The 55,000-nt window shown below is 38.6% G+C and overlaps 2 protein-coding genes across 2 annotated transcripts in view; both read right to left on the reverse strand.

Annotated features, from left to right (window-relative positions):
* LOC140923742 (uncharacterized) overlaps positions 1–811 on the reverse strand; it is a 3,235-nt gene extending 2,424 nt beyond the window's left edge. Inside the window, exon 1 of the mRNA XM_073373813.1 lies at positions 1–811. This exon is cut by the window's left edge and continues 2,424 nt beyond it. Within this exon, the coding sequence (XP_073229914.1) occupies positions 1–660 (660 nt within the window). The 5' untranslated portion in view covers positions 661–811.
* Positions 812–3,447: 2,636 nt separating this feature from the next.
* Positions 3,448–42,725, reverse strand: LOC140923743 (coadhesin-like). Its single transcript, XM_073373814.1, has 7 exons — positions 42,319–42,725; positions 40,777–41,316; positions 39,797–40,330; positions 24,423–24,593; positions 9,285–9,448; positions 7,609–7,900; positions 3,448–3,797 (listed from the first exon to the last, which is right to left on the reverse strand). Exons 1-7 carry the CDS (start codon positions 42,341–42,343, stop codon positions 3,487–3,489), a joined length of 2,037 nt encoding a protein of 678 aa, XP_073229915.1. The 5' UTR covers positions 42,344–42,725; the 3' UTR covers positions 3,448–3,486.
* Positions 42,726–55,000: the final 12,275 nt, after the last annotated feature.

A 55,000-nucleotide genomic window follows, 5' to 3' on the forward strand; every position in this document is an offset into this window, starting at 1 on the left:
GCCTCCTGCTCCTTTTGTTCTCAAGGCAGCTTGCCTGACCATCTCTCCGTTAATCTCTGTATACACGGATTCCGGATACTGATCATCAATTGGCCCGAAAAGTAGTGAACCTAATTTGGCTGATTGTGGATTGGGATGTTTCTGTTTTAACTGCGACATGACCTCATCTGTTAAAGATAGCACACCACCACTAGTTGTTTCACTCAGGAAACGCAGCGCTGAGTTGATTTGACCTTCCAGTACAAGCTTAGCAAAAACCTTAGATTTATCGGGCGGTTCCGACGCCTTGAGTTTTCCGATACGACCTTGAATAATTCTACCTTCGCGTAATAACTTATTAATTTCACCTTGCCTCCAAAGTATTAGGCGCTTAGACAAGACATCTTGATGATCTTTTGCCTTAGACTTCGGGCTTGGCTTTTGGAGCCCTACAGCGAGGAGCACAAAAGCTGCTTTCAGGGATATGTGCTGATTGTCGGAACCACTATTCCAGTCATTAATATGCAAAGTCACTTGATCAATAAAATCTCTTCCTATTTTCCCATACGGTACAAGAAAAACGTTTTTTCTCCAGGTTGCGATCTCGTTGTAAGCATCTGTTATGACTGACGTCGATATAACAATTGCATTACCATCGCTTCGTTTCCCCCAGTTGATCATAGATGGCTTGTAAATGGTATTATACTCTGGAAGGCATCCCGGGCTGTTTAAATGGTTTTCACTTTGCTCTTTCTGCTCTACGTCTCCTGGGATTTGAGGAGTACTAGCTATATGTAAATCTTGGTTTGATGAGGCTAACAGATTAGCATATTGTGATTCACTCCCTGTTTCTTCAAGAACAGAGAAATCTGTATTTATGGGAAAAGAAGAAAAGGTCGAAAAGCCTCTCGAGTTTGCTTCGATTTGAGCATCCGTAGACACGATTCTTTGAGCGAGAACTCTTGGATTTGCGTCCGTCTGTGTCTCCCACGATAGGTTTTCTGAGCTCTCTTCTAGCGTTTTCTCAAGTCTAGCTGCTTGATCTCGTAAGTTCTGGTTTGAGAGTCCGAGATCTCCATATCCTTTCGCATCCCAGAGCTCACTCATAATTCTGATATAGCCTTTTTTTCTCCCATTACCATCCAGCGGTGGTTGTTCCAATAGTGTCATAGCCACGGCCTCGCGTTTGCAGCTTAGAAGATCGGCGTTCATTTGTTCCGTCCATTTGCGTCTAGGTTTTAATTTTCTTCGGTCAGTCATTCTTATAAATAATAATGCTGGCGATAATCGGAAACTTTTGGCTATAAACAATTCCAAAAAAAAGCTGGTTTAAACATTTTAAGAAATTATCCTTGCCTCCGAGAAAACGTGACCGTACCGTACCGTGACTCAACAAATGTATAAAAATAATAGTATAATAATAGTATAATAATAATAATAATAATAATAATAATAACAATAATAATAAGTCCGCTAATTTTAGAAAGTCGATAATTGGGTGAGCTTGTAAATTAGTGTTTTATGATCTTAGTTTTAATATTTTCATTTCATCAAAATTTTAGTCTGTGATACTGGAATGTTAATTGGTCATATGTTAATAAAGATTTTTGCTATTTTAAAAAGTAATAATAATAATAATAATAATAATAATAATAATGATGATGACAATAATAATAATCACAGTAAAAACAGGAAAAACAATTTTTATACCAACAGAGGAAGTGCACACGCTACAGAAAGTAAAAGAAAATAAAGACTAAACATTGTTAAACAATGTTCCTCACTTACTCTCGAACGCTGAATTGTCAGTGAGAAACCAACGCTACAGACACTTACGTCTTCGCTTCTTTCGCTCCCGGTTTATGGCTGATTTAATAGAGACCTTAAGATACCCCGATATCGGTGTACGGGTACGGGTAGTGTACCCGTACACGTAAAATGTTCATGTGCGTGACTATTTCGATTAAGATACCCGAAGAATTAAAAGAACAAGCACGCAAAATTAACTTTGTACATGCATGTCGCTTAATGCTTACAAAATCTCCCTCAAATTCTACACTTCATATCTTAACAACAAGCTGCAACAAATAATTCATTCATACATAAGCTTATTGAAATATCATAGAAAGATTTTAAGAAACTTGGCGGGAAATCCCTCGACCGAAAGCTTGTTACCGCAAACCCCGCCATTTGATCGAGGCACATCACCAAACAATTCCTTGATTGTCAACTTCAACAGTGACTCCCATGCTAAATTTTTCAATGCTATTTCTTTTGCGAAACTCAAACGTTCGAGCAATTCTCAGAAATCCCCCCAAATACCGCCACAAATTGATATCGTTTCAGAGTTCAACCTGCGCATTTGAGGTCCAAAATCAATACATTTTGAAGCGCTTTCTTTACAGCTAAAATTCAAATTTGGCAAAAATATTTGAACAGACCGTGCAATAACATTGCCAAGGAATCATACAATTTACATTTGTACTTAAAAAGTCTTAAAAACTTACTCGTTTCTCCATCATGTAGGACTTGCAGCTACTCGTAAATCTTCTACGGGTAAACTGGTGTCTACCCCGGAAAAACGGCTGGTTCTACCGGGTAAGGTCGATGACATCACCACAAAATGAAAAAAACATGGCGCTACCCGTTACCCGTACACCGATTTCGGGGTATCTTAAGGTCTCTAATGCACAGCTGTTGCGCACGCTTCTGAGTTCCCGTAACCTTATCCTCCTACATGTTGCTTTTTCTAATCATTTGCGCGAGCTTTTGGCTACTTAGGTCTCCTCTCTCTGAGTTACTTTACGTTTTACCACTTATTACTCATAATAAACTCTTACAATGCGAATACTCAAAGCTGGGCTTTTGGAAACAGATTATCCAAACACAAGTCATACTAATCATGGCGGTTTTTGAAAACAAAAGATTCTCATTAAATTTAAGCGCTAATTCCTGAAAGGTCAGGTAAGTTCAAACGGTTTTTAAGTTATCAACGGTTTCATAGTTGCACATTGAATTTTTTTGGTCCGTTTACATTAACAGAGAATCTCTTGTTTTCAAAAAAAAAGACGGTAAGTTCAAACGATTTGATTGGATAATAATCTTTCAAGCGCCCCGGTTCAACTAGTCATACTCTGTTAAACGCGAAAAACAAATAAATAGGCGCAGATTTAGAGTCGAATGATCGATTTAAATCAGGACAAAACTCCTTGAAGCCAAACGGAGAAAATAATCAAGTGCTGGAGAATAGACCCTTTTAGCTTGTATGTTTTGTCTTCCCTTTTCAGACAACTTGATGGTACCCCAGCTAACCGTTCCTTTCAAAAGTTGTCCTTTGCTCGTGCATCCATGAGCATATGTATGTATCGCCTTGAGAACATCACGTGATGTGAAATGGGAAAATAAAACATAAGCCGAAAAGGTATATTACAACCAAGAGCCACTACAGCTCTTGCTAGAACTGAATTTTCTTCAGAAATGTGGGAATCCTTAAACGGGACAACATTACTACATTACCTTTTTAGACGCCAGGTGTTCCATTCCACGGGATATTTGGTAAGAGAAGCTTACAAGATTTGATATATTCAATCCTATCTCTGGTTCACTCGCAGTCGTAGTCCTGGTTGCTTCATAAACATCTCGCTTGCCTCGTAAGAACTTTTGTAAACTCCCATGTGGTGCATATTCCAGAATGATAAGGATACGATCTCGCTTGATACAAGCACCAAGGAGGTTTACAATGTTTTTGTGTTCTCCAACGTAAATTAGAATTTTCAGCTCTGATGCTAGGTCTCTTTCTTCCTCTTTAGTAGCTTCCCCTGAAGTCCCAAAATATCGTACTCGGTCAGTTAAAAAAAAATGCAGTTTCCACCGGGTCTAGTGGAGTCCATGTGACAATGTTACAAGCGACGTTCAGTTTAACTGGGCAGAAACCTCAGCAATAGGAATAACCACGAACGGTATTCATGCATGAGAGGCCCTACGCGAATTGCCCACCTCACCCATGCTGAATCCAGGGGCATATATGGCTGGAGTTTTTTCCACTGGTAGGCACAGATTCCCAAATCAACCCTACCCTGTCTCCCAAATCATTACCGCGCAGGTAACCTGGTAACTCGTCCCCTCCCCTGCATATTATCAGCTGCTACAGTAACTAATATATAGATTTAGCCACAGCTAAAAGCGAAGCTCCCGTTAATAAATTCATAATTTAAATCAAACAATAAACTTGTAATCCACAGATCAGGGCACATTCATTTGACTTTTGAGGCAAAGGCTGAGTGATTTTACAGAAAAATCAGAATTTGACCGACTAAGAGTAAAACAAATTTTACGTCGAGTTAGTAAATAGTCTTATTTGTACACCGAAAAATAGCAATCATGTTCGATCACAGTAGATTAGGCCTAGAAAACAAATAGACCTATTTGTGTATTGTATTTGCATTAGCTGTTGCATCATAATGTGGCATTCACCAGTCTCTCCAACATTGCTCCGTTAGAGAGACTATGGATAACTGGACAACCCCGAAATAAAGTTTTAAGAAACACATGCGCCACGATAGTCCTTAGTGGCAGCCAATTTACACTTTGCATTCCTCTGTCTAAAAGAGAGGCCAAAATAAAAAATCAGATCGGATTTTTTGTGTTCGACAAGTTTAGTTTACTAGTACATCTTGGCGAAGAATCTGGTGGCGTGTAAACCAGCCTTTTAAACATACTTTTTCTCATCACGTCTCAGGTAAACAGTACTATAAGGCCCTTTTTTTATCATACAGACCTCGGACAGAATTTGTTCTTTTTTGCCCTGTTTAAACCTATAATTCTTCAGTTTTTTCACAATTTTGCAAGAGAATTTGCACTCATTCAATATCCACGACGATCAAAGCACGCGCTTCCTTTGCACAACAAATTATAGCATTGAATTATAAAGCGTTTTCATGAAGAGAATTCTATAATGCCGGGACTTTTCTGTTAGAAAAATCTGGTCCTATGTGATTTGCAGGGTAATAATTTTGGGCTTTTAATGAAAACGATAAAAAAAATTTCCCAAAATAACTTTTCGGCCAGCCGGACGCGCGGGTTCTCACTTTTGACAGGCACCAAATTAGCAGTACGATCAATAGAGTTACCATTTACGCTTCAACATGATAGAGAAATCGCCGAGCAAATCGACGCACGCAGTGTCTCGTTGAAGCAACGAAGCGTGGTTTCACGCTAAACATCGATCCAAGCGGGGAAAGAAATGCTTTAAATTCTGGTGTTAAAACCTTAACTGTCTTTTCTTGAAGTTTTTTAAAAGTGGCATACCACGTAATCAAGAGAAAGGATTTAGAAACGTGTTAGAAACGCTTTGCGCGTTTTGAAAACGATACGGTTTCATCGTTCGTGTAGATAGGTTTTCAGATGGCTCGCATGGCTCGCATGGCTCGCTGGCTCGCACTCTATCCAAACTCTTTTGAGTATTCCTGCATGCGATGTTTATGTTCGACTGGAAACAACCGGTGCAGCGATGAAAATTGCGAGAGGGACTACTAACAATCAATAAAATAAATTTAATTCGGTGAAACATGTACAGAGACAATAATTTTCATTCACGAAGAGAAGTATTGAGAGTAAAGTGTCTCAGAAAATCATGAGTCAGGTAAGCATAAGCTTATTTATGTTTTAAGCCGGCTTCCCGGTGTTCGCTCTTTTTCAAGATGAACTCGAGGCAAGAAAATCGCTCAGAGCTTTCTGTTTACAGCCAAAATCATAACTAAATAATCTTCGGAACCTTTTCTTTGAATTTGCGGGTCAAAAAATGTCTAAAGGCTTTTTAAACCTGATACTATTGTAGATCATTGCTCGTGTATAAACTTAAGCCGCATAAACCATACACTCGACTTCAGGAAACCGAAAAAAAAAACACATCAAAGACAATAATTGCTCAGGCTTACCAGTCGAGATGCTGATTCTGAAGGTCATCAAGTGTTCCAGAATCGCTTGAGACTTTTCAACCATCTTACGCCTCAAGCAAGGGCAAGTGAGTAAGCTCATCAGTTTTGAAAACGATGCCATCCGAAATCGGATTTCCAATGACTTTGACAAGCGGTGCATTTGTCAACAAAAAGCGCAATAAACAAACCAGCCACGAATTACAGAACAATCTTGATAGCAGCTGTATTTCATTTTGTACACTGCACCAAGTAGAAAAAGACAGTTTAAAACATCACAAGATGACACAAAACTCTGTCAGCTCCAGCTATCAGTAAGCAAGTTTCCAGACGCTGCATAAATTTTCCTCATAAACTCACCTGTCAAATTTTGACCAATCAGAACATAAAAATTGGATGTAGAGCGTGATCAACGCGTGACAGTGAGAAAAGTCAAAAGCGATTGCTTTTCCTGCATGGAAATGTAAAAGCCGGTTGAATTTTCTTGTCCGAGGTCAGTTCGAAATCAACATTTTAAAAGCGCAGCTCATGAAACACGACTTATTTCATATGCATTTTAAAAAAATTGAACTTGGGCCTGCGATCATTTGAAAAGTAGCAACTTGTCAGCGGATACCTTCAAAGAATAGGATCGATACCTCAGCCCGCGATACGGTCAGGCGATACTGGTCAGCAGAAACACTATTTTGACAGCTGTCAATTAATCAAAACATGGATGTACAATATCAGGTTGCAGGCTCCCAAACTAGCTAGTAAAAGTGTGATTAAACATTGGTATGCCTGTGGTGCGGACGGACGGAAGGTCGGGTGGTCGGTGTACGGTCACGTGATTGCCGAATTTTCTACGATGGATAGATTTTCTGTAAAGCTATGGGGCTTCGAACTGAGCCCGTGATCAAATAAAATATCAGCGCAAAACTTTAAACACTACGTGACCTCAATGGATAGAAAAATGAGCCCGCGATCCACTCAGGTGATGATGGTCAGCGTATACTCTAGTTTGACAGCTGTCAATTAACCTTCATTAGAATGGCGAATATTCGAATTAACAGACATGTAGTGGAAAATGCCAGATCGTGTACCTGAGCGAACCTGAGCCCACGTTATTAGTTTTCTGATAGTGGTCTGCACATATCCCATTTTGACAGCTGTCAATTGACCTTAATTTGGCTTGCTAATGTAACTTTAAATGACTGTCAGCCAACTGACAGCCTTGCCCGGCGTAGTTTCGTTTTTATGTTGAATTGGTAGGTGTGACATATTATATTAGCTTATATATAGGGGCAAAACGACTGGTCTTTTATCTGAGCCCGCGAGAAGGTCATGTGATAATTGTCAGCGGATGTCTGATTTTGACAGCTGTCAATCTAATCGTACTCATACGGATGGCTTACATAACTAAGAGGCTAGTCAAGTTGTGCAAGATCTATTGTGACATTTGACATCGGCTTACATGAAGTGTGTGTACGGGTGAGCGTACGCTACGTCATAACCAAATTTTCTCGGATGCATAGTTTACCAAATTTTCTTACCCATGGTGCTCCGCTGCGCGCGCGCTTCGCGCGCGCGGGAGCTCCGCTGTCAACCAAATTCCTTTTTGTCCCCCTCCACCAACCCCCGACAAGTACCATCCATCCTTGCTCCATGGTGAATGTTACACAAGTTGAAATAGAGATCTCTTGACTTGAAACATTACCTTTAACAGTCTTTACAGCTACGATGGTCTTCGTGAACGCACTGCCTCTGGGATCGTGGTACGCATGGCCGGCCCTGTATTGACGAAATATTTTAGGTCGCCGCTGACTTTTCTTTTGACTTTTGTCTCTGGGACTAAAGTTGTTTATTCCTATAGCCTCTGCTTTAATGACTTTTCCGAAGGCCCCTGATCCTAACAACTCCCCAAGAATGAGCTTTTCCTCAGGAAACTCGAAATCAGGGTCATAAGGCAGATCATTACATTGTTCAAGCAGTGTACGATTAGGGTCAATCTAAAACAATCAAGAAATATTTTATTACTTAACGTATACAATACTACGGGGACCTATTTAGTCTAAGCAATGGTAAGTTCATTCCCTCCAACTGGAAACTGTTTGGTTCATGAGTATTACCTGAATTTAGAAGGCCATTTCAGGGCAATGGATCACTTTTTGAATCGAGTTAAAGAATAAACAAAAGCCAGTTTAGGTTTGAAAAGTAGACTTAAATTTATGGCCACTCCGCAAACAAACTCGGCACCTCGTTCACGGTAGGTGAACGAAAAACGTCGTGATTATTTTGGGGGAACAGACTGGTTCGTAGCCTAGTTTCATAGGGTTTATACTTTTCTCTTTTTTCTCTTTTAACCTAAATAAAACTGCAATTTAATCAAAGGGCAAGTAATTAGTTGAACTATATCCTGCCCTCTCCATTTATTCATGTAACATGATATTTATTCCGCAAATAGCATCTTCATCTTCAAATCTTGTAATACAATATAAATGGCTTGTACAATAAATAAATGGAGGAAAAAATAAACAAATAAACAAATAAACACATGAAATGAAGAAAATGTCAGCTATCTTTACTATCCGTGAGTATAAATCTATTTTAAAACGAGGAGCAATCTATGGTTGCAATTTTGCAAATTATGTCTGTCGACTGGCCTCGAACAAGCAACTCAGATGCTGATAAATGTATAATCATTCTCAAAAGTGTCCAACACCATGAGAGTTTACACGAATGTAAAGTGGCCATAAGTAAAGCAACCCTGCCTTTCGAAAGGTTACTAAAGATTTTTAGCAAAAGAGAGTCGACGACGGTAACGAGAAGGTAAAACAGTAGCGGGTCGGATTAACAACCAAAAACGACAACTTTGCACGGGCCACCAAACTTAATTGCATGACTACTACGTGAAAAATTAGTCCTAATGCGCGTTTTGCGACGGACGTTAACCGGCTCTGACGATAAATTTTTTATTCCCTTTTTTAACTTGGCTGTCCATAGAAATTCAACTACTCCACGTAAAGTCACCTACGTTTCACATATCAAAGGAGATGACGTTAATCAAGATGAAGATTGAAAGATCGCAATTCATTTTATGTTCGCTGTCATGTTTGAACAAAGGTTGACAGACGTTTGCTTATAAAACCCCTTTTCTAATTTGATTGCTCCTCTGAGACAAAATTTTCAGAAGTAAAAGAAATCCCCCTCCTCCGTTTTTCCGCGTTTAAAGTTGTCATTGTAGGTGTTGAGTATGACCTTGGAATGGGAGGGGTGTGAAATTTACGTAGTCCAACAAACATCATTTTCAGCCAAAATAAGTTGCAGAATCTAAGCAGGCACTGGCTGTTGTGTAGTGGTTTCATTTTAAGCTCGTTTTACATGGTATTTTACCTGGTGTTTTCCAGTGTATACTGGAAAAAACTGACTACGATGCTCCACAATTTTCCTCCGCTGATGGCGTCTAAAGCAAAAGAAGGCGAACCCAAGGACGATACAGAGGAACAGGATTGCTCCAACAACAGAAAGGGCAACAGTGGCTTCCTTACTAAGAACTTCTGTTGGAGATAGATTTGGGTTAGAGCTGGTTGGCACTAGAAAATATTCAAAGACAATATCGCTTATTGCTTCAGTTAAATTACATTATTGTTCGTTCAAAATATTTCCCCAATTCTGATTGGCTAAAAGCACACGCACAAATCACCATAACCAGTTACTGATGACCTAATTTGGAAGAATTTTATGTTTAACGAGGAAACGACGTCAAAAATGCAGCCCGCTACAGGTTAAGGCACTGTTACCGTGAAGACCTGGAGACGAGGTTAAGTTGTTTTTGGCTGTAAAAAAAAAATTGCGAACATTTCACTCGTTTCAAGAGCAAAAACTGCAGCTGGAACTAGGCGAAATGATAGCAAAAAAAAAAAACGGCAAAAACAGCAAGAAGACAACTCGGAGGGCGACATCTGCTATTTGCAGAATATTTGCGGAGCTGGACAAACCTAAACGTACACTATCGAAGATGAACTTAACATCGATGCAGGTAAGCATGTTTTAGCTATGTTTTTAAACTAGGAATAACTTTGAATGAATAATAAAGCAATTAATGATTTCGGCTTTCCAAGGATATGAAGAATTAAGCAGATCGAGGAGGGTGTTATCCACCGAGGCCGAAGGCCGGAGACCATTATCACCGTTACGCTTGCTCGCGTATCCTGATCTTGATCGTAGCAATGTCTGGTTTCGATGTAAGACTTATGAATGTTTAGTTTCTTTTAAGTCCCTTAGTATGTCTTGTATGAGTAGTTTTCAGTGACCATTTCATTACAAAAAGCTGTTGTTATCAAACAAAAATATTTGCTGGGCTACTTATTTGTGTTCTTGCAACCTCTTCTTAGTTTTTCAAGGGCAGTGAATTATATTTTTTTCACACACTTATTCTTCATTGCAAAGTAGTATTAGTGTACAAGATAAAAACAATGATGATTTTCTTATGTTTTAAATTTACCCGGACTTATAAGTTTTCACAATCTGTCCAACTGTAACGCTCAATATTGGAGAGAGCTCAATTAGGTGTTTAGAGAAGAATACTGATGTACACCAATAAATCCAAACTTTAATAGTGAAAACAGATCATCTAGCCTTGAAACCGGGCAGCAAAAAAAAAAAAATGCCACAGCAGATGATGAATTACACAACTTGATATTAAACTGAAGTAGAGAACCGATAATATTGGTCTAGAAATGATGTCAGTGCTATCATCTGACTTGTGATGCCATTTTCTTACCAAGTCACAAAATTTCAATACAGGTCACGGAGGTGGAACTATATTCAGTACAGATATTTGTTCGCGGGGTAAAAATTGAACAAAACAGAAAACGAGCGTAAGAAAAAAATAATTTGCTCCTTCGCTATTGCTTGCAGTAAATGAATACCACGGGATAATGGCTTACGTTCGCTAGACAATCTCTCTGACGGTCCAGTATAATGGCCCCCATCTTGTTTTGTCTCTTTGGTAGTACCCAGACCCTTGTATAACAGCTATATCCCTTGACCCCGCTTGTTTCAACGCCTTAGCTTCTTACGCCCTGATTTGCACGTACATCAACACGTGTTTATCACATCATTGAAAGCAAGTAAGTGTTTTAATGAAAGAAACTGACCTGATTACACCGGAAGGCCACTGTATAGGAATATTCAACTTCCTGCTTAAATCGAAGCGAAGCACACTCTTCGTAACTTGACAGATCTTCAAAGGCATAGCAACCATTTTTAAACTAAACTTTTAAAAAACACAAGGAGATTTGCGATACCTTCGTCCAAGTCAGCAACCAGGGCCACTTTGCGCTTGACCGATTCCCAATACAGAACCGAAATGAACAGAACCCAAGTGCATCCATAACCCCATGGTTGCACAGCTGCAACGTTTACCATTTCTTTTATAACATGATCAAAAGAGAACAAAATTATTTTCCATTTGCCTTCGGTTGAGTCATCGGTCCGAGTTCATGTATGCTGCCATCTACCCACCCCTTTGAGTCTTCTTCTGCTAAATCAACCGTTCTCCGTCTTCAGGTAAATTGCAAAACGTTTTTCGTTGTTATTCTGAATGGCATTTGTCTACTTGTTCTTAATATTAGGGTAAAAACTTTAAGGGAAAACTATAGCTACAACTGTAAACACCAACTAAAAAGACTCTAAAAAATAAGCTAAAACTAAAGTAAATGAAATAATTGTCAAGCTTATTTATGTGCCATTTTTTGAAATAAACGTAAAGTAGAAATGAGAAAATTTGACTGTAATTCCTTTAGAATAATAGGTAACACTAATTTTAAGAAGAAATTAACTAGTTTTGTATCGAAATCTGACTGGGGAAATCCAGCTATGAAAGTCAAAGTTGCCACTGAAATTCGCCGACACACAGCCGGCGCTGAAGCTGTTGTTTTTCGACCGTTCTCTAAACGACAGTTATGAATGAACACTGAGGCACAAAATAATACACACAGAAGTCATTTTTGAAAAAGCTATTTGAAAACCCAAATGTTTCTGTACTCAAATGAAATTCGCTTATTCCAGCGTAATGTGCCCGTTTAAGCTCAATTAACATTTTTAATCGATGCAAACGTGATTCCTAAAATATTTGCTTGAATTTAGCATCAGCTTGACCAAAAAGTCAATAACACAATGCTAATTGATAAATTACATTTCCAACAAAATTTCTCATCTATAAAAAACACACAAAATGTACCTTAAATCTTCTCTCGCTCGATTTTCCTTCAGCCGATTCTAGCCGCGAGGAAAACAGTGATTAATTCATCCAGAGCAAATTTGTCGCTTGATCTTTTGTCTTTTTTCCTTCAAAACGGCAGCTTAGTATTTTCTTCAACTTCCACTTTTCATCTGTGCATTTCATCGGTGTATTTTACCGTCCGGAGAGGAGATTTGTTGAATTGGCCTAAATTTTACCGCGCTAGCTCAGTTTCTTGGCGTGCACCCACGGGCAAATGGTAGTGGCTAACTGACCAATCAGAGCGCGCGATTTACTTTTGTTATGTTATAGCGGAGCTCCACCCGCGCGCGAAGTGCGCGCGTGGACGGAGCTCCATAGCTAAGGAAATGTGGTAATCTACCCATCCGAGAAAATTTGGTAATCACGTGACCGTACGCCCGACCGTCCGTCCGCACCACAGGGAAACCAATGTTTTCTCTCACAATTTCTAGCTAGTTTGGGAGCCCAATAGAAAACTAATTGTACATCAATGTTGTGATCAATTGACAGCTGTCAAAACAGGATATCCGCTGACCAGTGTCACCTGACCGTACCGCGGGCTCAAGTGTCGACCCATCGAGGTCGAGTACTTTTTTGAAGTTATCCGCTGACAAATTACCAGTTTCGAATGATCGCAGGCTCAAGTCTATTTTCTCCAATGATTCATATGAAATATGTTGTGTTTATGTCACTATGGCCCCGCACTGTCAAGATTTTGATTTCAAACTGACCTCGGACGCGAAAATTCAGCCACTTTTTTAAAAATAAAGGCGGGGAAGACCTTTTCTTACCATGGTCACACGTTGGTCACGCTCTACGTCCAATTTTTGTACTCTGATTGGTCAAAATTTGACAGGTGAGTTCATGCGGAAAATTTATGCAGCATCTTGAAAGTTGTTTACTTTGACAGCTAAAGCTGACAGAGTTTTGTGTCAACTTGTGATGTTTTTAACTATCTTTTTCCACTGGATGTACAAAATGAAATACAGCTGCTATCAAGAGTCTTCTGTTATCCATGGCTGGTTTGTTTATTGGGTTTTTGGTTGAGAAATGCGTCGCCTGTCAAAATTGGGTAATCCGATTTCGGATGGCATCGTTTTCGTCTTTCACCTCGCTCAATGCGTAAGAGGGTTCAAAAGTCTCAAGCAACTATGGCCTTCCTTGATATCTTTCAGGAACTGAATCTCGAATGGTAAGCCTGAGTAATTATTGTATTTGATGTTTGTTTTTGTTATATCTAATTTCATGAAGTCGAGCACAATTTATGCGGCAAGTTTTTGCACGTTTGTTAAGATTTGAGTCAATGATCTGATCTAGTATCAGGTTTGATATAAGCTTACAGAACTTTAAAAGGCCTTCAGATTTTTTTTTTCACGGCAAATAGAAAAAAAACGTTCCGAAGAATATATAGTTATAAATTTGGCTGTAGAAAGAAAACTTTGAGTGATTTTCTTGCTTCGAGGAGTTCATCTTTGAAAAAAAAAAACAAACACCGGGAGGCCGGCTGAAAGTAAAACAAAATAAACTTAAGCTTAAGCTTTAAGCTTAAAGACTCAGGATTTTTAGAGACACTTTAATACTTGTCTTCGTGAATGAAAATTGTTGTCTCTGTAAATGTTTTATCGAATTATATTTCTTTTATTGATTGTTAGTAGTCTCTCTTGCAATTTTAATCGCTTGTCCGTGGTGTTTGTTGTCATCGTTCATGAACATCGCTTGCAGGAGTACTTAATGTCGCGCGTATCAAACGCTTTATAAGATTACACATCGTTATAACTGGAACGATTAAATAACAAAAAGTAATGATAATAAATTCGTTATTATGTTGAAGCGTATCTCCATTTAATAAATCATTCAAACACTCGACCACACTGACAGCTCGCACTAAAAATGAGAACCGGCTGGCTGTATGGGTGATTTTGGAAATTTTTTGAACGGTTTCGCTAAAAGCCCACGATTGATCGTCCTGGACATTGAAAAATTGTGAAATGCCGTATTCTTTCCAAGGTCTGTATGATGAAAAGTACTGTTTCACCTCAGATGTGATGTTTAAAAAGTATAAAAGGTTGGTTTACACACCCTCAGATTTGTTGGCAAGGATTTGTAAAGTAAACCTGTCGAACGCAAAAAAATGCGGCCTGATTTGTTTTCCAAGAATTTGTTTTCGAGGCCTAATCTACTGTGATCAAGAGCCATTATGGCTCTTGAATGTGATAGAAGATGTTTGCTATTTTTTGGGTGTACATATATTTAGGCTATCAACTCGATGTAAGATGTTTCACTCTAAAATAACTTATCCTTTCCCTCAAAAGTCACATGAATGTGCCCTTAAGTTAACTGATTTGTGGATTACAAGTTTATTGTTTGATTTAAAATATAAATTTATTAATGGGAGCTCCGCTTTTAGCCCTGGCTAAATCTATATATTAAACATCGTTGGTACACAAGTGTTTCGCTGCCGATTTCATGACCTTTTTAAGAGATCTTATAACACCCCAATGTTTTATGCAAGATTAAAGATTGAAGAATTTTCAGTGAAGTCTGTAATGTGCAGTTTCAAAAAAATATTCATACCCACCCCCCTCCCACACACGGAAGGCACTTTTGTTTTAGAGCCATCCTCTGGCATTTCTGTAATTTTCCAACTTATCTGGCTACCCCCTGCATGGAAAGAACATTTCCGTAAAAAATGCCGTTACACTATACTTTTGTGCGAAAGATAATTTTTTTCTAAGATAAAGAGAGGTAAATTCTCTAACAATACCATCCTGTCTTACAAGGTTAATAATCGTCACAATACTTGCCACATCTAAATACTTTGTTATTCCTAACCTGTAAACATGTTGGTATTGATATAAATAGAGACTGGCGAGAACGGTTATTAAACGAACTTGGCAATTCTCAATACTTTCTTTTCCCTAGCATGCATGACGTGTTGGAACAGGATGAAATGGGCAGGAACGATTATTAATCGTACTTTGCACATACTCTATTTCCTTAGCCTGCAGACACGTAGAAATGGTAGAGATTGTCAAAAACTATTATTAATCGTACTTGGCACATCTCAAGACGGCCTCAGTATCCGTATCCTGGAATCATGTTTAAATTGAAAGGCATGGTCGAAAACTATTATTAACCGTATTCGGCACATCTCAATACTTTCTTATCCCTAGTCTGCAAACATAATTGATTTTGGAGAAATTGTCGAGAGCTATTGTTAATCGCATGAGACACATCTCAATATTCTCCTATCCTTAGCCTGCAGACATGTTGGAACAGGTGGATATGGGCAGAGACGATTATTAATCGTACTTGGCACATCTAAATACTTTTTTTCCTTAGCCTACAGACATGTAGGACCTAGCAGAGCTTACCAAAAACGATTATTAATCGTACTTGGCACATCTTTATTATCTATAGCCCGCAAAAAGGTTGAAACAAGTAAATGTGGCCAGGAACGCCTATTAATCGTACTTGGCACATCTCAATACTTTCATATCCTTAACCTGTAGACATGTTAAGATTGGTAGGAATGGCCAGGAACGCTTATTAACGGTACTTAGCACATCTCAATGTACTTTCTAGACGACGTTCCTTCTCGATTAGCTTAGTTTTTATTAGACTATTCTGGAATATGTTCGACATAAAGAAATTTAATATCATTAATCGATGCGCGAATATTTATTCCCGGAGAACCGTACACAGGATGACCCCAGGCGGTTGAGAATTGCGATCGATTTGCCCGAATTCCGTCGAATTCCCAAAGCAGGTCACATTACTGATTACAGCAAAGCAGAAAGTACAGGTGTACGGTACGAAGTGCAACGTTGCGTTACTCCACAACTCAATTTGTTATTGTTTCGCTTTGTTGCATTTCATCACGACATGAAATTAATTTATTGCGGCGTTCTTTTTCTTAGAAGGTTTTAGTGCAAAGCAGCGAAAAACGCCAAAGAAAAATAAATCATTACAGCGTTATAGAGCATTAAGCGACAACTATATGGAAAATAAAATGTTCGTATCCAAAAATGACCGATCAAAATGACCGGCAAGATGAGAGTTTGACTGGTCAAGTCCGCGATCAGGCCGAACATTGTCTGTTGACCGCCCATTATTTTCAGCCCTATCATAGTCGATTGAATGTTCATCGCCATGATTGAGAACCTAACAAAGAGTATGTCACACATGGCTTGCTTCTTATTTGAAAGTTCTCAATGGGTGGTTGAAAAACAGCATTTTTACCAGGCAACACAAAATGGCACATGAACTGCATTTGCCTTTGCTCATTCAAAAATGCACATTTTAAAAAGTTCTGGATTCTGATTTCACAATATAATAACGTACTCAGTGCACCCTGGAAAAGGTTACATGTATGCAACCCTCTAAGTTAAAGCTTTTGCTTTGTCACCATTTGGCAACCAACTCTTTTGGTTTAGGGAGACTTTTTTACAAATCAAGTCGCCAGCTGCAAAATTTTAGGCGCCATGGCGACCAAAATGGTCCCAACTTGGAGGGTTGGTATGCAAAAATCGAACCAAAATCGAAACGAAAAGCAAAGAATCGTAAATCGAACTAAATGGTCATACGCGCGACTACAGTTATCGAGAATTTAATCAATTATTACACCTCTACTAAAATGTTCACTGTACAGAAAAAAACTGGTTTTTGCCCTTACTTCTGGCTATTTGCTTCGAGCTCCCGATAACTCGACCTACTAATAACTCAAACTTTTTTCGATATCTTAGAAGGTTCGAGTTATTAGGATTCAACTGTACTAAATCCTGGTACACAGCTGGGGCCCCAGAACAAGGACTTTAGCACTGTTTCACAGACAGACTTAACCAGAGTTTAGTTTCATTGTGATGCAGGCTACACTCTAGGTGTGTAACTGGTATCAGTTAGCCTTTTGGCGAGATCAATGGCACAAATTTACATACTCTCTATCTCACAATTCCAAGGGATGAGCTTACATCTCCTAATAACAGGTGAATTTTACTGCTAATCTGCAGTTCTCATTCTGCATTTTGCACCAAGGCTCTATTTCCTTTCATTCAGCAGTTTTCACTTTACCCTAATTCTGCACGATACCCCTGGTCCGCAGTCAATCCTTCCCTTGCATTGACCAGTTTTTGAATGCCATTTGTTGCCTGTAATTCCTGAAGAGCAGTACAGTGTAACTAAAAGCCTATTTTCCAAGTGCCCAAAAGATAAAATGTTTAACAGCCATAAGTTGCACATTCACTATCTATTTCCGCTGCTGGTTTCACTCTCCACAGAAATGAAGACTAAATTACTCAGTTCTAAGTATAATGAAGTGGAATAAGCTTAATTTGGTAGGCAACAGAACAAACCAGTGTATCTTACCTCATTACTGCATTCTCCATCAAAATCTACTGTCTTGGATGGACTAAGTATAATCAAACACCCTAACTTTCAAATTATGCCTGCACATGCATTACGAGGTTTTTGTCTCACATTCTACTAATCGAACTGAGTCTTCAAGGGCTGGTTTTCAGTGACGCAATCGAGTAGGTATGGCCACAAACGATCATTAATCGTACTTGGCACATTTCAATACTTTCTTCCTCGTAGACTGCAGACAAGTTGAAAATGGTAGGTATGGTCAGGAACGATTCAGAGTAGAACAAGGCACATCTCGATTGTACTTTCTTATTCCCAACCGTCATACATGTGGGTATTAATAGAGATTGCCAAGAAAGGTTATTAATCGTACTTGGAAATTCAAAATACTTTCTTATCCCTAGCCTGCAGACATGTTGGTATTTGTTGGCAGAGTCAAAGACGCTTATTAATCGTACTTGGAACATCTCAATACTTTCGTTCCCCTAACCTGTACACATGCTGAAATTGGTAGGTATGATCAGGAACGATTATTAATCGTACTTGTCAATTCTCAATCTTTTCTTATCTCTAGCCTGCAACTAAAAGACTGTGGAATTTGTTGGCAGTGCCAATGACGCTTATTAATCGTGCTTGGCACATCTCAATATTTTCTTATCCCCAGCCTGCATACATACTGTTATTGGTAGATATTGTCAAAAAAACCTTTTAATCATCGTACTTGGCAAAATCTCAATACTTTCTTATCCCAAGAATGCAGACAAGTTGCTTTGGTTGAGGTTGTCAAGAACGATTAGTAATTGTACTTCGCGTAATACTATCCCTTGCCTGCATACATGCTGGCGTTCTTGACCATATATACCTTCCAATTTCAACATGTCCACAGGCTAGGAATAGACCTGTATTACGATGTGCCAAGTATCATTAATAAGCGTTTCTGACCATACCTACCAATTTCAACATGTCTACAGGCTAGGGATAGGAAAGTATTAAGATGAGTCAGGTTCGATTCATAAGCTTTCCTGATAATACGTTTCGATTTCAACGTGTCCATCGAAAAAAATTGAGGTATACCTAGTACGACTAATACTTGTTTCTTACCTACTTATCCATTTCAAACTGTCTACTGGCTAGGGATAACAAGGTTTTTAGATGAGCTAGGTACGATTAGTAAGCGTTCCTTATCATACATTCTAAGTTCAACATGTCCACAGGCTAGGGATAAGAAAGTGTTAAGATCTGCCAAGTACGATTAATAAGCGTTCCTGCATGACCAAAGCATTTAATTTTCACATGTCCACAGGTTAGGGATAAGAAAGTATTGAGAAAGACCAAGTACGATTAATTATCGTTACTGACCATATCTAGCAATCGCTTAAAAGAACTACGAGTTCGTAGTGGGCTATACTCACAAAAAGTCGAATTCTCCCGTGTAATGTCATGCCTTTGTCAGCACTCTCAACTATGTCTCTCCCATCGATGAAAACAGTGATTAAATTCACCAATTGAATTCAAAAAATAATGGTCCAGTTCTGTTATTTAAGACTATATTTTGGCATTGATCATGACTGGTGCGTCTGGATCTACTTTGGTTATACGACTTACATTTTCAGTTACTAATAAATTGTACCAGTGGCAAAGGTCATGTAAATTTATACCTTGATTTTAGTAGGGCCTACCTCCAAAAGTGATTGACTTGCTGAAAGAAGGAAAACTTCGGAATATGACGGGATAATATCCGCTGTAGGAAAGTGAAAGTTAATAGCTAACCAAAATAAGTAGATAACTAAGAACTGGCCAAAAAAATAGTAGTTAACTGACAATTGGGTACGCCCATTAGCACCCTCTAATTTCAATATACGTCTCCACGCTAGGAATAAGAAAGTATTGAGAACTGCCAAGTACGGTTAATAAGTGTTCCTAACCATACCTACTAATTTTAATATGTCTGCTGGCTAGGGATAAAAAAAATGTATTGAGATGTGCCAAGCACGCTTAATAAGTGTTCCTGATCATACATTTCAATTTCAACATGTCCACAGGCTAGGGATAGGAAAGTTTTGAGATTTGCCAAGTACGATTAATAAGCGTTCGTGCCCATACCTTGCAATTTTGTCATGTCTGCAAGTTAGGAATAAGAAAGTATTGAGATGTGCCAAGTACGATTAATAAACGTTCCTTACCATACCTACCAATTTTAACATGTCTACAGGCTAGGGATAAGAAAGTATTGAGATGTGCCAAGCACGATTAATAAGCGTTTCTGACCACAAATACCAATTTCAACATGCCGACAGGCTAGGGATTTGAAAGTATTGAGATGTGCCAGGTACGATTAATTAGGGTTCCTCGCTATACATACCAACTTCATCATGTCTACGGGCAAGGGACAAGAAAGTATTGAGATGTGCCAAGTACGATTAATAATCGTCCCTGACCACATTTACCAGTTTCAACCTCTCTGCAAGCTATAGATAAGAAAGATGTGCCAAGTACGATAAATAATCGTTTTTGAAAATCTTTTCCAAGTCCTACTTGCCTGCAGGCTAAGGGAAGAAAGTATTGAGATGTGGCAAGTACGATTAATAAGCGTTTCTGACCATACCTACCAATTTAAACATGTCCACAGGCCAGGGATAAGAAAGTATTGAGATGTGCCAAGAACGTTTTTGACAATCTCTACCGAGTCCTACATTTCTGCAGGCTAAGGAAAGAAACATGAGGATCCTTAAGGCCTAAAGATCAGCGAAGTCGGTCGATCTGAAATTAACGATTGCGCAATGTAAAACAAAATACGTGTTGGCAACTCATATATTACGATCCTCTCTAAATCATAACGACTGAATGTTTTCACTTTATTCAAAAGTCAACGCTTGACAGCTTACCCAAACTAATTAGAAATTTGAGTCGTTGCTCTCAATGGTAACACAGAAAAACTCCTGGGACCTTTCAAACCAAGCCACGACAAACGGCGAGTAAAATTAAACGCGTGCGAACAATGTGCGTGTGAGTTGCAAATGCCGAGTTTAAACACTTTTGTTTTGTGTGAGTGTGTGTGTGATCTTTAGCTAAAAGCGAGGGAAACTAAATGCACGTTGTAACAATTATTCCGAAAACAAATCTTACATAGAATTCTTTAGTCAGTTTGCGAAGGTTTACGCAATTTTTTTTTGTAGAATAATTATTTTGCCAACGGAAGGCCTTGTTGTTACCAGAGATATGTATTCGTTGCTTGAACGACTTTAAACTACGAGCAGTCTGATTATTATTCCTTGCAAAGTAACCCAAGGAGTAAACCATGCACACAAGCGGCGAAGCCGCGAACTGCTAAACGAGGGCGTCTCGACCGTCACTGATTTAAATAAAAAGCTTTGGCCAAAAACGGAATCGGGATGGTAGTGTCATGGAATTTACCTTTCTTTATCTTACAAAAGATTATCTTTCGCGCAAAGGTATAGTGTAACGGTATTTTTTACGGAAATATAAGTCTAAAGGTAAGTCGGAAAATTACAGAAATTCCAGGGGGCGGGTCTAAAACAAAAGTGCCTCCCGTGTGTGGGAGGAGGGTGAGTATAAATATTTTTTGAAACAGTTGAAACAGTTACTACACATTACAGACTTCACTGAAAATTCTCCGATCTTTAATCTTGCATAAAATATTGGGGTGTTAAAAGATCTCTTAAAATGGTCATGAAATCGGCAGTATATCACTTGAATGTTGTTATCATTTCGTTTCTGTATTGGGAATCGGTCATGCGCAAAGTGGCCCTGGTTGTTGACTTGGACGAAGGTATTGCAAATCGCCTTGTGTCTTTTAAAAGTGTAGTGTTAAAATGTTGCTATGCCTTTGAAGATCTGTCAAGTTACAACGAGTGTGCTTCGCTTCGATTTAAGCAAGAAGTTAAATATTCCTATAAAGTGGCTTTCCGGTGTAATCAGGCCAGTTTCTTTCATTAAAACACTTACTTGCTTTCAATAATGTGGTAAACACGTGTTGATATACGTGCACATTTAATATTCTAGGCCGTTGCGCGAAGGGTTTGTCTTGAAATCATGGTAAGGAAGAGACGTTATTTATGTCTGCGATAAGCAGTTATTCTGTTATATATTTGGATATTTTTGCTGGCCTTATTGGACTTATTTGCTGCTTTTTCTGTGTGATCGCTTCGCTTTTCATCGCTAGCCGGGTTAAAAGGAGAGAACTTGTAAGCAATCGAGCGGCGATTGTAGCGATTTTGATGTAACGATTGACTTGAGAGGCAGGTATTGGATTTGATCAACACCTTAATCTCAATGGATGACAATAGTACCCGTTGCATTTTGCTTCCTAATGCCATAATTTGTAAACTAGCGGTCTTGCACGATCCAGTGCCCAGTTTTGTATGTCGATCGCTGCCGTATTGCCAAGTTGTTGGTTTATAATTTTAGTGCGTACTTTTTTCAAGCTGTAATACTTAGTTATTAACTTTTAATTCCAATCGAGTTCACCTAGAAATAGATTTACAAAATCGTTTTCATGATTAATAGGTTTAGATGAACATGTTATATGTCTTTCAGTAAGGAAAATATATTGAGTCCGATGTTTGAACGCTGAACGGCCGATCGCGTTTGAATATCATTTTTGTTTTTTACAACTTAAAAATTAAGTCATCTAATTAAAACCAAATTTATTGAAAATGAAACAGGGGTTTTAAAAAAGAAAACCAACCAAAAAAAAAAAAAAAAAAGAAAGAAAAGAAAAGAAAAGTAGAAGAAAAAAGAGAAACTTGTCCCTGACGAGATTTGAACTTGCGCCTTTGGACGAGAAATAGAGAGAAGCTCATATTCCATCTCTACAATGATTGACGGTTTTCAGGAATAAGTTTTTTTGTTTTTTTATACAACTATGGAATATTTAACTGAACTTAACTAGACAAAAAGTTAAGAAAAGAGTCGACTGAACTTGATAAAAAAATCATTCAAGACATTTCTCCGTACGTATCTTGATGTACTGCTGAGTTGAGAATATCGAACAGTGCAAACCAAAAAACCTAATATTTTGATATGACTCCATCATTTTAAACCCTAAAACTGGCTTTGTTTTCAGTGAGACAGTGATAGTTTTTTTTTCTCTTTTGGCCCACTTCTGCTAAACTAAGGTCTATGACTAGCGAGAACAGTCCAATCGCATTTTGAAGACTCGCATCGATCACAGTATACTTGGAATATTGTTCAGAATGCTGGTTTTTCATAAGCAATTTTGGTTATTGCTTTTGGCGAAAGGAAAGCTTGACCACTAAAGACTTCAGGTCAATAAACGGTGGAAAGAAACGAGAGAGTGATTAGAAGACTCGGCTCTGGATATTTTCGACCGTAATGGCGGACGGAGCAAGAATGATCCGCCTTCTTTTGCGCTTTTACGATTAATCTGAGTCTGGAAATACGCACCATACGACTAATAATCGTACAATTCCAGGTATAATAACCGTAAAGTTGCGTCTTTTACGGTTAATAAACTGAAAATGTAGTATTTTACGATTATCACACTGGTTTGGCGTGGAAAGAACGATTAATAACCATAGAATCTGTATTTCTACCATATTAGTCTGTACTCCAAAAGTATTTTGACACTCCAGAAATAAATTGACATGTGTTAAAAGTAATAGAAATAACATAAAAACATCAAGGGAATCACTCTAAAATAGTTCTTAGGTTGAACCTTGCTTTCGAGATAAGCCTCTTGCCCCTGCACACACGTTTTTTCCCCATTAATTCTCCTTGATTAGAAGATCCACCACTAACATAGCGCAAGCGTTTAATTTCTCGTTTCTGTGTTACGTGCCCTGGATGCTATGCTTAAAATAATGAAAATTGGTTGCTTGTAACTCGAAGGTTTCAATATAATTTATGGGTTAAATGAATAGTGAAGCTTAACATGATAGGCATAAGGGAAAATATTGTATAGAAAGAGGCTTGCAAATACGATTTCCATTCTCAGAATTCCTGGAATTTTGTTGATTGTTACATCAAGTACTCTGAGGAACAAATCGAATTTATCTTAAATTCAGCCACCTCGAGATCCATAGAGAAGTAGTTGAATTCATCTCAAGTTTGTTGTTATTGACTGTTTGGTTTTAAGCTCCCGCAAATGGACTCTACGACAACGGCAAACTCGTTTAATCAATAGGGTCGCAGCTTAAGCAGGCGTTTTTTTTTTTTTTTTTTTTTTGAGATACGTACGTCAACCGGAAGTGTACTTTGTACATTCTGGGCGGTGTTTTGGCCTAAAACTTTGAGCAAATCATCTCTATAAGTGTTAAGAGACTTACCAATTCAAATTTGGTAGCGTTGGGACATGTTAAAAGAAAAAAAAGGCCTCACTTTTGGCTGACGTGATTGGAGTGCGTCGCTCAAAAAACGTCTTTGCTTAAGCTCCCTACCACTTCGCGTGTTTTACTTAATGAGATTAGGGACCTTACGAAGCTACGACAGCGAAGGCAGCGGCAACGCCAAAAAGAAATTATAGTTTTAGTCAGCAAAACAACAACTCTGTACGTGCATGACGCTTTTTTGTGCATTTCTTTGCCGCCCATCCATGAACCACTTCGACGTGAAATGACCAAATTTTAAGTTTTGTTGAGGAAGATATATAACGACAAGGCGATAAATTCTACCATCTCTGTCTGAACTAGGGTGCGGCCCCCTCTCTTTATCTTTAACATGAATTCCCTTCTTTTAAGTAACTGGTTGACTTGTGATAATTGCGAAATGATTTGAAAAGATACGGAGTCTATTTTTCAGCGAGGTTTTCACGGACACCCGCGCCGTTGTCGGATCGTAAGAGTACTTTTCGTCCTACATGACCGAATATAATAATCAATTATATTTTTTTATCATATATTTCCACAAAAGAAGTGCCAACTTACCTGAACAGTGGCGAACCAAACAGGCTTCTATATTGCTTGTGTCACCTTTACAAGGTGCTCCACCGTGAGATGGGGCGGGATTGTTGCAAAGACGTGTACGACCCCTTACTCCCTTTCCACACGTTTTACTACAGGCAGACCAAGCACCCCAGGAAGACCAATTTGCTACAACTAAAGGAAAAGAAGCAGAAGAATGAGTTTTGAAAATATAATTTTAGCTAAAATGTTTTAGAAAACGTCTTGCATGTGTCGTATTCTAGTTCCTTGAAAGATACTGAACTTCTAAAGAAGGATTCCGTTACGTATCTTCATCATATATTTACGCACCAGTAGTGGAAATTAGTCTTACCTGGACAATAACAACCAAACAGACTTCTATATTGTTTGCGTCACCTTTACAAGGTGCTCCACCGTAAGCTGGAGCGGGATTGTTGCACTAGTCACGGGAGCCAATCAAAACGTGCGAAAATTTCGATTCACTGATTTGGTAATTTCATGAAGTCGAGCACAATTTATGCGGCAAGTTTTTGCACGTTTGTTAAGATTTGAGTCAATGATCTGATCTAGTATCAGGTTTGATATAAGCTTACAGAACTTTAAAAGGCCTTCAGATTTTTTTTTTCACGGCAAATAGAAAAAAAACGTTCCGAAGAATATATAGTTATAAATTTGGCTGTAGAAAGAAAACTTTGAGTGATTTTCTTGCTTCGAGGAGTTTATCTTTGAAAAAAAAACAAACACCGGGAGGCCGGCTGAAAGTAAAACAAAATAAACTTAAGCTTAAGCTTTAAGCTTAAAGACTCAGGATTTTTAGAGACACTTTAATACTTGTCTTCGTGAATGAAAATTGTTGTCTCTGTAAATGTTTTATCGAATTATATTTCTTTTATTGATGGTTAGTAGTCTCTCTTGCAATTTTAATCGCTTGTCCGTGGTGTTTGTTGTCATCGTTCATGAACATCGCTTGCAGGAGTACTTAATGTCGCGCGTATCAAACGCTTTATAAGATTACACATCGTTATAACTGGAACGATTAAATAACAAAAAGTAATGATAATAAATTCGTTATTATGTTGAAGCGTATCTCCATTTAATAAATCATTCAAACACTCGACCACACTGACAGCTCGCACTAAAAATGAGAACCGGCTGGCTGTATGGGTGATTTTGGAAATTTTTTGAACGGTTTCGCTAAAAGCCCACGATTGATCGTCCTGGACATTGAAAAATTGTGAAATGCCGTATTCTTTCCAAGGTCTGTATGATGAAAAGTACTGTTTCACCTCAGATGTGATGTTTAAAAAGTATAAAAGGTTGGTTTACACACCCTCAGATTTGTTGGCAAGGATTTGTAAAGTAAACCTGTCGAACGCAAAAAAATGCGGCCTGATTTGTTTTCCAAGAATTTGTTTTCGAGGCCTAATCTACTGTGATCAAGAGCCATTATGGCTCTTGAATGTGATAGAAGATGTTTGCTATTTTTTGGGTGTACATATATTTAGGCTATCAACTCGATGTAAGATGTTTCACTCTAAAATAACTTATCCTTTCCCTCAAAAGTCACATGAATGTGCCCTTAAGTTAACTGATTTGTGGATTACAAGTTTATTGTTTGATTTAAAATATAAATTTATTAATGGGAGCTCCGCTTTTAGCCCTGGCTAAATCTATATATTAAACATTGTTGGTACACAAGTGTTTCGCTGCCGATTTCATGACCTTTTTAAGAGATCTTATAACAACCCAATGTTTTATGCAAGATTAAAGATTGAAGAATTTTCAGTGAAGTCTGTAATGTGCAGTTTCAAAAAAATATTCATACCCACCCCCCTCCCACACACGGAAGGCACTTTTGTTTTAGAGCCATCCTCTGGCATTTCTGTAATTTTCCAACTTATCTGGCTACCCCCTGCATGGAAAGAACATTTCCGTAAAAAATGCCGTTACACTATACTTTTGTGCGAAAGATAATTTTTTTCTAAGATAAAGAGAGGTAAATTCTCTAACAATACCATCCTGTCTTACAAGGTTAATAATCGTCACAATACTTGCCACATCTAAATACTTTGTTATTCCTAACCTGTAAACATGTTGGTATTGATATAAATAGAGACTGGCGAGAACGGTTATTAAACGAACTTGGCAATTCTCAATACTTTCTTTTCCCTAGCATGCATGACGTGTTGGAACAGGATGAAATGGGCAGGAACGATTATTAATCGTACTTTGCACATACTCTATTTCCTTAGCCTGCAGACACGTAGAAATGGTAGAGATTGTCAAAAACTATTATTAATCGTACTTGGCACATCTCAAGACGGCCTCAGTATCCGTATCCTGGAATCATGTTTAAATTGAAAGGCATGGTCGAAAACTATTATTAACCGTATTCGGCACATCTCAATACTTTCTTATCCCTAGTCTGCAAACATAATTGATTTTGGAGAAATTGTCGAGAGCTATTGTTAATCGCATGAGACACATCTCAATATTCTCCTATCCTTAGCCTGCAGACATGTTGGAACAGGTGGATATGGGCAGAGACGATTATTAATCGTACTTGGCACATCTAAATACTTTTTTTCCTTAGCCTACAGACATGTAGGACCTAGCAGAGCTTACCAAAAACGATTATTAATCGTACTTGGCACATCTTTATTATCTATAGCCCGCAAAAAGGTTGAAACAAGTAAATGTGGCCAGGAACGCCTATTAATCGTACTTGGCACATCTCAATACTTTCATATCCTTAACCTGTAGACATGTTAAGATTGGTAGGAATGGCCAGGAACGCTTATTAACGGTACTTAGCAAATCTCAATGTACTTTCTAGACGACGTTCCTTCTCGATTAGCTTAGTTTTTATTAGACTATTCTGGAATATGTTCGACATAAAAAAATTTAATATCATTAGTCGATGCGCGAATATTTATTCCCGGAGAACCGTACACAGGATGACCCCAGGCGGTTGAGAATTGCGATCGATTTGCCCGAATTCCGTCGAATTCCCAAAGCAGGTCACATTACTGATTACAGCAAAGCAGAAAGTACAGGTGTACGGTACGAAGTGCAACGTTGCGTTACTCCACAACTCAATTTGTTATTGTTTCACTTTGTTGCATTTCATCACGACATGAAATTAATTTATTGCGGCGTTCTTTTTCTTAGAAGGTTTTAGTGCAAAGCAGCGAAAAACGCCAAAGAAAAATAAATCATTACAGCGTTATAGAGCATTAAGCGACAACTATATGGAAAATAAAATGTTCGTATCCAAAAATGACCGATCAAAATGACCGGCAAGATGAGAGTTTGACTGGTCAAGTCCGCGATCAGGCCGAACATTGTCTGTTGACCGGCCATTATTTTCAGCCCTATCATAGTCGATTGAATGTTCATCGCCATGATTGAGAACCTGACAAAGAGTATGTCACACATGGCTTGCTTCTTATTTGAAAGTTCTCAATGGGTGGTTGAAAAACAGCATTTTTACCAGGCAACACAAAATGGCACATGAACTGCATTTGCCTTTGCTCATTCAAAAATGCACATTTTAAAAAGTTCTGGATTCTGATTTCACAATATAATAACGTACTCAGTGCACCCTGGAAAAGGTTACATGTATGCAACCCTCTAAGTTAAAGCTTTTGCTTTGTCACCATTTGGCAACCAACTCTTTTGGTTTAGGGAGACTTTTTTACAAATCAAGTCGCCAGCTGCAAAATTTTAGGCGCCATGGCGACCAAAATGGTCCCAACTTGGAGGGTTGGTATGCAAAAATCGAACCAAAATCGAAACGAAAAGCAAAGAATCGTAAATCGAACTAAATGGTCATACGCGCGACTACAGTTATCGAGAATTTAATCAATTATTACACCTCTACTAAAATGTTCACTGTACAGAAAAAAACTGGTTTTTGCCCTTACTTCTGGCTATTTGCTTCGAGCTCCCGATAACTCGACCTACTAATAACTCAAACTTTTTTCGATATCTTAGAAGGTTCGAGTTATTAGGATTCAACTGTACTAAATCCTGGTACACAGCTGGGGCCCCAGAACAAGGACTTTAGCACTGTTTCACAGACAGACTTAACCAGAGTTTAGTTTCATTGTGATGCAGGCTACACTCTAGGTGTGTAACTGGTATCAGTTAGCCTTTTGGCGAGATCAATGGCACAAATTTACATACTCTCTATCTCACAATTCCAAGGGATGAGCTTACATCTCCTAATAACAGGTGAATTTTACTGCTAATCTGCAGTTCTCATTCTGCATTTTGCACCAAGGCTCTATTTCCTTTCATTCAGCAGTTTTCACTTTACCCTAATTCTGCACGATACCCCTGGTCCGCAGTCAATCCTTCCCTTGCATTGACCAGTTTTTGAATGCCATTTGTTGCCTGTAATTCCTGAAGAGCAGTACAGTGTAACTAAAAGCCTATTTTCCAAGTGCCCAAAAGATAAAATGTTTAACAGCCATAAGTTGCACATTCACTATCTATTTCCGCTGCTGGTTTCACTCTCCACAGAAATGAAGACTAAATTACTCAGTTCTAAGTATAATGAAGTGGAATAAGCTTAATTTGGTAGGCAACAGAACAAACCAGTGTATCTTACCTCATTACTGCATTCTCCATCAAAATCTACTGTCTTGGATGGACTAAGTATAATCAAACACCCTAACTTTCAAATTATGCCTGCACATGCATTACGAGGTTTTTGTCTCACATTCTACTAATCGAACTGAGTCTTCAAGGGCTGGTTTTCAGTGACGCAATCGAGTAGGTATGGCCACAAACGATCATTAATCGTACTTGGCACATTTCAATACTTTCTTCCTCGTAGACTGCAGACAAGTTGAAAATGGTAGGTATGGTCAGGAACGATTCAGAGTAGAACAAGGCACATCTCGATTGTACTTTCTTATTCCCAACCGTCATACATGTGGGTATTAATAGAGATTGCCAAGAAAGGTTATTAATCGTACTTGGAAATTCAAAATACTTTCTTATCCCTAGCCTGCAGACATGTTGGTATTTGTTGGCAGAGTCAAAGACGCTTATTAATCGTACTTGGAACATCTCAATACTTTCGTTCCCCTAACCTGTACACATGCTGAAATTGGTAGGTATGATCAGGAACGATTATTAATCGTACTTGTCAATTCTCAATCTTTTCTTATCTCTAGCCTGCAACTAAAAGACTGTGGAATTTGTTGGCAGTGCCAATGACGCTTATTAATCGTGCTTGGCACATCTCAATATTTTCTTATCCCCAGCCTGCATACATACTGTTATTGGTAGATATTGTCAAAAAAACCTTTTAATCATCGTACTTGGCAAAATCTCAATACTTTCTTATCCCAAGAATGCAGACAAGTTGCTTTGGTTGAGGTTGTCAAGAACGATTAGTAATTGTACTTCGCGTAATACTATCCCTTGCCTGCATACATGCTGGCGTTCTTGACCATATATACCTTCCAATTTCAACATGTCCACAGGCTAGGAATAGACCTGTATTACGATGTGCCAAGTATCATTAATAAGCGTTTCTGACCATACCTACCAATTTCAACATGTCTACAGGCTAGGGATAGGAAAGTATTAAGATGAGTCAGGTTCGATTCATAAGCTTTCCTGATAATACGTTTCGATTTCAACGTGTCCATCGAAAAAAATTGAGGTATACCTAGTACGACTAATACTTGTTTCTTACCTACTTATCCATTTCAAACTGTCTACTGGCTAGGGATAACAAGGTTTTTAGATGAGCTAGGTACGATTAGTAAGCGTTCCTTATCATACATTCTAAGTTCAACATGTCCACAGGCTAGGGATAAGAAAGTGTTAAGATCTGCCAAGTACGATTAATAAGCGTTCCTGCATGACCAAAGCATTTAATTTTCACATGTCCACAGGTTAGGGATAAGAAAGTATTGAGAAAGACCAAGTACGATTAATTATCGTTACTGACCATATCTAGCAATCGCTTAAAAGAACTACGAGTTCGTAGTGGGCTATACTCACAAAAAGTCGAATTCTCCCGTGTAATGTCATGCCTTTGTCAGCACTCTCAACTATGTCTCTCCCATCGATGAAAACAGTGATTAAATTCACCAATTGAATTCAAAAAATAATGGTCCAGTTCTGTTATTTAAGACTATATTTTGGCATTGATCATGACTGGTGCGTCTGGATCTACTTTGGTTATACGACTTACATTTTCAGTTACTAATAAATTGTACCAGTGGCAAAGGTCATGTAAATTTATACCTTGATTTTAGTAGGGCCTACCTCCAAAAGTGATTGACTTGCTGAAAGAAGGAAAACTTCGGAATATGACGGGATAATATCCGCTGTAGGAAAGTGAAAGTTAATAGCTAACCAAAATAAGTAGATAACTAAGAACTGGCCAAAAAAATAGTAGTTAACTGACAATTGGGTACGCCCATTAGCACCCTCTAATTTCAATATACGTCTCCACGCTAGGAATAAGAAAGTATTGAGAACTGCCAAGTACGGTTAATAAGTGTTCCTAACCATACCTACTAATTTTAATATGTCTGCTGGCTAGGGATAAAAAAAATGTATTGAGATGTGCCAAGCACGCTTAATAAGTGTTCCTGATCATACATTTCAATTTCAACATGTCCACAGGCTAGGGATAGGAAAGTTTTGAGATTTGCCAAGTACGATTAATAAGCGTTCGTGCCCATACCTTGCAATTTTGTCATGTCTGCAAGTTAGGAATAAGAAAGTATTGAGATGTGCCAAGTACGATTAATAAACGTTCCTTACCATACCTACCAATTTTAACATGTCTACAGGCTAGGGATAAGAAAGTATTGAGATGTGCCAAGCACGATTAATAAGCGTTTCTGACCACAAATACCAATTTCAACATGCCGACAGGCTAGGGATTTGAAAGTATTGAGATGTGCCAGGTACGATTAATTAGGGTTCCTCGCTATACATACCAACTTCATCATGTCTACGGGCAAGGGACAAGAAAGTATTGAGATGTGCCAAGTACGATTAATAATCGTCCCTGACCACATTTACCAGTTTCAACCTCTCTGCAAGCTATAGATAAGAAAGATGTGCCAAGTACGATAAATAATCGTTTTTGAAAATCTTTTCCAAGTCCTACTTGCCTGCAGGCTAAGGGAAGAAAGTATTGAGATGTGGCAAGTACGATTAATAAGCGTTTCTGACCATACCTACCAATTTAAACATGTCCACAGGCCAGGGATAAGAAAGTATTGAGATGTGCCAAGAACGTTTTTGACAATCTCTACCGAGTCCTACATTTCTGCAGGCTAAGGAAAGAAACATGAGGATCCTTAAGGCCTAAAGATCAGCGAAGTCGGTCGATCTGAAATTAACGATTGCGCAATGTAAAACAAAATACGTGTTGGCAACTCATATATTACGATCCTCTCTAAATCATAACGACTGAATGTTTTCACTTTATTCAAAAGTCAACGCTTGACAGCTTACCCAAACTAATTAGAAATTTGAGTCGTTGCTCTCAATGGTAACACAGAAAAACTCCTGGGACCTTTCAAACCAAGCCACGACAAACGGCGAGTAAAATTAAACGCGTGCGAACAATGTGCGTGTGAGTTGCAAATGCCGAGTTTAAACACTTTTGTTTTGTGTGAGTGTGTGTGTGATCTTTAGCTAAAAGCGAGGGAAACTAAATGCACGTTGTAACAATTATTCCGAAAACAAATCTTACATAGAATTCTTTAGTCAGTTTGCGAAGGTTTACGCAATTTTTTTTTGTAGAATAATTATTTTGCCAACGGAAGGCCTTGTTGTTACCAGAGATATGTATTCGTTGCTTGAACGACTTTAAACTACGAGCAGTCTGATTATTATTCCTTGCAAAGTAACCCAAGGAGTAAACCATGCACACAAGCGGCGAAGCCGCGAACTGCTAAACGAGGGCGTCTCGACCGTCACTGATTTAAATAAAAAGCTTTGGCCAAAAACGGAATCGGGATGGTAGTGTCATGGAATTTACCTTTCTTTATCTTACAAAAGATTATCTTTCGCGCAAAGGTATAGTGTAACGGTATTTTTTACGGAAATATAAGTCTAAAGGTAAGTCGGAAAATTACAGAAATTCCAGGGGGCGGGTCTAAAACAAAAGTGCCTCCCGTGTGTGGGAGGAGGGTGAGTATAAATATTTTTTGAAACAGTTGAAACAGTTACTACACATTACAGACTTCACTGAAAATTCTCCGATCTTTAATCTTGCATAAAATATTGGGGTGTTAAAAGATCTCTTAAAATGGTCATGAAATCGGCAGTATATCACTTGAATGTTGTTATCATTTCGTTTCTGTATTGGGAATCGGTCATGCGCAAAGTGGCCCTGGTTGTTGACTTGGACGAAGGTATTGCAAATCGCCTTGTGTCTTTTAAAAGTGTAGTGTTAAAATGTTGCTATGCCTTTGAAGATCTGTCAAGTTACAACGAGTGTGCTTCGCTTCGATTTAAGCAAGAAGTTAAATATTCCTATAAAGTGGCTTTCCGGTGTAATCAGGCCAGTTTCTTTCATTAAAACACTTACTTGCTTTCAATAATGTGGTAAACACGTGTTGATATACGTGCACATTTAATATTCTAGGCCGTTGCGCGAAGGGTTTGTCTTGAAATCATGGTAAGGAAGAGACGTTATTTATGTCTGCGATAAGCAGTTATTCTGTTATATATTTGGATATTTTTGCTGGCCTTATTGGACTTATTTGCTGCTTTTTCTGTGTGATCGCTTCGCTTTTCATCGCTAGCCGGGTTAAAAGGAGAGAACTTGTAAGCAATCGAGCGGCGATTGTAGCGATTTTGATGTAACGATTGACTTGAGAGGCAGGTATTGGATTTGATCAACACCTTAATCTCAATGGATGACAATAGTACCCGTTGCATTTTGCTTCCTAATGCCATAATTTGTAAACTAGCGGTCTTGCACGATCCAGTGCCCAGTTTTGTATGTCGATCGCTGCCGTATTGCCAAGTTGTTGGTTTATAATTTTAGTGCGTACTTTTTTCAAGCTGTAATACTTAGTTATTAACTTTTAATTCCAATCGAGTTCACCTAGAAATAGATTTACAAAATCGTTTTCATGATTAATAGGTTTAGATGAACATGTTATATGTCTTTCAGTAAGGAAAATATATTGAGTCCGATGTTTGAACGCTGAACGGCCGATCGCGTTTGAATATCATTTTTGTTTTTTACAACTTAAAAATTAAGTCATCTAATTAAAACCAAATTTATTGAAAATGAAACAGGGGTTTTAAAAAAGAAAACCAACCAAAAAAAAAAAAAAAAAAGAAAGAAAAGAAAAGAAAAGTAGAAGAAAAAAGAGAAACTTGTCCCTGACGAGATTTGAACTTGCGCCTTTGGACGAGAAATAGAGAGAAGCTCATATTCCATCTCTACAATGATTGACGGTTTTCAGGAATAAGTTTTTTTGTTTTTTTATACAACTATGGAATATTTAACTGAACTTAACTAGACAAAAAGTTAAGAAAAGAGTCGACTGAACTTGATAAAAAAATCATTCAAGACATTTCTCCGTACGTATCTTGATGTACTGCTGAGTTGAGAATATCGAACAGTGCAAACCAAAAAACCTAATATTTTGATATGACTCCATCATTTTAAACCCTAAAACTGGCTTTGTTTTCAGTGAGACAGTGATAGTTTTTTTTTCTCTTTTGGCCCACTTCTGCTAAACTAAGGTCTATGACTAGCGAGAACAGTCCAATCGCATTTTGAAGACTCGCATCGATCACAGTATACTTGGAATATTGTTCAGAATGCTGGTTTTTCATAAGCAATTTTGGTTATTGCTTTTGGCGAAAGGAAAGCTTGACCACTAAAGACTTCAGGTCAATAAACGGTGGAAAGAAACGAGAGAGTGATTAGAAGACTCGGCTCTGGATATTTTCGACCGTAATGGCGGACGGAGCAAGAATGATCCGCCTTCTTTTGCGCTTTTACGATTAATCTGAGTCTGGAAATACGCACCATACGACTAATAATCGTACAATTCCAGGTATAATAACCGTAAAGTTGCGTCTTTTACGGTTAATAAACTGAAAATGTAGTATTTTACGATTATCACACTGGTTTGGCGTGGAAAGAACGATTAATAACCATAGAATCTGTATTTCTACCATATTAGTCTGTACTCCAAAAGTATTTTGACACTCCAGAAATAAATTGACATGTGTTAAAAGTAATAGAAATAACATAAAAACATCAAGGGAATCACTCTAAAATAGTTCTTAGGTTGAACCTTGCTTTCGAGATAAGCCTCTTGCCCCTGCACACACGTTTTTTCCCCATTAATTCTCCTTGATTAGAAGATCCACCACTAACATAGCGCAAGCGTTTAATTTCTCGTTTCTGTGTTACGTGCCCTGGATGCTATGCTTAAAATAATGAAAATTGGTTGCTTGTAACTCGAAGGTTTCAATATAATTTATGGGTTAAATGAATAGTGAAGCTTAACATGATAGGCATAAGGGAAAATATTGTATAGAAAGAGGCTTGCAAATACGATTTCCATTCTCAGAATTCCTGGAATTTTGTTGATTGTTACATCAAGTACTCTGAGGAACAAATCGAATTTATCTTAAATTCAGCCACCTCGAGATCCATAGAGAAATAGTTGAATTCATCTCAAGTTTGTTGTTATTGACTGTTTGGTTTTAAGCTCCCGCAAATGGACTCTACGACAACGGCAAACTCGTTTAATCAATAGGGTCGCAGCTTAAGCAGGCGTTTTTTTTTTTTTTTTTTTTTTTGAGATACGTACGTCAACCGGAAGTGTACTTTGTACATTCTGGGCGGTGTTTTGGCCTAAAACTTTGAGCAAATCATCTCTATAAGTGTTAAGAGACTTACCAATTCAAATTTGGTAGCGTTGGGACATGTTAAAAGAAAAAAAGGCCTCACTTTTGGCTGACGTGATTGGAGTGCGTCGCTCAAAAAACGTCTTTGCTTAAGCTCCCTACCACTTCGCGTGTTTTACTTAATGAGATTAGGGACCTTACGAAGCTACGACGGCGAAGACAGCGGCAACGCCAAAAAGAAATTATAGTTTTAGTTAGCAAAACAACAACTCTGCACGTGCATGACGCTTTTTTGTGCATTTCTTTGCCGCCCATCCATGAACCACTTCGACGTGAAATGACCAAATTTTAAGTTTTTTTTTTGAGGAAGAAAACGGCAAGGCGATAAATTCTACCATCTCTGTCTGAACTAGGGTGCGGCCCCCTGTCTTCACCTCCAACATGAATTCCCTTCTTTTAAGTAACTGGGTGACTTGTGATAATTGCGAAATGATTTGAAAAGATACGGAGTCTATTTTTCAGCGAGGTTTTCACGGACACCCGCGCCGTTGTCGGATAGTAAGGTCCCTATTATATTTTCGAAAGGGGCTTTGCTCACCTTGGCATGTTTGATTGTTGCATTCTCTGGTTTCATTTATAGATCCTTCACATCCCAGCTTTTCATTTATACAAGTACGATTTCGTCTCTGAGTTCCCGTTTGATTAAGTGAAGAACAAGTCGTTGAACATTCGCTCCACTTTCCCCACAATGAAAATCCAGCCGCTGAAATTCAATTCATAAGTTATTTGATTAAAATTTAACTATATTGCCTTCTTTTTAAATACCAACGCGCTAAAAACTTCTGGCTTTGGTAATTCGCTATTACAATAGGTCAAGCAACATTACAGAGAAGTTCATTTGTTCTTTAAAGTGGAATATTGTAAGGCGTGTACGCGACGGTTACTCTAGCTGGTCTCGCCGGCGACACAATCAATGGTACAAAGACTCGACTTTATGTTGATGATTTGTATCATTCGAAGGCGATTTAACATCACAAAGCAGAGATTTATTGAATATGATGGTGAAATTTAGTTTTCTCTTTAATTCTTTCGAGGGAGACAGCTTGAGAAATGTAAAAAAAGAGAAAAACGTTTCGATTATCGCGTAAGACGACATGTACCTAATATTGACGTACACTGTACTGCTATTAGAAAGGCCTTTCCGATGTAGCTGAAATTCTCCTAGCTCCTCTGTTAAGCTAAGATTGAAATCCATTTCTCCATCCTTGGGAAAGACGCGATTTATAATAGTGTCGTTTTACACTTTTTCCTTTTTTTGACTCTACTGTGTTTCCCCGGCAAACGAAACTCACTTGTTGGCTCATACAAACACTCTGGACCAGTTGTTTAAACGGAGTTTCGTCTGTGTTTAACAAAACCGCGTTCTAAGCCATTTTCAGTTTGCCCAACACTTTTATCTAAACACTATTCATCGTGAACAAATTCAGTAAAGCATATAGAGTAGACTGGAAAAGCACCTATTTTCTTAAATTTACCCACTAAGAAAGAGATCAGGAGATCATATTTAATTTCTTAAACAGCGGCGTAAGGTACACTTCGGCCCTCTGTCTTGTAAAAGAGATAAGTCGTTTCAGGAGACAAAAAACAAAAGAAAAAGGAAAGAAAATAACTTACGTGCAACTCTCGGGTCAATGACTCTCATGATTTCCTCAGCCAATTCATCATCATCTTTGTTGGTTTTGACAATGAGAATGTGCTGCTCTTCCCTCGTGATTATGAGCAAATCAGTAGCATTAACGGATGATCCAATTCCTACACCGACGATGAAAACGCTGTTTTTGACCAAAGCATGGACCACTTTACTCAGTTCTTCTCTATTGCTTACAGTCGCATCGTCCATGATTACCACGAGTATGCGTCTAGCGTTTGGCCTTACCTCTCGCAACTCGAAAATTCGCTTTGCCTCTTCCAGAGCTTGCTCAAGATCTGGAGGTCCATCTCTCTTGCGCAAGCGTATCACTTTGCGAATCAGTTCATCCTGGTCTGGTATGTTTGAAGCAAAGTCAAAACTTGTGGTTGGAATACCACTGCCAAAGACGATAGCACTGTAATGAATTCTGTCGATACCATATCGATTGATGATACTGATTATCGTTCCCCTCATCAAGACGAAGGTTTTTTGGGACTCGACAGAAGTGGCACTTAAAGCAAAAGTTACATCCAGTTCTAGATGAGGGGAAAAAACGGTTAAAAACATATTTGTTTGATTTACGTTTTTCCGTCTTTTTATGAATACTCCATTATAACTGGGGGTCTCGGAAAACCGACAGCTACCTAGAGCTGTCGCGTACCTTCCTTCAGTGGTTTTCTTTGGCTCTTCATGATGAAAACACTCCTGAAGGTACGGAAAAACGGGCGACAAAAATCATGCAACATTGCTGCAAAACAAGTTGAATAGCGATTTTGCGCGTTTTACCACCCATATCAAACCTGTCTTGCAACATATCAGGTTGTTAACAGGTTTGAACGTGGGTGGTAAAACGCGCAACATCGCTTTTCATCTTGTTCAGCAGCAATTTTGCAAAACAAGTTGCACGTTTTTGCCGCCCGTTTTACCAAAGCTTAAGGAAGAGAATTAATAGTCCTGTTGGTTTTAATTATCGTACGGACTTGTTTCAACCATTTTTGTTGGTTATAGTAGCAGCCATTGCCTTGTAGTGATTGCATCTTAGAATGTTTAGTACCTTCACTCGGTTGCGGTAAGTATACTTTGTCGTTCGTGCTGGTGTTTCAACTAACACACCCCGACTTCCTTTGGTACAGAGATCGCCTTTTCAATGTTATTTTGTGTCAATAAAATAGTACTTTTCGTCCTACATGGTCGCAATTTTTGACAGCAACACGCCAAGTGTTCCAACTTACTAATAAAGTAAACCAAGTAGACAAGTAGACCAATTGCCAGCAACTAGAGGCGAAGTAGTAGAAGATATGTATTAGAAATAGTCAAATATTGCACCTGTCGACTTGTAGCTCTTTTAGGAAGACCGAATAAGATAGTCAATTATATTTCTTTATCATATATTTCCACACACGAAGAGCCAATTAACTTACCTGGACATTGGCGAATCAAACAGGCTTCTATATTGTTTGCGTCACCTTTACAAGGTGCTCCACCTTGAGGTGGGGCGGGATTGATGCACAGACGTGTACGACTCCTTGTTCCATTTCCACACGTTTCACTACAGGCAGACCAAGCACCCCAGGGAGACCAATTCGCTACAAATAAAGGAAAAGAAGCAGAAGAATGAGTTTTGAAAATATAATTTTAGCTAAAATGTTTTAGAAAACGTCTTGCATGTGTCGAATTCTAGTTCCTTGAAAGATACTGAACTGCTAAAAAAGGATTCCGTTACGTATCTTCATCATATATTTACGCACTAGTAGTGGAAATTAGTCTTACCTGGACAATAACGAACCAAACAGACTTCTATATTGTTTGCGTCACCTTTACAAGGTGCTCCTCCGTAAGCTGGTGCGTGATTGTTGCACTAGTCACGGGAGCCAATCAAAACGTGCGAAAATTTCGATTCACTGATTTGGTAAATACTAATTAAAACTAGTCGAGGCGGGTTTGAAGTGGATAATAAAAAAGGACCAAAAAAAAAAAAAAAAGAAAAAAACGAAAATTTTCGTTGCCCCGGGCGAGCATGGTTTCTCCTTCTTCCAAGTGAAAATGTTCACTGGAAGTGTAAGTGTGCTGCTCACTAGTACATCATTAAAATTACTTTACTGAAACTAGCAGAAGCCACACGAGAAACAGAGCATAGAAGTGCAATGCACTCAGCTCCCAATACAGAAGTGTAGGACACACTGCTGGTGTAGTAAAATTCCGCCTTCACTAAAACTCGAGCCCTGATGGTTCAGTGGTTAGAACGTCCGATCTAGTATGCGGAAGGTAGAGAGTTCGATTCTCGTACGGGACACGAAAATTTTCGTTGCCCCGGGCGAGCAGGGTTTCTCCTTCTTCCAAGAGGAAAATGTTAACCGGAACTGTAAGTGTGCTGCTCACTAGTACATCATGAAAAATTAGAAAAAAAAAAAAAAAAAACAGTGAAAAACCAGCCGCTCGTGTTTTGCTCCAGGTCACCATATAAAGGCTACCCTTCTTCACTCTTTTTAACGAAAAGACCTATTCTAAAAAGAGCAGTTGCTAATTTTACGTTTATGCCTAAACTGGGCGAGGTCTTGTGATTTTTTTAAGAATGCGCCACTACCTTCATGCGCCACAGTATTTCGATAGGTGAGCTTGAAAGTCGCAAAAACATGACTAATAAAAAGAAGTTTATGCAAACAAAAAGAGATTTGCGCCAGGAAATTGTTCAAAGCTTAGGATGTAGTTGCTGCCATACCAAAATGAACCTTAGCAGACAGATTTAGTTTGAAAGTTGCAATTTCTTAACTATTTTCTTATCAGCTAGGCATGCAATGAGAGTTATAATTAACCATACCTCGTAATGCTTGATATATGATTGCCTCCGCGATGACTACTCTTCTGTCAGTGGTTGCCTTTGGTGTTCCAAGATTATCAACATGGCTGATTGTCACTGAATTAAGTTGATCAACATTTTTGTTTAGGGACAAAAGCACAATGCCGTGAGATCTCAATATATTACTTGCAGTTATAACTTCATTGCCATTTCCGGCGTCTGTGATGGGGACGAATACCCTCTTCGCCAACGGCCTTCCTGTTGATCTGAAAAGATTCTCACCCTCTCGCAACTTTTCTTGAAGAGGTGATGAAGAAATGTATGCCAGCTTTTTCACGGAAGTTTTGAAGTCATTATGACTGAGAAGCGTGTTGAAAAATTTGCTTAATCTTGTTGTTTTTTTAGTTCCGTAGACAATGATGTTGAAGAGGACTCTGAAGTCTCTATACCGCTCGTTTATGGTACGGGATGCTTGGACCATCACATCGTACGTGACCGTTGATTCAACGGAGCTATCAGATATGGCAAAGCCAACATCAATCTCTGGGATCTTACCTAAGAATCGGAACAGGAAATGGTGTTAATTTTGTCAACGATAGCATACCCAAATAGACTTCACACTTGTCAAAACCCTTTGAAGAATTTGAAACGCAAACATTTTGCAGCATTGAGTTACTGCAGTTTACTTTCAATGAAGTCTCCTGGCTTTCGGCTATTGACAGGGACACCTGTATTGACGGGGACTTGATTATGGGGACTACAGGGCCTCCAGACGTAATTCAACTGTAGCGGGAGTTGATGTAAGTTTCCGGCACACCATAATCACTGAGCTACTGGAAACCTGTGATGTGAAAAGTTTTGACGTAAGAGCATTTCTCTCTTAAACTTTGTTGTGTCATGACATTTAAAGTGTACCTGATTGGTAAAATACTCACGTGTCTTTCAATTAACGACTGATAAATTTAGAAATTATAGTTTTTTGAGAAGAAAATGATTCTTACGTATTATTCTCTCCCCGATACGTTGGGCCAACGGGAGAGGCTGTATGTTCCTATCAACGGATATAACATCCAGAGGATTAGGCGAGATGACAAGCAATTCCTTCCTATTCACTGCTCCAATCGGCACAGAAATCACCAGAATTCCACTTTCCTCTATAGGCCTCACTGCCTTTTCAAGGCTGTTCTTATCGGCAGAAGAACTTCTGTCTGTCATAACAACTAAGGCCTTCCGATTGTTGGGCTCGCCCAAAGAGTTATTTTGGAAGGCAACGAGAGCTTCTTCTAGCACATTGATCAAAGGTTCCGATGCACCCACAGCTCGTCGGGCGCGCCCAGTGGCAGCATTGGACTCGTTGGCACCGAAACTGAAATTGACCATTTTCAACACCCCATCAACGTAGGCAATGACGTAATAGTTCACGTATTCATATTCTTCAATGAATTGTTTTGCAGTGGTTTCCATTAGAGCGTACGTTTCGTTTGAAAAATCAGATGAGGCAATGAGTGTAAATACGATGTCGATGTATGTGCCGTTGATTCCTGAAACAAACGATAAAACAGAGGAAAACATAAATGGTTGAAAGGAAGACATATATCATTTTATAAATGTACCTTGTTTGGCCACCCCTCTCTAAATTACTCTTAACTCTTTAAACCCTGAGATCATAATATTTGAATTCTCATTTGTTGCCCCTATTCATTTCCTGCAGAAGTTAGTGGAGAGAAGTTGATAAAATATCGAACAAATTCATCTTGTGTGATCATTTCCTTAGTTCTCATGACCACTCTGTTTTACAAAGCATTGATATTACAAGGAGAAATTCAACCTCGTCCCCAGGGCTTTTCCCTGATGCTGATCACTCTTAGGGCTTAAAGGGTTAATTCTGCCTTTCAGTGGAAACAATTACCATTCCTGCGAAAATATTAAAACTCCAAAGCATGTTATGCAATTTTATCATAATTTATCGTGATAAAGAGTGATAGATCATCTGGAATGGAACATTATAAATAACCTGAAAGAAAAACACAATTCCCTTCCTCAAAAATAAATAAATAATTAGCATTATCATTTGTTGCAAATTTTTCTTCCTTTTCACTGGCCAAAAGCCCACCGCGTGACCTGCAAAAAACTGCCTACAAATAATGGTCTGCTCATGCGCAATGTCGTCTAACTGTGTTTGGCTGCAAATAATTTCGCGCTCATGCGTAAAATAAAACTACGCTTTGCTTCTTCTTGCAATCGTTCTAAGGCGAAAAACTCGGTTATTTCAAAATATCGTGATTTGTCAGTGTATCGCACATCCATTATTTGCCTCTGCCATACTTGATCTGCTCACCGCTGACAAATTATATACGATATTTTTCTCAACCTCGTCCAATAATTAGAAGTTAAATGGTATTTACCCGTTAATGTCTTTATTTTCCTTGCTTTTGTAAAATGAAAGAATAGCTCAAGATACCTATTAGCGGTTATCCATTAGAGCTTTTCAAATCTACTTTGGAGGTCTAATTATAAGCAAAGAAGAGCAATGAAACACTAACCTGCTGTAGGAGTTGGAGGAGGCATTGTCGTTGGAGCACCAGTGGTGTAATTCCAGACTGCTGTAGCAAGAAACACAAGAAACTGATATTATTCTAATATCCCCAGACGGTTTCTACAATGATTTTTTTTTTTTTTTTTTGACGACCAATCCTCTTCCCTCTCTTTTTAGATAATGTTGCACCCTTCACAGGAAAAACAACAAAGACCTAACCTTTGCCTAGGTAGTGTGAAGACTCTGGATTGTTGCGATTCTGAAGCATACTCCATTCAAGGGAGTGTGTCAAAAATGTTGTTGTTGTTGTCATTACGTCGTTGCACAGGCTTCCAAAACTCAATAGTGAGCGCATGTTAAAAATTAATACATCTGCGTTTTATAGGGTTTATATGGAAAAAATATGGAAAAATAACAAATGGGAAACAAATGTCGCCTTATCTTACCTTATCTTGTAGGAAAGAATTAAAATAAACTTACCTGTTGCTGTATTTTGTGTTCCTGTGTCGTTTTAAAAAGTGTTTGGGCTGGTTTTGCTGTCCTGCCTTTTGTTATTTTTCCCGGTATTAACCCTATAAAACGCTACGTTAAGCACTGTAAGCAGATGTGTTAATTTTTAACGTGCGCTCACGTGAATTTGGGACGTCTGTGGTCATAGTGGCAGTATCTGAGGTTATTATAATCATTACCTGTCTTTGGGGAAGAAGATGTTGTAGTATTTGACGACGCTGAAGTGCTTGGGTGTTTACTCGTTTCAGGAAGTGACGTTGTGGTTTGTGGTGATGTTGTAGTTGGAGGTGACGGCGCTAAAATAACAAAAAAAGGCGTGGTTAGTTGAGTATTTGTGAGGTTAACCACTTGAAATGGTTTTGAAACGGTTAGGTTGTTTTTCTCCTTCACAAAAAAGGAAATGTGACAACAATGACATTTTGTAGATTGTTTTGTAGTGCTTGACTTAATTGCCTCCTTTTTTGTCTGCGAGCCAAAGCCTTCGGCGACAAAAAGCTTCGGAACTGTGTTCACACCCTTAGTGTATAGTTATTAATTCTTTACACCCTTACATCAAAATTCACATTCTCATTATTTGTTGTACCTATAGGTTTTCTTTAGAAGTTGTGAGGGGAATTTTTGTAGTATCAATTAGAGTCATCTTGCTTGATCATTTCCTTAATTCTCATTACCAATATGTTTCCAAAGAATTGATATTACAAGGAGGAAATTCATGATGATGATGATGATGATGATGATGATGATGATGATGATGATGATGATGATGATAAAATTGCACATCCATGTTGTTTTCAATTGACAGCTGTCTAAACAGCACATCCGCAGACTAGTAAAATATGATCATATAGCGGGCTCATGTGTCGACTGATCGATGTGGCCTCTTTTTTGAAGTTATCCGCTGACTATTTACTAGTTTTCAACTGATCGCAGGACTCTAAATGGATTTCTTTGCAATGGCTACAAGTTTACCGTTTGAAGTAAATAATATTATGAATTCACTAACGGCAGATTCACTGTTAGCCTTGGGTAAATCTATATATTACAGTGCATCGAGGCTTACTTGGACAATCGCGAACCGTGCACCCTTCTGTCTCAACTGGTAATCCAACACAGTACAGGTTACCACCAGGCGGTGGTGGAGGATTGTTGCACAGGCGCGCTCGAGTCCTTATACCTCTTTGGTCAGTGCGCACGAGGAAAAAGGCGAGCAAGCAGTAAAATAGCGAATGAGCGAAAAAAGGTTGGAAGAAAGAAGGGGGGCAGCCTGTAACCATCTTTTCAAATACTCAAATACGCCCACTTCTTGAAAAACCGTTTCTCGTGACAAAATTTCAAATGTCAAAACGTCGAAAGGTGCGGTGTAGGAGGGTTTCACATGCTCGACATGTTTGTAGAATCTGCTCGCAGGAAGGCAAATGATTGGCGTACGTGTTGAAGTAAACAGTCAAAGTTGACCAATCATAGGGTATACCAGGTATGGTATATCCTATGAGGTATTGAAAACAAAGCTTATAGTCTCCACTACTCTTGCTTTCGGCAGCTTTCCTCACTATCTTGGAACCCGGAACAGGTCAGTGAGTGTCATAATGTCAAATCATTATTGTACGTCCATGCGTTTAGGACATGCCTTTGTTTGTTGCTGGTGTTGGTCAACATTGCCTCTTGACTATCAACAACAAATTTCTGATAATTTAAGGTTGCGAAAATTTAATACTAGTCTCCCACGCAGTCGTTTTTGTGGGGAGAAGCATCGGGTGACGAGACAAAAGGAGACTATATTGAAACAAGGTGTCTCACGCATGCATCGTAACAACTTCGAATATACTAACTTCATTATGATATGACTTGATGTCACGGTCACCGCCAAATGTTTACCTTTGCAATGAACGATTATTGGATGAGGTTTTTGTAATATTCACAATGATGAAGGTCGAGGTAAGTGTTGTCAGTTAAGCCGAAGCCTGAGATTGATTATTGCGCATATCACAAAAACTGAATCTAATATTGTTTTATTATACATTGTTTTGAAATAACGACAAACACACACACACCGTTGCATCGACAAAGTCTTACATTGCTCTTGGAAATCATATATTGCGCGCCAAACCTAAAGATAAGTCGGTTATCTGCTAGCAGATAACTAACTAATCTGTTGGTTGCTCTGCTTTCCTAAATAAACTGTAGGCTTTTAACCAATGAGAAGAAAGATGATCAGTACAATGTATAATAATGCCAATTAACAGTATAACACGATTCCTGAACTTATAAATCTAAGAAAGTTACATACTTACGGCAATTAGAATTACTACAAAACCGATCTTCCTTTACATGCCCTGCGCATGGTCTCCCTCCAAATGCTGGAGCGGGATTGGTGCAGCTTCTAGTCCTGATTGTGACCAGATTACAGGAGCACTGACTCCATGAACTCCATTGAGACAAACCTCCATCCACGGGCATTGGTGCTGAAGGTGGCGACAGAAATCTATGAGTACTACATTACATGTTTCTGGGAAACTGCCCACCTATCCCTCCCTTAAGCCAACATTCTGCCCTTAGTGAGAAGTAAGTGTTAATGTTGGTTTAGGGGAGGGGTAGGTGGGCAGTTTCACAGACACCTATAATGATTCATACATGAGGGTCTTAATAGGGTTAACCGTCAGCTGACAAAAAAAGTGTTGTATTTTTACCGTCAACAGTCAAAAAAGTTTCAAGTGTTTCAAATCTCACTATTTCAGTTGATCTTCCAGGACTTCTGGTCCCTGAAGAGTCTCTAAATTGAAAAAAAAAAAAAAAAAACACTTCCCACGTTCCCAAAGACACCCTCTCTAGACATTGCAAGACCTTACAACCTGCTTATATATGAAAATATTTCAAAATTTCTTAATTGAAAAGCCAAGACAACTTCAAAACACAACAGTTAAGATAAACTAAAACAGAAGTTATTATGTTTCTTCAACTCATGGTGGGGACTAATTTTTACTTAGTTAACCACCAACCGTCAAAAGCTCTAAAACTTACCCATCAGTTGTCAAAATTTGAAAAAGTTAACCGTCAAAGCTACCACCCTATTTTAAGCCTCATATATCATTCAAGATGTTACTCCTAAGTTCTAAGCGTGTTGTAAACGCTAATTAACCCAAAAAGCCAATGATTTCCCAAGAGTTTTGGCCTAGAAGTGCTCATCTTTGCTACACATTTTAACCTGGCTTCCCTGTTTGGAAAATGTTGCCTTCTTCACCAGGAACTGAAAGCTATCTTCTGAAAAAATGATAGCTATTTATTTAACTAAGATTAAGAGTTGACCGTTGCATAGTTAAAATTGAATGTCCTGTCCAAACCGGTTGAGCGAGCAAGGGTGATCACTTGTCAAATGTATTTATACCAAAGCTAAACAGGTGCAGTTTCTAAAAACTAAGAGCGCAGTCTCAAAAGAGGGCGCTTTTACTTCTAATTTTCCTTGGGATGTGGGGTAGGAAAAGGGCGTGGGGACCCTGAGAGAATATCTAGAATTGGTTGTGACTTTTGCTTTAGGGGTCACTTCTGTCGATTCCCAAGAAACCTTCGACTTGATGAGGGGAACGATAATCAGAATCATCAAACGATATTGTATCGACAGAATTCATTACAGTGCTATCGTCTTGGGCAGTGGTATTCCAACCACAAGTTTTGACTTTGCTTCAAACATACCAGACCAGGATGAACTGATTCGCAAAGTGATACGGGTGCCCAAGAGAGATGGACGTCCAGATCTTGAGCAAGCTCTGGAAGAAGCAAAGCGAATTTTCGAGTTGCGAGAGGTAAGGCCAAACGCTAGACGCATACTCGTGGTAATCATGGACGATGCGGCTGTAAGCGGTAGAGAAGGGCTCAATAAAGTAATGCATTCTTTGGTCAAAAACAGCGTTTTCGTCGTCGTTGTAGGAATTGGATCATCCGTTAATGCTACTGATTTGCTCATAATCACGAGGGAAGAACAACACATTCTCATTGTCAAAACCAACAAAGTGGATGATGAGTTGGCTGAGGAAATCATGAGAGTCATTGAACCGAGAGTTGTACGTAAGTTAGTCTTTTCCTTTTTCTTTTATTTTTTGAAACGACTTATCTCTTTTACAAGACAGAGGGCCGACGTCTTCCTTCGGCCGCGGTTCAAGAAATATGATCTCCTGATCTCTTTCTTAGTGGGTAAATTTAAGAAAATAAGTGCTTTTCCAGTCTACACTATATGCTTTCCTGAACTGTTCACGATGAATAGTGTTTAGATAAAAGTGTTGGGCAAACTGAAAATGGCTTGGAACGCGGTTTTGTTAAACACAGACGAAACTCCGTTTAAATAACTGGTCCAAAGTGTCTGTGTGAGCCAACAAGTTAGTTTCGTTTGCCGGGGAAACACAGTAGAGTTAACAGAAGGAAAAAGTGTAAAACGACACCATTATAAATCGCGTCTTTCCCAAGGATGGAGAAATGGATTTCAATCTTAACCAAGAAGCTAAAAGAATTTCTGCTACATCGGAAAGGCCTTTTTAATAACAGTACAGTGTACGTAGATCTGCAAATACAAAGTTCTTTCTACTTTGACCCTTTTGCCCCTGCAGAAGTCGAAGATGAAATCAAAGTGCTGCCAAATAACAAAGCCTATGGACTCTATTCATGCCCAGTCAGTATTTTGAAATTGTCTAGCCATATTATCTCTCAGCCCTTAGCTCAAATCTTTAATGTTTCAGTATCCTCAGGCTCTTTCCCAGCTAAATTTAAAACCGCCAAAGTAGATCCAGTTTTTAAATCAGGAGATGAATCTAAGCCTTGAAACTAGCGACCGATTTCTTTGTTATCAATTTTTAACAGAATATTTGAAAAGCTGGTTTATAAAAGACTTATTAAGTTTGTTAATAAACATAATATATTATGTTCATCACAATATGAATTCCGCAGTAGGCATAGCACACAGCACGCAACTCTAGAAATCCTAAATGACATTCTTTCTAATTTTGATAAAGGCCAATTCACTGTTTGTTTATTTATTGACTTGGAAAAGGCTTTCGACACGGTTCATTATGATATTCTTCTCTCAAAACTCGAAAATTATGGCTTCAGAGGAGTGGTGAATGATTGGTTTAAGTCGTACTTAATTGGTCGTAGACAGTATACGACTGTAAATGGTTATATTTCTGATTCTCACCAAACCCTCTGTAGAGTACCACAAGCTTCCGTTCTGGGACCCTTGCTTTTTTTCTGGTATATTAATGATCTATATAAATCCTCAAATAAGCTTAAATTTTACTTGTTCGTCGATGATACTAGTTTAACTTATGCAAACGGAGATCTTAAAAAGCTTGAAACTTAGATCAACGAAGAACTTTTCAAAGTATGCTCGTCGCTAGTTGTCAATAAATTAACCTTGAATATCGAAAAAACTAACTATATCATCTTTCGTCCACGCCAAAAGACTATTCCTTTTTATCCTAATATCAAAACAATTAATAATAATTCAAATACCAGTCAACCGTTAGAAATGAAAAATTATATTAGATATCTTGGTATACTCATTGATTCGAACCTTTCATGGAAATTTCATATAGATTACGTTTGTCAAAAAGTCAGTAAAACAATCGAAATTATCGCCAAGCTCAGACATTTTGTTCCCCGTCATGTACTTCTCACTTTATATCGCTCTTCAATTTTGCCTTATATCAGTTATGGTATCTGTGCTTGGGGTCATGCTGCTGAAACGCATCTTCATAAACTACTGGTTCTCCAGAAGAGAGCCCTTAGGCTAATGTTCTTCGCTGAACCAAGAACTCATGCAGTTTCGTTGTTTTTAGAAACAAAACAGTTGCCGATATTGTTCTTGCTCTTTGAGCAAATGAGCCTTTTAATGCACGACGTCCATAATAATCTCGCTCCTGATAACATTAAATATGTTCACGAAACTGTCTTCTGTCCACAGTTACGGGACTAGATCTGTTACTAATGAAAATTACTATGTTGAACAAGTTAGAACTGAAAATATGAAGCGAGCCTTCTCTATTTACGGTGCTTTAATGTGGAACAGTATTCCACTTTCTATCAAAACACTTAATGCTGAGGAAAGTAAGGAGTCTTGCATCAAAATATATATATTTTTGAAATTCTATTTACTTCATAGAAATTTTTTGAGTCGTGGGGTGTATTTTATATATAGAAATTGCTGGAAAGAAAACGGACTAAGATTTAGACAAACATTGAATTGAAAAGGTAAATAATATGAGTTTCCTAAACGAGCTGATTGAAAGATCAGGTACCGTGTCAAATGCGTGTCAACCTTGGCATCTGTGAGGTATGTCTCTTGATTTCGTTGTTAACTGATTGAAAAAAAAGGCAATCAAAACAAAAAATATAGACCGATCTTAGGCTATGGCTACTTTATTAGGAAAGGAGCATTTTATTTGGAGAGGCTGAGGGAGAGTAGAGGCTGAGCAATTTCTTCCATTTTTTTCAGCCCCTCTTATTTGCAGACGTTTTTTTTTTTCGCGAAAACTGTACACGTATATTCATAGCCTTTTATCACAGCCCACGCTTCATAAGTTTAGAGTCATCGACCTTAGTACCTCTAGCAACAGGTTGTTGTATTATATTTTAATAAATATTCATTCAAAATCTGTAACTTCCCACCAGTTATAATTAGGCAAGCCTCTGTTACTCAACATTAACAACGGAACAACGGGCTTTCTCTGTTCTCGATTCAAATCTTTGTTGAAATAGAAGTGGAAATAACTAAAATTAAACCGGTTAGGCGCGATAAAGATTTTCCGGTCAAGCGCATTTTTGCCTAGACGAGGGTTAGTTAGGTAGTTGCTTAATAATGATATTTAATGAACGTGGGGGAACGTTAAGAGGACTTAAAAATAAAACTTCTAATTAAGAACGGTATAAGAAGGGATTTAAGGTACAAGCAGGGCGAAAATGAACGAAGGATTTAGTGGAGGTGGACAGGGGGCGGGAGCTCGGGAGAATAAGGGGTGGGACCACTAAGAGGGGTTTGGGAGATGGGAGAGGAAAGGACGACGTGTGATGGGAGTTCTAAAAGGGTGGAAATCGGGGAAAAGGGGGGGAAATTACCCAGCAATGCTTAAAATTTGCAATCGAATAATGGCTAAATGACGGTAAGAATAAACGGTGAAACTTTGCCTCGACGTTTCAAAATGAAGGTTGCCAAGAGAAACAGAGGAGGAAAAAACTACAAATTAATAAATGCACGAAACAAAAATGGCTGGTAAGACGTCGAAACTAAACTGCACATTGACAAGTACCACTACAACAAAAACTACGGATACAAAGCGCCAAGAAGACAGGGCTAAACTTTTGTCATACGAACACTGGTCTACCGAAAAAGTGTATAAAAGACAGGGCTGATACCATACGAAAAAGCTAGCAATTCAGTTGCGATTTCTCAAAAAACAGAAGTTAGTTTGGACACTGAAAAGAACTGCCATTGCTTAGGCTCATTGCCAAAACAAATTGAGTTGATCCAGGGCTTAACATGGAAATCTTTTGATTGCAGATTTACGGAGATTCGGCAGTGTGAGCAATATTTTTTTATATCGGTGGGGAGGACGAAATTATGTCTATTCAACACTTTTCATTCGAATAGGATTCTGAACTAGATTTCCTTTCTAACATCCCCGTTGTACAAATCCCAGAAGTAGGTGAGACTTGCATAAAGGTAGAAAGGTTTTCCCATGCTTCCTTGTGTGCCAATTTTTTTCTCCTTCTTTTCTTGTGCATGATTTTGTTTGTCTGTTTTTACTAACCCCCCCCCCCCCCCAACCCATTTCCTAACCCCAAAATGAATGGCTGGCTCGTCCCATAGCAAACATGTGAACAACAAGGGACACCATTAGGAATGACTCATGATCATGAAATGTGATTTACACATGAACGCTTTCCCCAACGATCGCTTTATCATGGCTAGAGTCTGATCAGGATGATTATCCACTCTTGGTTTTAGCTCATTCTCTCTTGGTTTTAGTCTCCTTCGCAGCCGCTCGGTCTGGAGTCACGCAATGCTCTCCGCCCTCTGGCGTGATGTTTATCTTAAGCCCTGTCCACATTAAAAACGTAGAAGTTTGAACGTGCTGTGTTAAAAATGTTTGGTCCAGGCTGGACCGGTGTATTGGAAAACACAACATTTATTTGGTCAAAAATGGATAAACATGCAAAGTACATACATTACTTTCTAAATGTTTTCTCTCAGATTAAAACGCAAACCTGATGCTTTCAAATTTACTCGCTTTAAAGCTGGAATATGCGATGAGCGTCTACCAGAAGTTCCAAGACTGTAAAACAGCCGGTCCCTTTTTATGCCCTTGTATGATTTTGGCACGCGCGTCGGCCTCACACGCTCATAGGGCGTGGCAAATCTCCTTTTCACCCTCGCTCCCGGATGTTTCGTTTCAGCGTAGGTTCTTGATCTACTTAAAAAAAGGGCTGATTTACTGGCGAAAAAGTTCCATTTCTCTGGTCGACAATTTATCCAGCTAACTTTGATACCTTTTACGGACTCCTAGAGTTAGTACCCTCTGGCTCAGTCCCTTTCTTGTCTTTTTTTGACCTTCGATGAGACCGTATCGTATTGAACACTTTGCTCTCTACGCAGTACTAGCTACAAAATAATTGTCCCACACACACACAATTGGCTATCAGATGGTTTACCCAAATGACCAAAACCCTAAAAACCTCGTTCTTTTTTATCTGCTACCATCCGTCCCCGAGATGCAATGTAAGTCAGGTTCTGTATATTTTCTACATAAATTATTGAACGAAACAGCATATTTGCGCTCAATGAAAAGTCCCGGGGTGGGAATTACGGCCTTTTTTGTTTGCCCTACGGTGGGGAATAGACCGACAAGTGAGAGATAGATGGTAGAAAGGAACCATTCAGAGGCCGATCCTGTGCTCTTTGTAAAGAGTTGCAAGTTTTTACTCAGGTAACACGTGCCTCAGATGGTTTCTCTGAGTTCACTGCTGATAAATTTGCCTGTAAAGTTTATAAGAGGAAACTTTGACTACTTTCTTGGCCAGTGAAATAGCGTATTTTACGAAGAGGTGAGTGCTCTTCAGTTGTTTGTTTTAACTATAATACTTTTTGTACGAACATTTTGTGTTAATTTAACAATTTTTAATAGATTTAAAGCATTTTATCGACCAGTTGGGAAGGGCGCATTGAGGGCGACCTTCCCCCTGGGTCACCGAAGCAACAGGACTAGTTTATAATGAATGCAAGCTCTTCAATGAACATAAACACTGTTGAAAAATAAATTTAAAAAGTAGTACCTTGGGTGGTGTCGATATCATTTGTTGACCTTTGTTGTTTGGTTCGCCAAACGCAGTTTTTCCCCATTTGAACTCTAACAACTTCCAGCCCCTCAGTAACGGGTTTTTATCGAATGAAACAAACTTTCAGACGCACTCTATCGAAGATTCTTGATTTGAGATACTGTACATGTATTTTTAACATTCTGCTTTCGTATGAAATTATGTCGGTATTGACACTGCACTTGACCTTCTGCGCCGCGGTTTCACTTGTTCCATTTATACGTTAAAAGTAAAAGAAAAAACGATAGAAGACTTAAATGTTCATTAGATACTACATTATAGAACATTATATTACGTTATATTCATCTTCACTGGAAAAAAATGCATATTTGGGCACATTAAATATAATTTCATGGAGTTTGTGTTACCCGCGGTTGCGTGAAGGTTTCAACGTTTTATGCAAAAACATGGAAAATGAACTGCGCGTTTACCTCTCTCGGCGCTTTGCTTTTTAATTGCCCAAGCTGGATTTTCTACATGTTGTACTACAACAGTAGGGATTTACTGTGGTTTAATAATTCTTCTAAAATTCCACGTACTAAGCGGCAATTTTTTCCTTCAAAGTTTCGCAAAATTTCATTGTTTATGAAAGTGCTGAAGATAGGAAACTTCGGGCGTTCTTTAACCGAGTAAAAAATTTATTTTCTTGTAATCTTTTTACCAAATAGTATTGTAACTGGGATGCCTTACTTACCTGCCAAAGATGAACTTGTTTCCTTGAACCGTCTTTCTTTCCGAGGGCTTTGAAAATGGTATAATTCAAAGGTTTTAGACCGGCGACTATATGGCGTGGGGCAGCATTTCACTTCATGCCGGTTTTCTCGAAAAAGAAAATTCTTGTGATTTTAGAAAATGTTTCACCAAAGGGTTTTTTCTAACTGAACATAAAGAATTTCGAAATTTCCGTTTTGACAGCAAATTCTCGATATTTACAGACAGTCGCTCTTAAGATGAAACTTTAAAAACAGTTCAACTCAAAATGTAGAATTGAATTAAGAACATGAACTTTTATCTTAGTCCATTGCCAGGGAAAAAGCTTACCCCATCGGTAAAAAAGGAAACTGTGTTAAGGTGGCTCGACAGGAGTTTTTTGGGGGGATTCCTCCCAAGTTTGAGCATTAACTACGTCGCCATAAGTAACGATATGGGAAAACGATTACCACAACTGTATTATATAAAGATGGAAATTTCTTATGATCTGGGTTTTATTGCAATCGGAGTCGCCATTGCAACGTAACGACGCCATTACGTTTTTTATCTATCTTTGTGTTTCTCTGTACCAAGAGTTTTTTTAAGAAATCGCTTTAGGGAGTTTGTACCTGCCATAATTGCCTCAATTATATCAAAGTTTGAACAAATTCTATGAGAGCGTTTTCGAAATATTTTGAAACGAAGTTTTAAGCATCATAAAAACACTGAAATAGCATGCTATCCACACAATAAGCTAATTGTTAAGAAAAAGATAAGCTTTGGAAACGCGGCTTCATCTTATAGCTTCATCTTATGGCTTCATCCTATCCCTCCCTTAAGAAAACATTCTGCCCTAAGTGAGAAGTAAGTGTTAATGTTGGCTTAGGGGAAGGGTAGGTGGGCAGTTTCACAGACACCTATAATGATTCATGCATAAGGGTCTTAAAAAACAGTTCCCATGTTCGCAAAGACACTCTCTCTAGACATTGCAAGACCTTACAACCTGCTTATGTCTGAAAATATTTCAAAATTTCTTAATTGAAAAGCCAAGACAACCTTCAAAGCACAACAGTTAATACAAATTAAAACAGAAGTTATTATGTTTCTTCAACTCATGGTCGGGACTAATTTTTTCTTAGTAAACCGCCAAACGTCAAAAGCTCTAAAACTTAACCATCAGCCGTCAAAATTTGAAAAAGTTAACCTTTAACCGTCAAAACTACCACCCTATTTGAACCCTCATATATCATTCAAGATGTTACTCCTAAGTTCTAAGCGTGTTGTGAACGCTAATCAACCCAAAAAGTCGATGATTTCCCAAGAGTTTTGGCCTAGAAGTGTTCATCTTTGCTACACATTTTAACCTGGCTTCCCTGTTTGGAAAATGTTGCCTTCTTCACCAGGAACTGAAAGCTATCTTCTGAAAAAACGATAGCTATTTATTCAACTAAGATTAAGAGTTGACCGTTGTGTAGTTAAAACTGAGTGTCCTGTCCAAACCGGTTTGGCGAGCAAGGGTGATCACTTGTCAAATGTATTTATACCAAAGCTAAACAGGGGCAGTTTCTAAAAACTAAAAGCGCAGTCTCAATAGAGGGAGCTTTTACTTCTAATTTTTCTCGGGATGTGGGGTAGGAAAAGGGCGTGGGGGCCCTGAGAGAATATGGGGTTGGAGTGGTACGTGTGTTGGGAGATGTATGGGCGGAAGGAGGGAGTTCTAAAGGGGTGGGAAGTGGGAGAAAATTACGCAACGATGCTTAATGTTTCGCAGTCGAACAAAGGCTATAGGGTGGAAACCAAGAAAAAAAGAGGAGGGGCCGGAAATGTAAGGTACGAGATACTGGAGGTTTCGAATTCCCCCCCCCCCCCCCCCCCGACCGCCTTCCCCATGCACCGGTTCTCCCTTTTATCATTGTTTACCTTTTCCGCAGCTTAGAACGTCCACACGCATACACAGATTATTTTCGCTTGGGGTCAGTGGTTCCTCTGGACTAAAAACCACCCACCGGGCTGGCGCGGGCATGGTTAGGTTACTACTAACTACAGTGTCACCATTAAAATTAGGACCAAAAAACACCTTGAAAGAAAAAGAAAAATGAAAGAGAGTTAGTACATTGTGTATTCACTTGCCAGTC

Source organism: Porites lutea, chromosome 13, assembly GCF_958299795.1.
Source record: "Porites lutea chromosome 13, jaPorLute2.1, whole genome shotgun sequence".
NCBI classification, from domain to species: Eukaryota; Metazoa; Cnidaria; class Anthozoa; order Scleractinia; family Poritidae; genus Porites; species Porites lutea.

Bases quoted from the DNA above. Each gene is read 5' to 3' on its own strand.
- LOC140923743 (XM_073373814.1), bottom strand. From the start codon at position 42,343: ATGCCTCCTCCAACTCCTACAGCAG. The intron at 24,594-39,796 runs GTATGGTTAATT...CTTTTCCTTTAG, and splicing joins CATATATCAAGCATTACGAG to TTGTAGCAAATTGGTCTTCC. The intron at 9,449-24,422 runs GTAAGTTGGCAC...TATCTCCAACAG, and splicing joins TTTGGTTCGCCACTGTTCAG to AAGTTCTTAGTAAGGAAGCC.